This window comes from Apium graveolens, chromosome 4 (assembly GCF_009905375.1).
Source record: "Apium graveolens cultivar Ventura chromosome 4, ASM990537v1, whole genome shotgun sequence".
NCBI lineage: Eukaryota > Viridiplantae > Streptophyta > Magnoliopsida > Apiales > Apiaceae > Apium > Apium graveolens.
In genome coordinates this window covers 240304044-240376132 of record NC_133650.1, presented here as the reverse complement: position 1 = coordinate 240376132, position 72089 = coordinate 240304044, and positions in this window count along the sequence as shown.

Genomic DNA, 72089 nt, shown 5'->3' with positions numbered 1-72089 from the left:
TACTAAGTTCAAAAACTAGAATAGTGCTTCTTATCTGTTAAGTTCTGATGTTAATAAATCTGGTGGATGTACTAAGTGCTGATAAGCCTCACCTATCAAAAGAAAAAAAAAGAAATAAAAATCAGGTACTCCTTTGAGATCTAGAGTAAAAATGTGGAAGGGAAGACCCAAGTGCATTGCTGGTATTAAGTTATATGCATTAGAAAAGCAAAATAAATATTTTCTTGGTGCCTTTTCACACTCTATGATTATTGGAGAAATACTCTGATAAAAGCATAAATTCTGATAAGCAGTCGTGACTCACTTACACTGAGAAGCCACTGATGGAATTTCAAAAGATGTATAAAATGAGCACAAAACAGTTGAGGTGGACTCATGCATGAACTCATTCTATCGTAGACTTCAGAATAATGATAGATTTTGAGCAAAGTTCCTAGTTATGCCTTATTTCTAAGATGTACTGAAGTGAATCAGACTTTAATCTTTATCTGATATTTAGCTTACTGCACACACATATACTCCATATGAATGATGAAAATTACTGTGGTGATAAATGTTATTTTAGATGAACAGGTTAAGTGTCAGTTGCATAAATTCTGAGGACAAGTTATGATGGAAATTCTGATGATTAAGTTCTGAAGAAATGAAATCAGTATTTGTGTGAAGAATTACAGAAATAGACATTCATTTTTCGAGTTAAGGAGCCATGTTCTGATGACTGTTAAGTTATGATATAAGTCTAAGTTCTGATATTAAATCCTGATTCTTTACTTGACTTATTTGTGGTTAAATCTGAAACAGTCATATTTAAAATCAGAATATGTTTGGGTGAGATATAAACAGTCAATATAATTTGGGTTAGTGGTACTCGTAAATGCATAGTATTTTTTACTTGTTTCGTGTGCTCATTAACTCCTGTTTTAAGCTTCCAATGACTGTCATTATTACTCATCGGTCTAGGGAGACGAGGCTTGACTTCTTTTCATTTCACATTCCATGCATCCCTTGGTCTTCCCTTGTCTATATAACTGACCAATAATCCTTAGTAAAAATCCATTCTTTCTTCTCTCAAACAATGACTCAGTTTGGTTGGTTTTACTGCTATGGCTCAGACAAGGTGACTATTTGGAACAATGGAGTTCCAACTCGTTATCTTATAAATAACATTCCTTCTAATCTCTGGATTTAATTTCCAGAAATCATTAAAAATGATTTGTTGACTGTTCAAAGAAATCTTCATCTCCGTTCTCTTCGTCAGCAGGAGAGAATCATTTGTCTTGCTATTCTTTTTATTGAAGATAGGAAGAAGAATTAATTGCAATCCTCCTGTTTCTCTTCACTGTCAGCTTTGTCAGTCTTTTAGACTAGGACTAAGGCTGTTGATGTTAGAGATTTTAGACTAGAGCAATCTTGTAATTTTCTGCATGTAATTTAAGTTTCATGAAATGTATTCTTTGATATATTAATGAAATTTTACCTTATTGCAAGATTTTGTCTCTGAGTCGTTTCATATTCTGATGACCTTTTAAATTCTGATAATAATCAAGTTCTGATGTTGACGTGGCAGTATTTATTTACTTGGTTTATTTTTGGTCATTACCTTAACGGTCATATTTTTCAGAATATTGGTTTATGAGAGATAAAGCAGTAATATTCATTTATTTAATGGGATTACTTGGTTAGTGGGACGGTTTTTCTCCTTGAAAAACTGCATGTGATAAGTAATAATTGCTTATTTACCGTGCCCATTAACTTTTGCCTTAACTACTGCATGTCTGATAGGTGTAAAGGTCTTTTCCACTACTTATTAACTGCTGTCACGTGGGGTGTCTAAGTAAAAGAGTTAAAAGACTTTTAAATCTTTTATTTTCATTCTTATTCTACTCTTTCTCTTTTCTTATTCTCTCTCACAATTTCTGACGGTTTCTTTACAGACATTTTATCAAACACCTTACATGCAATTTTATTTCTCACTTATTTCTCATGGCACCCAAGGATTTAATTGTTGATGGAGCCAAGTTTGTACCAAATAACTATGCTGCAATCTTGAACAAGGCTGAAGCTCCATCAGATTTGCACTTTGTGCAAGATTTCTTAGCAAATAGTGAGATTGGGTATGCTTTGACCCAACCTCAAGCCATTTCAAGCCAACAAGTACTGACGTTTTGGCGAACTGGGATTTTTGATGATGGTGGTGCTACTGGTACTCCAAGCATCGTATTTGAAGTCAATGATGTTGAATATATGGTCACTCCTGGAGCCGTTCGTAAAGCTCTTCACTTACCAGAAGGTTGTATATTCTCAACAGTGGAGGACCTTGTTCTTCAGCAGCTCATGGCCAGTTTGGGCTATGAGAGCAGTTTGGGAAAGCTTGGACAATTGAAAAGAGCAAATATCAGGAAGGAATGGAGCTTTTTCTTCGATTGTATCACTAAGGCATTCGCCAATAAGTGCTCCAACTTTGATGCCATTCCAATCATGTGTCAACAAATCGGGTATGCTCTTATTCATCAAACTCACTTTGATTTTGCAAGTGCTGTGTTAGGTTTCATAGGGGATAGGATGACAGAGGATAGGAATGTAGTATACTTTGCTAGATTCTGTCAGCTTATATATTCTTTTTGTTGTGCTGATGAGCCCCAACCTACCACTGATTTAAATCCACCCTTTATGCTTACAAAAAGGGCTTTTAATGACTTGCTAAATGTTGACATAAAGAAACAAGTTGTTAGACCATTACAAATACCTCGTTTAGTGAAACAGATACTGGTAAATGCTGATCCTCAAACCTACATATCTGTTTACCCTAATGTTCAACCCACCAACACATCCCAGCCATTACAACAGCCATCAGACCATACCACATCCACACAAACACCTCAAACTTCTCAATCTCAACCTGCTCAACCCTCCATCAGGACATATTTCAAACCATCACAGTCATCTCAACCTTCAGCACATCCAGTGCAACCTTCTTCTGCTAGAGCAACATCATCAAGATCTAAGAAAGTTTCACAGCAGAAAAGAAGGAGGATCATCTTGAGAGATGAATCAGATGATGAGGCACAGGTTCAACCTACAGAACCTGTTATTTCTGCAGCTGAGAAAGTCTCTTCTCAGAAAGATATAGAGACTGGGAGTTCTAAGTCCTTGAAAAGGCCTAGAACAATTAATTCTGATGATGCAGCTCCAACAGTCTCCTCAAAAGCTAAAAGATTTAAAACATTAGCAAAAAGGCCTGCAGATTCTGGTAAAGGAATGGAAGCAGCAGCTAAGAAAGGGGGTCAGGAATCTCTGATCTCACAAGACCCTGTTGAAGCTCACAATTCTCCAAGTGCTGATCTAGACCTTCATGCAACTCATCACTCTCCACTTCATGAGCCGGAAACAACTCATATTCCCACACCTCCAGTATCTCCAGTACATGCTGATAACCAGGGGCCAAGTGATGAAATTGACATTCATAACTTGGCAGTACCTCAGGCATTGTATCTAGAAGCTTCACCAACTCAAATCACTCCACCAACAACACCAATTCTAGATGCTGATTTTAATGAAGATATTCCTTCTACACCAATTCTGAATCTGGATGATGAAAATCAGAATTTAGGTGGGCATCAAGGTTTGGCTGTTGATCAGAACTCAGTTGGAGATCAGCACTTAGAGGATGATGTTGAAGTCTCAATAGCCTCTCATACTATTCTTTTATCCGAGGATGGTGATGATGCTGATTCTATAACTTCTGATACTGCTAATATTGAACTTACTGGTGAAGCTGCTGTAAATGTAGATGCTGATGCAGCTGGTCCATCAGGACATGCACCTCCACAAGCTCCTTCAAAAGATGATCTTGTTAAAAAGTTTGTTAGAGGAGATGCACCAGTACCTTGGAGTGAAACTCCTAGAGGAAGGGAGTGGACCAAGAAATGGAACAAAGTTGATTTCGTTCCTACTTCAAACATACTTGCTGAGCACTTGACAAAGGCTGATGAGATGCTAGTCAATGATGATTTCAAGACACAACTCAGGGTTACTGTACTCAGTACAAGACACCTTCAAAGTCAACAATCTGTAACTCAGGCCAAGGTAGACAAGATACAAGAATCCTTAAATCAGCAAGATATGGTTGCCAAGCTGGACAAGAAAAGGTTTTTCAAACCTACCTTTGACAGAATTGAGTACATTGAGAAAACTCAGGAGAAGCAACAGGCTCAGATTGATGACATTTTGAAGAATCAAGCTTCTCATCAAAATCAACTCAATGAGATCCGATCCTCCGTGGAATTGCTTCTCTCTCTTCTTTTACCTGCTGATGCCAAAAAGGGGGAGAAAATAATTAAGTCCAAATGCAAAATTGTTAAGTCACTGAAGGGAAAGGTTGATGAAAAAGATGACCAGGGAAACTCTGGAATGGGTGGAGGTCATGGTCAAAGTAAAGGTTTTTATCAAGCAAAGATGGAACTACAAGTCAAAGAATAAGTTCTGATACTGGTAAAAGAATAATTTATGATGAACATCTGGAACTTGATGAGAAAATTTCAAGACAGTTATTTCTGAAAAAAAATCTAGGAATGGACTTTGAGAGTCTAAAGGAAGAAGAAGCTAGACTTAAGTTAGAAAAAGTCAACTCCAAATCTAAAGCTTCTGTTGGTGAAAAGAAAGTTCCTAAGGTTAAAGGCATTGTAATAAAAGAAAGGACAAATCCTGAGGCAACCAAGGCCAAATCACAAATGGAGATAGATCCAAGGTCCAAGGGCAAGGAAAAAGTTGATCAACCTGTAAAGGTTTATGTACCATTTATGGATGAAGAAATATCTGATGAAGATGCTAGTCTTACTCTGATACAAAGGAAGATTTCTCAAACAACCTCTGACATGGCTCAAGTTGTTCAGAGCCAAGATATAGTAAGTTCTAATATGACAATGAAGCAAGCAACCTCTAACATAGCTCAAGTTGGCTTGATATCATAAGATAAGGAAAAGGAAACCTCTGACATTTCTCATGTTAAACCTTCAAAGTTACTCCTACAAGGATTCACCAAAGCTAAACAGACTCAACCTTTGAAGACTGCAACAAGTGGTTTTGAAGCAAGATTTGTTACAGGATAGGAAGCAAGAGATAAATCTGGGTTGGGTAGTTCTGATGAAAGAAGAGTATATAACACTACCAATGATCCAATTTCCTTAAGTGAACCAGGTGTTGGAGCAACTCCTGAAAGATTGAATCGACTTGAATCTGTACAGATGGTTTACCATACCTTCTTGAAAGAACACATCTTGTTATATTTTTATGACAGATGGAAGGGTATACCATATTAGGCAGAATGCTATACCACTGAAGTATTATTAGGAACTAGAACATGTTCTATTCTTACTTCAAGTGAAGAACAGATTAACAGATAGTGCTGCAAATTATTTGAAGACTCAAATTCAGAGACAGAAGAAGCTTTATTCTATAAAGTCTGACTGTACATACTGTCCCAAGTACAGAGATCACAAGGGTGATATTGTCGAGATGAAGCCTACATCTGCTAAGATTATAACTACCTTTCTGGGTTATAAAGCTGTGGAATTCAATCTTGAGTCTGACAAGGCATATTTGATCAGACTAGATCAGGACATAAGAAAAGCTAGAATAAATGATCTCAGGGCTGCTATCTTTCAAATTGGTGAAGATACAGTTGAATTGAAGAATGCTAAAAGGAGGATGGTTAATGAACTTGAATATGCTGAGAGATGTTTGTTAAAGAACTATCTCAGAATAACTCCTGATATCAAAGAGATCGGTAATTAAAGCCAAGTCAAAGATCTACAACTGATTAAATTCTGATGTGTATACAGATTGAAGCTGTTATCAGAAGTTAAAAATGGTAAAGCTACAAGGACTGTAAGTTGTAGTTATCTAGTCAAATTCTCATGCATTCGTACTTAATGTTTTTGACATCATCAAATATCTATTAAACTTGTATATTATGCTAATTTACAAGTTGGGGGAGATTGTTAGATATATTTGATAATGTCATGACTAATATGATTTGTGTTTAGTTTTCAGATCTTACTTAACAGGACAAATCAATACTTAACTGGAAATCAGCATTTATACTGAAGTCAGAACTTAAGTTATCAGGAGATATTTATCAGAAGATAATATCAGGACTTAAGGAGACTTTCAGATAAGGAAGGCGGCCGATTGAAAGGAAAGAAGATCAAGACAAACGCAAGAAGAGATATGCATGAAAAAGGAATTCTATGAAGAATAGAATACTTGGAAGAAAAGATAACTAGTTGATATATTTTAGGAAGCATAATTATATTCTATATCAATTAGAGATTATCTTGTAACTGTGTAGTATATAAACACAGACATAGGGTTTACACTATAAGTGTTATCAGAATCGAAGTTATTATTTATTATAACCCTAACAGCTCTCGTGATAATTTGTTCATCACTGAGAGAGGACAGTTCCATATTGTAACATAGTTTAATAAAGCTTGTTTTCTGTTACTTGTGTTCTTTAATTCGATTTGATTATGATAAACACTGAATTCAACTCCCTTCTACAGTGTGTGTGACCTGACATGGTAACTCTTGGTTACAAAACACTATTTCAGATTCAATTAAGAAATCTATTCTGTTTGTTAATATTGCGTCTGGTATCTGGAGTTCTCTTGAGACTCGATTTCAAGTTACGAATGGATCTCGTAAGAATAAGCTAAATAAGGACTTGTTTAGCCTTAAACAAATGGATTGTCCTTGGTTGAATATTATACTACGATAAGCACTATTTGGGAAGAATTAGATGATATGGATTAGTTGCCTATTATAATTGCACAAATTGATGAAGTTAAGGCATTTCTTAAGGCTTTAGAACTAAATAAACGAGAAGCTAAGTTGTTTCAATTCTTAAATGGATTGGATGAAGTGTATGCACCTGAAGGAAGCCAAATTTTGGTGATGCCTTCATTGCCTAATATTGAATCAACGTGTTCTATTATTTAACAAGAGGAGTCTCATCGAGGTTCTATGAAATTTCAAGATATCACTAATACAGAAAGTCCTGCCATGTATAGTAGTGATAAAAAATTTAATTCTGAGAAATGTACTGAATGTGGAGGTAAACGGCATAATAAGGATAACTATTGGACAATTATTGGTTATCCAAAATGGCATAGTAGATATAAGAGACTTTATGTTCCTCCTGGTATTATGAGAAAAAATCAAGCTCACAATAAGTGGTCTGGTAATTGAAATGTTGGAGGATCATATCAAAAAATGGCTCATAATGTGGAGTTGCAGTGTTAGGTCACACAACACTATAGAAGGGGGTTGATTATAGTGTTTATACAATCAAATCGATTTCAACACAAGTATGTAACAAAGATCAAGTATATTCAAATAAGCTCTGTTACAATAGGACTGTTATTCTCTCTCAGTGATGAACAATATCACTAACAGCTGCTAGGTTACAATGAATAATGTTCTCGTGAATGATAACACATATAGTGTAAAGGTGTGTTTATATAGTACACAATTACAAGATATCTTCTAATTGATATGGAATATAATTCTGTCTCCTAAAATATATCAATCAGATATCTTCTACAAGTCTTCTAGTCCTCTAACTCTTCATGCATATCTTCTTTTGTTTTAGTCCAGATCTTCTCCTGTAAATCAGCCACATTCCTTATCTGAAGTCTTCCTGCACTTAAGTCCTGATATATATCTTCTGATGCCTTAAGTTCTGATATTAAGTTATGACTTCAGTAAGTTCTGATTTCAGTAAGTCCTGATAAGTCCTGTTGTTAAGTTCTGAAAACTAAACACAAATCAGATTAGACATGACATCTCAAATATATCTAACAATCTCCCCCGACTTGTAAATTATGAAAAATATACAAGTTAATAGATTTGATGATGTCAAAAACATTTAAGTACAAATGCAATGAGAGTTTAATTAGACAACTAACTACAACTTACAGTCCTTGTAGCTTTAACCAATCTTACTGAGTCAATCTGAATCCAAAGTGATTCTTGACAAAGTTTGATATCAGCTTTTTGTTAGTGTATACTTAAAATATTTATTTGAAGTATGTACATTTATTTCTGGCCAGTTTATTTGAGAATCATTTGAATGTTTACATGTTGTCTAATATTATATATTGTGAACAATCTAGTATCAAATGGGATACAGAATATTAGATTGTTAAATACGGTTATATAATATAATAAGGTTCACAGCACAGGTGGTGTTGGACAATCCACTGGTATGGCTATAGTATTATTTAGATTAGTTTATATTGACTAATAAATAATGCTAGTATACTTTGTGTATATTGAACAGGATCAAATTTAGAATTGTTCCCTTAATACTGATTAAGAAGGAGAACTAAGATTCTATGTTATTATTAATGCTTAGGTTCTTAATCCAGAAATAGTAATTGACACGTGTATATTATTTACATGCTTTGATTTATATATGAAATAATTCTTCTGAATTATATCATTATATTTTGGGTGATGAAATTATATACATGGTGGATATTATTTATTGAAGGAATCCATGTCCTGATAATATTCGGGTTAATGATGTCCCCTTGAAAGCTCAAAAAGATTTAATTATGTGAAACCCTGCAGGTGAAATTTATTCTGGCATAATTAAATAAAGGTTGAGTGGATGATCAAGGATAAAAGATATTAATTAAATAAATTATCAGTAATTTATTTAATTAATGGACATATGATATTTTAAACATGGGGAATTTAATAAGCAAATAATATTGGAACCGAATTAATTAAATTATGATATTGGGAAAGGTAGTGCAAATATTAATTCTTTAGTGGATTGAATTAATATTTAATTACATTGGGTTAGGCTCAAGATATAATTAGAAGGCCCAACCTAATTATCCATGGTCCCTATTGTAGCCTATATATATTCTTATTCTCTTCTTGCTTGGAAATTGTGTGAAAACATATTGTAGCCACCAAGGAGCAAGAAGAGAGGATAACTTGAGAAGACGGAGGTCACACTTCGCTCAAGGGAATTTGGGAATACAATAGAAGAGCGTGGAATCAACCATTAACAAGGTAATTCTCTTTTCGTAATCTTTATCGTAAAACGTAGTAACACCCTAAGTCTGTGGTTCCCAACAATTGGTATCAAGAGCCTGGTAATGGGTTCTACGTTTTATGATATAATGTCCATGTCGTAATTATATATGCGTGTATATAGTGTTTTGCTTGTATTATTTTTGATGCAGGTTGTTAATCCACTATTATGGCCATGTATATTTTAATTATGTGTTTGGATCCCACGTGGTTTAATCGTGGTTAATTTTTGTTTTGGTTTCCACGTGGTTTAATCGTGGTTGTAATTTACACGAGGGTTGATCGTGTTAGAATAGATTTTACAAAATTAATTTTGTATTAGATTTTTTTTTGTAATTGTTCCGGGTATTTATTAACAAGTTATGTGCGATCGGAAATCAATTTCGGTAGTTTTTTGTTCCGCTGTGCGATTACAAGGGGCTGCTGGGACTACTGGGACTGCTGGGGCTGCTGGGGCTGCTGGGGCCGCTGGGGCGGCTGGGGCTGCTGGGGCTGCTGGGGCCGCTGGGGGCGTCGGGGCGCGCTTGGGGCAGATTTTGTTTGAGAGCTGGATTTTTTTTCAAGGGCCATAATAGTGGAAAATTTATTTTAATTTTTTCCATTAAATTTTAATTATTGCTTTAATTTATTGATTATGTGTGTCGTTAATTATTTGTGTAATTCTTTTAAAATTGCATGTTTAACTTAATTAGGACGACATGGACATAAATTTAATTTATTGCTTTAATTAAATGTTATATGTTGCTAAAATTATGTGTGTATTTTGAATGCATGATAAGACATAATTATAACAACATAGGGCCCCATTTAATTTTAAAATTCCTCAATTTTAATAAAAAAAATCTAAGGGGGAGAGGGAATTAATATGAAATTAAATCCCATGGTCTCCATTATTGGTTGTAGGTAATTTAACATAAAGACGAATATAAATTATATATACGTCACCCATCGTGGCATGTAATTTGTGGTGTCTAGAATGTTATAAAAATTACTAGAACAAACTTCTTAAATTAATAAATTTTGAAAGGAATTAATACGGATTTTCTTTATTTCTGATTTGGGGCGATTTTGTCAAAAACGGGTTCATCGAACTTGTAAGGCTGTGGGTTTTAAGCGAGACCGATGTGACTCTTCCACTACCTGGAAATCAAACCATTGATGAATATTGAATTGAAGTATTCTATTCAAGGCAAAATTACGAATATTGGAAGGTATACACGCCACCCATTGTGGCGTACCAAGTTCCATAGATTTCGAATAATTTAAGATTTGATGATGGTATACACTTAGCTATGAAAAATAATATAGTCCACCTCAACGTGGCATATTGTTTAGTAATAGGACCGAAATAACATTTAAATAAAATTAGGTGGTATACATGTCACACATCGTGGCGTACCAAAAGCTTATGGTGTTTAGATGTTAGTGCATTAAATTTTAATAATTTAGATCTAAATAATTAATGCACCCTTATTTATGTGATGTTTTTATGCATGATTCTCAGGATAAAATGGGCTTTAATCCACTATTCACCATACTTAAGGATAACAAACTTATCGGACCTAACTATATTGAATGGAAACGAAATTTGGACATTGTGTTGACTGCTGAGGAGTACAAGTTTTACACTTATGAACCCAAGCCTGAACAGCCTGCTGTTGATGCTCCTGAAGATGAGAAAGAGTATTATAAACGGTGGATTAAGGCTGATGAGATGTCGCGATGTTACATTCTGGCAACAATGTCGGGTGTTTTGCAGCATCAGCATCAGTCTATGGCCACTACTTCAGATATGCTCTTTAATCTCAAGGAACTTTTTGGAGATCAGAATAGGGCTGCTAGGCAAGTAGCCATGAAGGCTTTAATGAACACTCAGATGGCTGAAGGCACACCTGTAAGGGATCATGTTCTCAAGATGATGTCGTATCTGAATGAGATAAAGATCCTTGGTGCTGAACTTGACTGGGAAACCCAGATTGACATTATCCTTATGAGCTTGTCCAAGAGTTTTGAGCAGTTCCGCTTGAATTACAACATGAACAAGAGGCATTATAGTCTCGCGGAACTGCTGACAGAACTTCAGGCAGCTGAAGGATTATTTCGGCAGAGTGTTCAAGTGAATGTGGCTGAGAAAGGTTCTTCCTCTAAGCCGAAAGGTATTAAGAAGAAGAAAAAGGCTCAGACACAGAAAGCTATAAAGGCAGTGGGAGTTCAGGGTGGTGTGAAAAAGCCTAAGGGAAAGTGCTTCAGATGCAAACAGTCAGGTCACTGGAAACAGGATTGTCCTCTTCCTAAGAAGACAAACAATACTGGTATGTCTCTTTCTCTAGTTACAGAAACATTTATAGCGGCTATATCTACGAGCACTTGGTGTGTAGATACAGGAGCCACTGATCATGTTTGTAATTCTATGCAGGGGTTCCAACTATCCAGAATGCTTAGAGATGGTGAGATATACGTGTTCATGGGAGATGCTACGAAAGTAGCAGTAGTTGCAGTAGGAGTTATTCATTTATCTTTTGGTTCTAATAGGATTTTGGTTTTGAACAATTGTCTTTATGTACCTTCTTTTAGAAGGAATTTAATTTCGGTTTCTAAACTTGCTTTGGATGGTTATAATGTTTGTTTGGATCGTAATGTTTCTATTATGATGAATAAATGAATTATATGTTCTGGTACATTGCAAGACAATTTGTATATAATTAATCCTAGTCAACCTGCACTGCAACTGCAATTTAGGGAATTGAACAACACATCTTCTAACTCTACTAAAAGAAAGGAACCTTCTAGTTTGAACCAAACATATCTTTGGCACTTGAGATTAGGTCATATTAACTTGAGGATGATTCAAAGACTGGTAGTAGACGGGCCTTTAAGCTCATTGGCAGTGGAGTCATTTCCAGTTTGTGAATCCTGCTTGGAAGGTAAAATGACTAATAGGCCTTTCAAGGCAAAGGGGAATAGAGCCAAAAAAGTATTAGAATTGGTTCACTCTGATTTATGTGGACCCATGAATATCCAAGCAAGAGGAGGTTATGAATATTTCGTCACTTTCATTGATGATTATTCTAGATATGGGTACGTTTATTTGTTGCACCGTAAGTCTGAGTGCTTTGATAAGTTCAAAGAGTACAAAGCTAAAACAGAGAAGTGACTTAATAAAAGTATCAAGTCACTACGATCAGATCGTGGTGGCGAATACTTGCTTGGAGAATTTAGGGAATATTTATCAGAAAATGGGATAGAATCCCAGTTAACTGCACCAGGCCCACCCCAGCAGAACGGTATAGCAGAGAGAAGGAACCAGACTCTTTTAGAGAGTGTTAGATCGATGATGAGTTATTCAGATTTACCCAAGTCATTTTGGGGACATGCCTTAGAGACAACAGCTTATATTCTGAACTTAGTACCTTCTAAGTCGGTTCCTAAAACCCCCTTAGAATTATGGACCGGGGATAAACCGAGTCTAAGACATATTCGAATATGGGGTTGTCCAGCACATGTGCTGAACAAGAACGTGACTAAGTTAGAATCTCGTACAGAAGTAAGGTTGTTTGTAGGCTACCCCATGGGAACAAAAGGATATTTATTTTATAGTCCGAAGAATCGGGATGTCATTGTTAGCACCAATGCAAGATTCTTAGAGGAGGAATATATAATGAATCACAAACCCATGAGTAGTGTCATTTTAGAGGAACTAGTGGGAGGGACAAATAATACCCATGAAGCTGTAGTACAAGTAGAACAACCACAACATAATGTACAACCTGTCACTAATACCACACCAGTGCCTCGTCGTAGTGGGAGGGTTGTTCAACAGCCTGATAGATTCATGTTTTTGGGAGAGTCTTCGGACTTGGTCTCTGGTGAACATGATGATGATCCCCGTACATACGAAGAGGCAGCACAAGACAAAGATGCAGATCTTTGGCAAAAGGCGATGGAATCTGAGATAGAATCAATATATTCTAATCAGGTCTGGGAGCTCGTGGAACCACCCAAAGGTATAAAACCTATTGGATATAAATGGATCTACAAGAAAAAGAGGGGATTAGATAAAAAGGTGAAAGCCTGGAAAGCAAGACTTGTTGTGAAATGGTATACTCAGAAAGAAGGTATCGATAATGAGGAAACCTTTTCACCGGTAGTCATGCTTAAGTTAATCCGTATTCTTTTATCTATAGCAGCTCATCTCGATTATGAGATTTGGCAAATGGATGTCAAGACAGCTTTTCTTAATGGAAGTCTTGAAGAAACCATCTATATGTAGCAACCAAAAGGATTCATTAAGGAAGGCCAAGAGCATCTGGTATGTAAGCTTAAGAGGTCTATTTATGGACTTAAACAAGCTTCTAGAGACTGGAATATTCGTTTTGATCAGGCAGTCCAGTCATATGGATTTGATCAAAGTCCAAGCAAATCGTGCGTGTATAAGAGAAGTGAAGGTAATGCAGTGGTTTTTCTAGTACTATATGTAGATGATATTTTACTCATTGGAAACAATGTTGAGATGTTGTCATCAGTAAAGGCATGGTTGTTCAAACAATTTGACATGAAGGACTTAGGTGAAGCGGCATACATCCTTGGGATCAAAGTTATAAGGGAACGCAAGAAAAGGATGTTGGCTTTATCTCAAGAGCCCTACATTGATGAAGTATTAGCTCGTTTTAACATGCAGAACTCCAAGAAAGGTTTTTTACCTTTTAAGCATGGAGTTGCTCTATCTAAGAAGCAGTGTCCTTCGACACCTAAGGATACAGAGAGCATGAAAGTAGTTCCTTATGCTTCAGCATGTGGAAGCTTAATGTATGCTATGTTATGTACGAGGCCTGATATCTGCTTTGCTGTAGGTATGGTTAGTAGATATCAGTCGAACCCAGGTCAGGAACATTGGAGTGCAGTAAAAACTATACTCAAGTACCTGAGAAGGACTAAGGAGTATATGTTAATTTACAAGGCCTCAGATCTATTTCCTTTGGGATATATTGATTCAGATTTCCAATCAGATAGGGATAAGAGGAAATCAACCTCGGGATATGTTTTTACTTTGGGAGGTGGAGCCGTTATATGGAGGAGTGTAAAGCAGAAATGCATTGCAGACTCCACCATGGAGGCCGAGTACGTGGCGGCCTCTGAGGCTGCCAAGGAGGCTGTATGGTTCAGGAACTTCCTTTTGGACTTAGATGTGGTACCTAATTTGCCTAGGAGCTTGACGGTGTATTGTGATAACACTGATGCTGTGGCAAATTCAAAGGAACCGTCTCATACGAGGAATCATAAAGCGAGGGGATATAGTTGTGGCTCACATATCATCAGAAGACAACCGAGCAGATCCTTTCACAAAGAGCTTGCCAACCAAGGTTTTTGACAAGCATGTGGAAGCGATAGGAGTCAGATGGATGGACACATTGTAACGCCCTCCAGACCCGGGGTATAAGTCTGGGGGTTACTAGCTAATCACCAAACCTGTACAATTTGATTAACAATTAATAAAAAAATGAAATTAAACCCCTTTAACACTAACCAGGATCTTTTTAGGTTGAAGTATGAAAACAAAAACCACTAACTACTTTTATTACAAACCAACATTCAAAGTCTCACAAACTCTCTTTATTACAAACCATTGTCTAATTCATTTTAAGCTAAGTTCAACTTTTATTCAAACACACACACCTACTATCTATCAACACTCCACCTGCTCGGCCAACTCAAAGCTTTCTTCCTGGATTGGGATCAACACCTTGGGTATAAGAGGATCCTGAGGCTTGACTCGCTTCTTTACCACTCGAGTCCTGATTGGTTTCATATTCCTTCTTAACTGAAAACAATAAGGTGAATAACAACAAAAGGGGTGAGCCAAAAGTTGCTCAACAAGTCCACAAACATATAAACAGTGTTATAGCATTTTAAATGAATCCGCCATCCCAGGTATATCTGCCAAGATATAACCTCACGAGAATAGAAAGAAGGCCATTACTGGCGAGTATAAATAAACTAAACTGGACACAAGTTCGCATCTATATTCTGCTGATCAGTCAAAATATAATGCAGATCCATATCTCAGTATATAGATCCAGTCGGGTACCCAGGCACTACGGCCCACGTCGAGGCACCAGTCATCCCGGTCCTCAGGATTAAGACACACTCAATCCCAAAATATCCTTATCCAGTCCATCGCTTAGCAACCGGGACAATCGGTATGCTTTGATATATTCCAAACACTAGAATATATCAATCTCCATGTGTTACCAACAGAATATGAATCAAGAATCAAAAGAAACGGAGAAATCAAGAATTGAAATGAAATATGAACAAAGGAATAGGGATTGTATATTAGTGATCAAGAACAATAATCAAGAGAATGTAAATGTGATAAATATTTGAATCAACATCACTATTCCGAAAGTAGAATAGAGGAAAAACTTGCCTTCTGCGTGACTTACTGCAATTGAATCACTTATGTCTATCACCTTGGACTATTACCGACTCAACTGGCCTGGCTGGCTTAGCTTCTGTTGGCAAAACAGACTGGTTAAGTCACGTCGTACTTCATTTGCATCTTGAATCGACTTCAAACTGATCCTAACATCTACCCATGCGCTTATGACTGACTCATGTATTACATATAAGCAAGTAAGACTCGATTAACCACGTAATACACATAAGCACATAAGCACATAATCATTTTTATGGTTAAAATAATTTTTAAACCAAAATCGACTCGCTGATTGCTCAACTGATCGTTATCTGACTCGTTTCCCATTTTTCCGGAATTTTTCGGACTCGTCTCGGCACGTAACTTGACTGATAATCAAACAAGTCACAAAATCAAAAAAAATTAAGCTTTGATATTATTTTTAATGAAAAGGATTCATTTTTCTGAGTTAACAGGCTTTCGTTTCACGCAAAACGGACTAACGGTTGAATTATTATTAATTAAATACTGATAATTCTATTTATTAATCATTATAAATAATTATTACTAATTTTTAAAACCCAAAAATAATTTTTAAATCATTATTTAAGAAAATCAGAATTAAAAATAACTTTTCTATAATTTTTGAAATTAAATTGAATTTATTATGATTTATTGAAAATTATTTGATTAATTATCAAAATAATTAATCACTTTTAAATAATTAATAAGTAATAAATAAATAATAAATAATTAAGAAAATAATTCAATCTGATTTTTAGAAAATAATTCAGAATTATTTATAATATAAATTAATTAATTAAATAATTAATTAATCAATTTACAAAATAAATAAAACTGATTTTTAAAATTAATAAAAATAAAATAAAAATTAAAATTTCAGAAACAGTTGTCAGAAATTGGTTTCTGACAAAAACAGATCAAAACCGGGTAATCTGAACGGGTCAAACGGTTTGGATTCCGGGTCACCAAGAACACGCCGGAATTTTTCCAGATTCCGGTGAGTTCCCGGAGTCCGGCCAAGCTCCGATCAGCCCCAAATCAACACCGTTTGGTGCTGTTGTTGAGTGTTTTTCATTGCAAATCAACACAGCAATCCAACCACGGCCAAAACATCACAGAATAACTCCTGAATCAACTTCTCCGACAAAATCGACATAAACTCCGGCCAAAAATCGAATTTGCAGAATCGTACATAAAATCAAACGTTATATAGTGCAAAATGAAGCTAAGAACATATACAATCAAAGCCCTAACATTACAAGAACCAAATATTCACAGAAATCATCGAGTTGTGTTTTGAAAATTCGACCTAAACCCTAGAATTCGTGAATCACTATCCAAGCATCGTTTGTTCAATTAAACACCATGAATTGACTGTAAATCATTTAACAAAGCTATATCAATCATCAAAATATCACAATAACCCCAGAATCAAAAAGCCCTAATTCGAACATAAAGCCTAAAAATCAAAAATCAAAAACGATGCAATAAAACGTGAAATTGATGCAAGAAACAGAAAGAACGGATCAAAACCTTCGATTTGAGTACTTGAATCACACGATTTGATGCTGTTATCAGTGAGAAATCACGACTTGATTCTTCGACCCGAACCTGTTCTTCCCGACCCGATTTCAGAGAATTTTTGGTAATTTTGCAGATTTTAATGATTAATTATAATTAATTAAATAAAAATTAGGCTATTTATAGTAGTAAAAATAATACTCCTAATTAAAATTAAGGGGCTAATTATACATTAAATAAAAATATTGGGCCCTAATTTTTATAATTTTTGAGTATTAAAATTTAATTTATAAATATTTTATATATGCAATATATATGCCAAAAATTCCCAAAAATTGTGAATAATGCAAAAATGCAAAGAAATAATATAAATGAAAATCCTATAATTTTATAAAAATAAAAATGTGATTTTTGTGGGGTTTTTGACACCCAATGGGGCCGGAAAAATCATTTTTCGCAAAACGAGAAAATTTATAAATTATCTAGATGTTCAGAACAAGGCGATTGCGGGATGTGGTAACAATAGAACATTTGAGAACATACATATTAGAACGTAGCCATTTGATGAAAAATAAGGCCCATTATTTTATTTGAAATACTGGCTTTAAAATCATCGTTTGGGTCATAAAACGTTTGAAATAAAACCTATAAATGCATAATAAAATATCTGAAAAATACCTTAAAATACAAAAATGACATGGAATACACGTATCACGTAACAGTTAGGGTTTATCACATAATCACACATAAATGACACATTAATTCACATATTTTATTATAATCATGATATAATATAAACGTAAAGTTCCCAGTCGTTACATCCTCCCCCCCTTAAAAGGATTCTGTCCTCAGAATCTTCTATGAAAACAAATGAGGGTATTTCTCTAATATTTCACTTTCGAGTTCCCAGGTTGATTCTTCAACCATAGGATTTCTCCACAACACTCGCACTAAATATACAGACTTATTTCTCAACACTTTCTCTCGCCGATCTAAAATTCTTACCGGCTGTTCTATAAAAGACAAATCAGGTTGGATTTCTATCGGCTCATACTCGATTACATGCCTAGAATCAGGATTATATCGCTTAAGCATGGACACGTGAAACACATTGTGAATATTCTGCATATGAGGCGGTAAAGCTAATTCGTATGCAACTTTTCCCACTTTCTTCAAAATTTCAAACGGTCCAACGTAACGTGGTTTCAATTTACCCTTATTTCTAAATCTGGTTAATCCTTTCCATGGCGATATCTTGAGTAGTACGTTTTCTCCTTCCTGATAGTCTATATCTTTCCTGGCTTGATCTGCATATTTGCGTTGCCTGTTTTGCGCTGCATCGAGTCGTTTTCGAATGAGTTCAATCTTTTCTTTCATCTGTTGAATTAGTTCTGGACCCAAAATTTTGCGTTCTCCAACTTCATCCCAATATACTGGTGATCTGCATTTTCTCCCGTACAATGCTTCATACGGTGGCATTCCAATGCTGGCGTGATAACTGTTATTATAAAAAAAATTCCACTAGGGGTAGATGTTCATCCCAACTGCCTTCAAAATCGATCGCACAAACTCGTAGCATGTCTTCAATCGTTTGGATAGTTCTTTCACTTTGCCCGTCGGTTTGCGGATGATAAGCGGTACTCATGTTCAATTTAGTTCCAAGACATTCTTGAAATTGTCTCCAAAATCTTGAGTTGAAACGAGGATCTCGATCAGACACGATAGATACTGGAACTCCATGTCGCATCACAATTTCTTTGAGATATATGTGTACTAGCTTGTCGAGTGAAAATCTTTCATTGATTGGTAGAAAATGTGCCGACTTCGTGAGTCTGTCAATGATTACCCATGTCGCATCATGATTTGCCTTTGTCCTTGGTAGTCCTACCACAAAATCCATCGCTAGATGTTCCCATTTCCATTCTGGAATGTCTAATGGTTGCAATAATCCACTCGGACGTTGATGTTCCGCTTTAACTCGCTGGCATGTGTAGCACTTACTTATCCATTCAGCTATTTCCTTCTTCATGTTCGGCCACCAGAAGTTTTCTTTCAGATCACGATACATTTTTGTACTTCCTGGATGAATGGAATACTTCGAATTGTGTGCATCTCGCATTATTTCTTCTTTTAATTCTACTACGTTGGGGATCCAGATTCTCGACGCAAAGCATAAAATTCCTTCATTATCTTACTGAGTTGTTATTTCTTCTCCCGTCAGGTCGTCATCTTGACTCATCACTTCATTTTGACAACAGCGAATCTTTTCTAACAATTCCGGTTGGAAAGTCATAGTGTAGATAGCTTCTGCAGATTCATTGGGAATACGAATCTCAATTTCCAATTTGTCGAATTCCTTGATTAAGTCTTCACACGAAGTTAACCGATTCAATCTTTCTTTCCTGCTCAGCGCATCTGCTACAACATTTGCTTTCCCTGGATGATAACTAATCGTGACTTCGTAATCCTTTATCAATTCCAGCCATCGACGTTGTCGCATGTTCAGATCCTTTTGCGTAAAGGTATACTTTAGACTTTTATGATCAGTGTAAATTTCACATTTTTCACCGTAGAGATAATGTCTCCAAAGCTTCAACGCAAATACGATCGCTGCCAATTCCAGATCATGAGTAGGATATTTTTGTTCATGAGGTTTAAGTTGTCTCGAAGCATATGCGATGACGTTACCGTGCTGCATCAATACACATCCTAACCCGCGATACGAAGCGTCGCTGAAAATGACGAAATTTCCTAGCTCGTCTGGCAATACAAGTACTGGTGCAGTTACTAACCGATTTTTCAGCTCTTGAAAACTTTCTTCACACTTATCACTCCATTCAAACTTTTTACTTTTTTGAGTTAACTTGGTCAGCGGCGTTGCTATTTTCGCAAAATCTTTGACAAACCTTCGATAATATCCTGCCAATCCCAAGAAACTTCGAACTTCTGTCGGCGTCCTTGGTCTTTCCCAATTTAACACAGCTTCAATCTTCGCTGGATCGACTTGGATGCCTTCTCTACTGATAATATGCCCTAGAAATTGTACTTCTCTTAACCATAATTCACATTTCGAAAATTTTGCGTATAGTTGCTCTTTCCTCAGGATTTCCAAAGTTATTCTCAAGTGTTCTGCATGCTCTTCTTCTGACTTGGAGTAAATCAAGATGTCATCAATGAATACAATCACGAATTTATCCAAATATTTCTTGAATACTCTGTTCATCAAATCCATGAATGCTGCTGGCGCGTTTGTCAGACCGAATGCCATTACCAAAAACTCGTAATGCCCATATATTGTACGAAACGCAGTTTTTGGAATATCTTCAGCTTTAATCTTCAATTGATGATAGCCTGATCACAAATCTATCTTTGAAAACCATGCTGCTCTTTTTAGCTGATCGAACAAATCGTCGATTCTCGGTAAGGGATACTTATTCTTGATAGTGAGTTTATTCAATTCCCTATAGTCAATGCATAATCGCATGCTGCCATCCTTCTTCTTCACAAATAACACCGGTGCACCCCATGGGGATACACTAGGTCGTATGATGCCTCGGTCTAGAAGATCTTGCAGTTGTGTTGACAATTCCTTCATTTCGACTGGAGCCATCCGATATGGAGCTTTCGAAACTGGTTCTGTACCTGATGCTAGATCAATTGTGAACTCAATTTCTCGATCTGGTGGTAACCCTGGAAGCTCGTCTGGAAAGACGTCTGGAAATTCGCACACAATTGGAATGTCTTTTATTCTAGGACTTCCTCTTTTGGTATCTAACATGTAAACTATGTACGCCTCACATCCTTGTCGAAGCAATCGTTTAGTCTGCATCACAGTAAGAAATTTCTTCTACTATTTTTCGCCTTTGAATATTACTGTTGCATTCTCCGCAGTTCGCAATTTGACTCTCTTATTCGCGCAATCTATCTGAGCGTTATGACATGCTAACCAATCCATTCCCAAGATAATATCGAATTCTCCTAGCTTAAAAGGAATTAAATCTACCGAAAAATGATGTCCGGCTATTTCTATATCACACGCAGGACATACTCGATCTACCGGAACTTGGTCGTTATTCGCTAATTTTATAATTAACGTTTCGCCCAACCATTCGATTTCACAATGTAACTTACCAAGAAATTCTTCAGAAATAAATGAACGAGTAGCTCCAGAATCAATTAATACTTTTGAAATTATAGAATTCACCAAAAGTGTACCTGCAATAACATTCGGACTCTGCACCGCTTCTTTCATGGTCATGTTAAAAGTTTTTGCTTTGGGTTGATTAGGCGGCGGCGGAGGTAATGCTAACATTCTCGGAACACTGGCTGCCATAGCTGATCCTTTGCAATTTCTGGCGATATGCCCTTTCTTTCCACACTGGAAACAAGTCATCTCTGCTGTTCTACCTGTTGGACATTCGTTAGAATAATGCCCTTTCTGCTTACACCGATAACACGTTACATCCCTTTTGATACATACACCAGTATGCTTTCGATTACATGTCTTGCAGTACGGCACTGGAACTCTGACCATTCCCTGCTGACTGGAGGTTTGGAAACGATTACCTGCCTTCTGTGAACCTTGTCCTATCCTTTTAAAATTCAAATTTGCCCGGGCTTGGAGCCCGGGCTTGGAATCCCGGCTTTCTGCTGGAGCGATCTTGGAAACTTCCCTGTCCCTTGTCTTGCTGAGATCTTTCACTTTCCCCTTCTATAATCAAAGCTTTCTGAACTACGACGGTATACGTCGTTAATTCGAAAACTGCAACTTGGCCACGAATCCATGGTCGTAATCCTTCTTGAAATCTTTGAACTAGTTTTTCTTCAGTGTCAACCTGTTCTGGAACAAACCTAGCCAACTCATTAAATTTGGCTTCATATTCTGCCACGGACATATTTCCCTGCTTCAGTTCTAGAAACTTAATCTGCATTTGATTCTTCACATAGCGAGGAAAATGCTTTTCTAAAAACAACTCTTTAAACCTATCCCATGCAATAACTTCTTCACCCTCTAAGGCCTTTTTAGATTCCCACCAATAATTCGCCTCACCTTTCAATAAGTAACTAGCAAAATCAGTCTTCTGGTCCTCACCTACCTTCACTAGTGCGAACATTTTCTCTACTTCTTTTAACCAGGTGGTAGCTTTAATAGGATCAGTAGTCCCTTCAAACTCTGGAGGTTTAATTGACTGAAACTGCTTAAAAGTAACAATAGGTAATACTGGTGGTAATTGAAGCTCAGGACGAGGTGGCTGTTGCAACATTTGTTGTTGTATCTGCTGTTGCTGATGCTGCATCTGCTGCTGTATCATTACCATCTGTTGTTGCATCAGATGGAACATTTGGTTCATGGTCTCATTAGTCTGATTTTCAGAATTGCTGTTAGAGGTCTCAGCCCTAGTCTTTCTTTTTGGTGCCATCTTCTTCTGATAATAAAACAGGTGATATTTATTTAACAGCTTAATAAACAATCGACAATATGTATGGAAAACAATTTATCCTGTATTCATAACATGGTTTATTTAAAGAAAACAGTTGCTGAGTGTACAGACTGGAAATGTAAACAGTTAAATAAAATAATTGTTTTATTATTTTTTATTTTTTTTTTCAACAGGAATTATAATATGAAAAACTGTAAAGTGAAAGTAAATGCTATAAAACTGTAAAGACTGAAATTTAAATAAAAGAATTTGAAAAAGTTCATCTTATATATATGTGACACCAGCTTCAGGTGTAAATGCTTGATACAAAAAGTCTCGGGCTACTGGTCATCACTACGGCTACAAGTCACACTATCGCTACAAGTTAAACTACTACTACAAGTTAAACTACTGATACACACATACACACTACTCACTAGGTTATACTATGCTGCCTCTATATACACATGCACTCTAGAGTCACCGTCTCAAACCCTCTCAGAACCCAGGTGGGATACGCCTAAGCTCCTCTCTAAGTGCCTGGACCACAGTCTGTGCCAAGTGAAAAACCCTGTAGAACTCTGCAAAAGAAGGAGGTCCATCATGAGTCAAATCATCCAGCTCCCAAGTAGCACTCATCAATACTGACTGTAATCGCTGTCTCATATAATAGTCCGGCTGTAGGGCCGCTAACGGTCCTCTGTCCCTCTGATCAAACAGATGCATAATCTCCCGACACTGTGCCCGCCAATACTCCACATCATCCCTCATAACTCTATACTCATGGTATGGTACCATATGCGGCTGAGCAACCTGACCTACTGACTCCTGAGAAGGAACCCTCGGAATACCTGCACCCTGCTGGGGTAAACCTAACTGTAGATCCACATCATGCTCTCCCATTCCCTCTACTGGAATCATCTGAACTATGTCCGGCTCTGGGGCATGCACTGGTATAAGAGGTAACAATGGTGGTGGTGGTAACTCCTGCTCAATACCTAGCATAAACTGGTGCTCAATAGGTAAAGGAACCATCGGCTCGAAGAACTCAAATGGATCAAACATCTCTATGGGGTCATGCACTATCCCCTGTACTGGTGGTACCGGCTCCTGTGGCAATGGTGGTGGAGGTGGTAGAGGAGGAAACATATGCTCAGATACTGGAGGTATGGCTGGTGCTACTGGCCCAGTGACTGTCCTCTCGGAAGATGCAGAATAACCAGAAGATGCCATCTGATAATATACCAAAGAAAAGAAAAGGTCATTAACAATCCTAAGATTATTTCCCTATTCTAATCTGACCTAAATCCTAACACTATTCATCCTAATTTGATTATCCCTATCTTATGTGATCTCCTTATCCTATCTTAATCCTAATGTTCTTGTTTTCAGGGACCAAACCTACAGCTCTGATACCAAACCTGTAACGCCCTCCAGACCCGGAGTATAAGTCTGGGGGTTACTAGCTAATCACCAAACCTGTACAATTTGATTAACAATTAATAAAGAAATGAAATTAAACCCCTTTAACACTAACCAGGATCTTTTTAGGTTGAAGTATGAAAACAAAAACCACTAACTACTTTTATTACAAACCAACATTCAAAGTCTCACAAACTCTCTTTATTACAAACCATTGTCTAATTCATTTTAAGCTAAGTTCAACTTTTATTCAAACACACACACCTACTATCTATCAACACTCCACCTGCTCGGGCAACTCAAAGCTTTCTTCTTGGATTGGGATCAACACCTTGGGTATAAGAGGATCCCGAGGCTTGACTCGCTTCTTTACCACTCGAGTCCTCATTGGTTTCATATTGCTTCTTAACTGAAAATAATAAGGTGAATAACAACAAAAGGGGTGAGCCAAAAGTTGCTCAACAAGTCCACAAACATATAAACAATGTTAAAGCATTTTAAATGAATCCGCCATCCCAGGTATATCTGCCAAGATATAACCTCACGAGAATAGAAAGAAGGCCATTACTGGCGAGTACAAATAAACTAAACTGGACACAAGTTCGCATCTATATTCTGCTGATCAGTCAGAATATAATACAGATCCATATCTCAGTATATAGATCCAGTCGGGTACCCAGGCACTACGGCCCACGTCGAGGCACCAGTCATTCGGGTCCTCGGGATTAAGACACACTCAATCCCAAAATATCCTTATCCAGTCCATCGCTTAGCAACCGGGATAATCGGTATGCTTTGATATATTCCAAACACTAGAATATATCAATCTCCATGTGTTACCAACAGAATATGAATCAAGAATCAAAAGAAACGGAGAAATCAAGAATTGAAATGAAATATGAACAAAGGAATAGGGATTGTATATTAGTGATCAAGAACAATAATCAAGAGAATGTAAATGTGATAAATATTTGAATCAACATCACTATTCCGAAAGTAGAATAGAGGAAAAACTTGCCTTCTGCGCGACTTACTGCAATTGAATCACTTATGTCTATCACCTTGGACTATTACCGACTCAACTGGCCTGGCTGGCTTAGCTTCTGTTGGCAAAACAGACTGGTTAAGTCACGTCGTACTTCATTTGCATCTTGAATCGACTTCAAACTGATCCTAACATCTACCCATGCGCTTATGACTGACTCATGTATTACATATAAGCAAGTAAGACTCGATTAACCACGTAATACACATAAGCACATAAGCACATAATCATTTTTATGGTTAAAATAATTTTTAAACCAAAATCGACTCGCTGATTGCTCAACTGATCGTTATCTGACTCGTTTCCCATTTTTCCGGAATTTTTCGGACTCGTCTCGGCACGTAACTTGACTGATAATCAAACAAGTCACAAAATCAAAAAAAAATTAAGCTTTGATATTATTTTTAATGAAAAGGATTCATTTTTCTGAGTTAACAGGCTTTCGTTTCACGCAAAACGGACTAACGGTTGAATTATTATTAATTAAATACTGATAATTCCATTTATTAATCATTATAAATAATTATTACTAATTTTTAAAACCCAAAAATAATTTTTAAATCATTATTTAAGAAAATCAGAATTAAAAATAATTTTTCTATAATTTTTGAAATTAAATTGAATTTATTATGATTTATTAAAAATTATTTGATTAATTATCAAAATAATTAATCACTTTTAAATAATTAATAAGTAATAAATAAATAATAAATAATTAAGAAAATAATTCAATCTGATTTTTAGAAAATAATTCAGAATTATTTATAATATAAATTAATTAATTAAATAATTAATTAATCAATTTACAAAATAAATAAAACTGATTTTTAAAATTAATAAAAATAAAATCAAAATCAAAATTTCAGAAACAGTTGTCAGAAATTGGTTTCTGACAAAAACAGATCAAAACCGGGTAATCTGAACGGGTCAAACGGGTTGGATTCCGGGTCACCAAGAACACGCCGGAATTTTTCCAGATTCCGGTGAGTTCCCGGAGTCTGGCCAAGCTCCGATCAGCCCCAAATCAACACCGTTTGGTGCTGTTTTTGAGTGTTTTTCATTGCAAATCAACACAGCAATCCAACCACGGCCAAAACATCACAGAATAACTCCTGAATCAACTTCTCCGGCAAAATCGACATAAACTCTGGCCAAAAATCGAATTTGCAGAATCGTACATAAAATCAAACGTTATATAGTGCAAAATGAAGCTAAGAACATATACAATCAAAGCCCTAACATTACAAGAATCAAATATTCACAGAAATTATCGAGTTGTGTTTTGAAAATTCGACCTAAACCCTAGAATTCGTGAATCACTATCCAAGCATCGTTTGTTCAATTAAACACCATGAATCGACTGTAAATCATTTAACAAAGTTATATCAATCATCAAAACATCACAATAACCCCAGAATCAAAAAGCCCTAATTCGAACATAAAGCCTAAAAATCAAAAATCAAAAACGATGCAATAAAACGTGAAATTGATGCAAGAAACAGAAAGAACGGATCAAAACCTTCGATTTGAGTACTTGAATCACACGATTTGATGCTGTAATCAGTGAGAAATCACGACTTGATTCTTCGACCCGAACCTGTTCTTCCCGACCCGATTTCAGAGAATTTTTGGTAATTTTGCAGATTTTAATGATTAATTATAATTAATTAAATAAAAATTAGGCTATTTATAGTAGTAAAAATAATACTCCTAATTAAAATTAAGGGGCTAATTATACATTAAATAAAAATATTGGGCCCTAATTTTTATAATTTTTTAGTATTAAAATTTAATTTATAAATATTTTATATATGCAATATATATGCCAAAAATTCCCAAAAATTGTGAATAATGCAAAAATGCAAAGAAATAATATAAATGAAAGTCCTATAATTTTATAAAAATAAAAATGTGATTTTTGTGGGGTTTTTGACACCCAATGGGGCCCGGAAAAATCATTTTTCGCAAAACGAGAAAATTTATAAATTATCTAGATGTTCAGAACAAGGCGATTGTAAAAGCCATTTGATGAAAAATAAGGCCCATTATTTTATTTGAAATACTGGCTTTAAAATCATCGTTTGGGTCATAAAACGTTTGAAATAAAACCTATAAATGCATAATAAAATATCTGAAAAATACCTTAAAATACAGAAATGACATGGAATACACGTATCACGTAACAGTTAGGGTTTATCACATATTCACACATAAATGACACATTAATTCACATATTTTATTATAATCATGATATAATATAAACGTAAAGTTCCCAGTCGTTACACACATAAATATTTATGTAATAGTGGATTAAATAAACACTGATGTACACATAGAATATTTTGAGTATAAGTGGGAGATTGTTAGTGTATACTGAAAATATTTATTTGAAGTATGTACATTTATTTCTGGCCAGTTTATTTGAGAATCATTTGAATGTTTACATGTTGTCTAATATTATATATTGTGAACAATCTAGTATCAAATGAGATACAGAATATTAGATTGTTAAGTACGGTTATATAATATAATAAGGTTCACAGCACAGGTGGTGTTGGACAATCCACTGGTATGGCTGTAGTATTATTTAGATTAGTTTATATTGACTAATAAATAATGCTAGTATACTTTGTGTATATTGAACATGATCAAATTTAGAATTGTTCCCTTAATACTGATTAAGAAGGAGAACTAAGATTCTATGTTATTATTAATGCTTAGGTTCTTAATCCGGAAATAGTAATTGACACGTGTATATTATTTACATGCTTTGATTTATATATGAAATAATTCTTCTGAATTATATCATTATATTTTGGGTGATGGAATTATATACATGGTGGATATTATTTATTGAAGGAATCCATGTCCTGATAATATTCGGGTTAATGATGTCCCCTTGAAAGCTCAAAAAGATTTAATTATGTGAAACCCTGCAGGTGGAATTTATTCTGGCATAATTAAATAAAGGTTGAGTGGATGATCAAGGATAAAAGATATTAATTAAATAAATTATCAGTAATTTATTTAATTAATGGACATATGATATTTTAAACATGGGGAATTTAATAAGCAAATAATATTGGAACCGAATTAATTAAATTACGGTATTAGGAAAGGTAGTGCAAATATTAATTCTTTAGTGGATTGAATTAATATTTAATTACATTGGGCTAGGCTCAAGATGTAATTAGAAGGCCCAACCTAATTATCCATGGTCCATATTGTAGCCTATATATATTCTTATTCTCTTGCTTGGAAATTGTGTGAAAACATATTGTAGCCACCAAGGAGCAAGAAGAGAGGATAACTTGAGAAGACGGAGGCCACACTTTGCTCAAGGGAATTTGGAAATACAATAGAAGAGCGTGGAATCAACCATTAACAAGGTAATCCTCTTTTCGTAATCTTTATCGTAAAACGTAGTAACACCCTAAGTCTGTGGTTCGCAATACTTTTCTTCTTTATTCCTTAGGACTTGAACTAGTGTAGCTTTGACTTGTATAAATTCTTCACCTTGACTTCCAATCTGGTAGATTGCAGTCCTAAGTGCTGAGATGTGATTTCTTTGTAAACCATCACCAAGTCTGATCACCCTTGGATGAGAAGAGTCTTTATTGTAGCACAGACATTTCTTTTTCAGAATCACTTCAAGTTTAGCAGAATCCTTCTTCATTGGAATTTCACTTCCATCATCTTCAACTATATTAGGAATGAATTTTGTAACCCTTGAACCATAAATTCTTGCTTTATCCCTTATGGTCTTCATTATGAAATTTGACCATCTCCTGGTAGTCTCAAACTTTATCTCTAAAAGATAATGAAAGAATTGAAGTTTTTTCAGAGATTTGTTCAGCACATCTGATTCTGACATTTGATATGTTCTTCCATCTTCAAGAAATAGAATCAGATTTTCTTTAACATTATGCTTATCATGAGCATCCAGTACCACTTGAACAGATATAACCTTATCAAGGTGTTTCTGTGTAACTTCTTCAAGAGGTTTGTCAGTCAATTAAAAATGGATCTCTTGTAAGCACTTCAACTCCTGTCTTGATTTTGGCTTCTTCAGAACCTAATCCAGCTCTGTTTCTTGCTTCTCTGGATTTCAATCCAACAGTCATGAAATCAGATAGCAGCTGGCTTTTCTTAGGATCTGATGGATTAACATTCTTCTATAGGAGTTTTCTCTTATCAGTAAATGTCAATTTATTCAAATCAACTTGAGCACTGTCAGAGGTTGATGTCTTGATGACTTGATCATGATTTGCTGTTTCTTCTGTAGCTTGCTATTCTTCATTCTGAAAAATTGAGTCGTGTCAGAGGTTGTTTTAGATTCTTCAGTTATCTTCCTTCTCTTCAGAGTTTGAACAGTTTCATCTACTACCGCATCATCATCAAATACTTGAACCAGTTTGTATACAGGTTTCATCAGGATTTGAGGAATCTTCATATCCTCTGGCTTTGTTGGTTCAACAATTTTTCCTTTCCTTTTATCTTTGGGATCAATCTTAACTTGTGATCTTGTCTTGGGCTTTGAAGCCTCAGAATTTGACTTTTCCTTGATCACAATGCCTTTTGCCTTAGGCCTTTGAGGTTTCTTTGCATCAGAAGCTTTAGACTTAAGATTTATCTTCTCAGATGCAAATCTAGCTTCCTCCTCCTTTAAAATCTCTAAATCCGTTCCAGGATTATGTTTGAGAAATAATTTTCTAGCAATTTCTTCATCAATTGTCTGAATTTTAGGATCTTTGTAGTAGACAGTAGTCTCCATTCTCTTGAGTTTCAGAGTTCTAGATTCAGTGACCAAATGAAGTATAAAGTGCGGATCTATTGTATAATAGTCTGTATTTTCTTGACAATTATGACAAATTTGTAGAGTACAATCATGTTATGGATTCTTCTGGTTCTTCTGATTATGCAGTCTGGCATAATAGACTTGGACATGTTCCAATGTCCAAAATTATGTCAATTTCTCATGTCAAGAACCAAGTATCTGACGTACGTTCTCATGTTTTTATTACTTGTCCCATGACAAAGTTTAACAAGCCTCCATATCACACAAGCTCTTTTACTGCTAACAATCTATTTGACATAGTACATGCTGACATATGGGGACCCTACAAGGTACCTAATAGAGGCATATACATATATTTTTGACATTGGTTGATGATCACTCCAGGATGGTGTGGGTGTACTTACTTAATATGAGTTTTGCAAAGTATACAGTCTTTCTATGCTTATACTGCTGCTTAATTTAATTGTAACATCAAAGTGTCGAGAATTGATAATGCTTTGGAATTCAACGACAAAGCTTGTGTTGAGTTCTATGATGCTAAAAGCATTTTTCATTAGACATTTATTCCTTTTAAGCCTCAGCAAAATGGCCGGGGTGGAGAGGAGACACAGGTATATATTGGAAATGGCTCGAGCATTGAAGTTTTAGTCAGTATTGGGAATCGAATTTCGAGGAAAATGTGTGTTGACTGCTGTGCATATAATGAACAGATTACCCTCAGGTTCTGTACAATAAAGTACCTGAGTACAATGATCTAAAGGCCTTCGCTTATCTTGTATTCTCTGTTAATCATGTGCCAATGACAAGTTTGATCCAAGAGGCATTCCTTGTATTTTTGAGATATACACCTACTTATAAAGGTATCAGGTTAATGAATATTGTTCCTAAAGTAGTATTTATTTTTAGGGATGTTCTCCTTCAGTAAAATGTATTTCTTTTTAACAAAAAATCTATTGTATCATACCTAAAACCATTGCTTGTGCATATGCCTTCTTCATTTGAATTAGCCACATCAATTACATATGATTTTGATTTTGAGTTGCTGACTGAAGTGCTAGATAGCAACCCAAACTCTAATACTAATACTCCAGATATATTAGAAGAAAGTACAGATTCTCACTCTGAAGAACAGACTGATTCTGATGTTTATCTAAGAATATCTACAATAGTAAAGAAGCCTCCCATGTGGTTGCATAATTACACTTCCAATATGGCTGTGACAGATGTGCAACATGTCTCCACCATAGTTGATCAAGAGGTACCATCAACCATTGCTTATTTTCTTAATTTTGTCACCACACATGAAGATCCAACTTTCTATAAGCAAGTACACTTCCAATATGGCCGTGACAGATTTGCAACATGTTTCCACCATATTTGATCAGTAGGTACCATCAAACTTTGCTTATTTTCTCACTTCTGTCACCATACTTGAAGATCCAACTTCCTATAAGCAAGCTGTTAAGTCCATACATTAGGTTGATGCTATGAATGTTGAATTGGAAGCACTAGAAAGGAATGAAACTTGGCTAATTATTGCACTCCCTTCTGGCAAAGTTGTTATTTGGTGTTAATGATTATATAAAACTAAGTTTAAACCAAGTAGAGCTATTGATCGATTCAAGAGCAGGCTTGTTATAGTGGGGTGCAAGCAACAACCATTAGTGGATATTGAGAAACATTTGTACTAGTGGATAAGATATCTACTGTCAGAACTTTGCTTGATGTGGCTGCAATTGAAACTAGTCCACATTGCAGATGGATGTTACTATTGCCTTCTTACACAAAGATCTTCTTAAAGAAGTTTATTTGTCTTTTCCTCAAGAATACAGTGGTTGGGGAAGCAGAATTAAAGTTGCAGATACTACTAATTCTTTTTTTGACTGATAATCAAGGTCATAGGTGTGCAAGATAGTTAAGAGTTTGTATAGGTTGAAACAGGCACCAAGGTGCTGGTTTAGTAAGCTTTCCTCCACACTGCTTGCCAATGAATTTGTGCGGTCTAAAGCTGACTACAGTTTATTTACCAAGGTAACTAATCACAATATTTTGGTTACTTTGGGGTATTTTGATATCTACTTATTTAGCCAAAAAAATGTTGATATCTACTTATTTCGCCAAAAAAATGTTGATATCTACTTATAATAGGGAGTTCCATTACATATATCAATTGGTTGAAAGCTATGATGTCTAAAAATTTTCATATGAAGGGTCTAGGTGAAATATAATATTTTCTTGGTTTGGAGATTACCAGATCACCGACTGGGTTTTTTCTGTCATAAAAGAAGTATATGTTGGATTTTTTGAAAAATTATCATATGATTGAGGTTAAGCCTAACACGTTATCAATGAAAACTCAATTGAAATTGGCTCCAGACAAGGGTGAACCTCTGAAAGATGTGCAATTCTATCAAAAGTTGATGGGGAAACTAATCCACTTGACTATGACTAGGCCTGATATGTTTATGCAGTTCATATTCTCACTCACTATATGCAGACACCTACAACATAACATATGACTGCAACAAAACATTTGTTAAATATTTGGCTTGAAATACATGACAATATATCTTGTTGGAAACTCACTCTGCAGCTCAGTTGACTGCATGATATGACCGTGTTTGGGCCAGTTGTGAATTCTCAAGAAGGTCCACTTCTGGTTTTGCATAATGCTGGGTTTGTGCCTTCATATGCACACATAGCTGACATGTTTACAAAGTAACTGACTGCAAAACATCATGCTTACCTGATGACCAAACTTGGTGTTTTCCCCTATCAGCTTGGCCAGGGGGAGTAAAGGAAGTAACATCAGTTGTGGTAAAAGGGCAAACTGGGAAATGTTATAACTACCAGGGATATAATTATAAATACATATTAATTTGTTAGAGGCTGGTTGTAACATATTCATTACTGTGCTTGTATATAACTTCATGAGTTGTAACCTTCAAGGACAAGTTTGATGAATACAATACACATTTTATAACAACTCTCGCGCTCGAGTGCAGTATTATCAATTGCTAGTTTTCTTCAAATATCACATGAGCGAATGATCTGATCTTTAAAATGGTATTCAAATAAGATGTACATATTTCAAATAGCAAATCTTATATTTAATCATTTAAGATGCTATCCAAGCGCATTTCATTTTTTTCACTTCGCTGATCCAAAATTTTGCTACAATTTTTGATCCACCAAAGAGACAAGTTATATTTACGTTGTATTTTGTTGAACTTATCTTAAATGTATCTTTAGAGAGGGCTAGAACCATGTTGTAACGAGAATTACAACTTTACCACTACAATTACCAGTGCATCCAAATTTATACAAAATATGATGTATAGTTTGATTTTGTTGTACTATTCTTGAAATAGTTCTTGCCTCAACCTGTCAGCCACTACCACATACTACATCCTTTTTTTCTTCCGCCTTGTATGCTAGACTGCTACATCCTTCTTTTCTTCATAAAACCTGTCAATCTGTCAATATGTGATTTTCTTATTTGGGGGTAAACAAATTAATATAGAAATTGCTTTGGAGAATCAGAATACAATCGGGCTATTAATGTGGTTGTTAATACATTTAGTAAAAAAAAGTGGTTATTGATACAGAAAATAGCGTACCGGGCCTGTTTTTTAGAAAGAAATGCTAGGTTTCCAAAATGAATAAGTAGACTTATACATAGTACAAATTTAGTAACTGTAAACTTATCTATTGTACACACTACAGTAACATTTTACAATTTTTCGGAAAAGATATATTAATCCTTCGATTTTTATATTTCGTTTAACTCATTTTCACACATTTCTAAGTATCTTGATCGCATATTTAAAAAAATAATTTTCAAAATTTTCCTTTATAAATTAAAGTTTAGTTATATACTTTTATTCAAAAATTTAAAATTTTAAAAATTATTATTTTAATTATTCGGTCAAAATACTTAAAAGTGTATGCCAAAAAATCCAAGGGCCTTTAATAAAAATAGAGGGAATAAAGCTCTGGCTCTGTATATACACGGAGCAAAAATTAATAATGGAGAGCATGTAGACCGTTGCAATTTTGCATACTTGCACATGGAACTTGGAAGTGTGATGATGCAATGAAATATCCATATAAGGAAATGAGTATGTGATAGTGATTCCCATAATCCCATCCATTAAAAACACTATATTTGGCATTTGGATTTCTATGAAAATGAGAATGAAAAATACCGAAAATAAGGTACATGAATATTAGAATATAATGAAATTCAAAAGAAGGGTTGCCTTGAAAATTTGGGTGGCCCTGGCCAGCTTATAAAATGATACTCTTTTTAAAGCACGATTACATCTTTAAAAGCACGATTAGAGCATCTCCAATGAGAGAAACCCTTAGAAAATAAAATTTAGATGGCAATTATTATACATAATATATATAAATTTATATATAAATTTGAACACTCCAACCATCTAAAACCCTTACCTAAAATTATAGCCAACTTCCCCATCTTGACTAAATTTATCGAATGTCTCTAGGAACAAAACTGCAAGTATAAATTTAATATTATAGCAAGTCCCATTGGAGCACATTACGTTACAGATTCAGCAAATTTTACATAATTATTATTTTATATTATTTTAGCCAACCATTTTACTTAATACCATTGGAGATGCTCTTAATATGTGTCGAAAGACACATGTTAAACATAATTTTTATGTGTATTTTTCATTGATGAAATTGTTGTGAATAAAAGGGTCAATGAATATTTATGACTAGAAAATCAATCAAAATAAATTAAATTCATGAAAGTTAGTATTTATTGTGTGTTGTTAGAAAACCCGTAAAAGATAATGGCAAGTAGAGTTTCTTCACTATATTCACTACGGAAATAAGTAACCTAGTTTTGCATAGATTAGTAATTAGTGAAAACAAATAGTTGTGACAAAATTTAAAAAAAATTGAGTAAAAAGATAACATCATAACAACAAATATAAAAATTTCGAGAAATGTTAGGTTCCCCAAATTGTTTTTCAAAAAACTTCCCCAAATGTTAATGTGCCGTATAATAAATAGTAACTTTCCTAAACATAATATGAGACCTTGCATGCATTAATATGATCCCACAAATTAAAACATACCATGTGTTTGCCACATCATTTGGTAAAAATTTTGGTGAAGAATTTTGAAGAACATAGCACCACTCAAAAATTTCATGCTCGATCTCTACCAAAACAGTTGACCGAGAGCAGAACTTAACTCCACATTAATATGATATTATACGCTCTAGGTCGAGCCCGCACGGATTTATTTTTGGGCATAACTCAAAAGTTTTCATTCTAATAAAATTATCCAACTGTTTATATACTAGCAACATGTCTCTCCCATAAATAATGTGGGATAACTCCTAACAATCTCATCTTTCACAAATCGAGCTCGAAACATCTGAAATCTACCTCCTTATTATGTGATCCGGCTCCTCGTTGACCTATACAGGAAGTCCATCTAGGTTTGGTTTCTTCTAGACCCACACTGTAAGGTCCACCTGCCTTTTACTTGAGCTCATCCAGGGGAAGCCCATCCGCTTCTTTCTAGTCCCATTCTTAGAACCCGTCGAGATTGTTATGGATCGTTATAATCGGAGCTTCGATACCACTTATTGGGCTTGTTAATTAGGCTTAACTCTACATTAGTATGATATTGTACGCTCTGAGCTGAGCCCCCAAGAATTTCTTTTTGAGCACATTCTAAAAAATAATAATGTAGTTAATTAGATCTAATTTTGTTATACTCCCAGACTCGGTCACTCGCTTTGTGACTTGTTTAGTGCTCGCTTGTACAATTTGCAATTGACCTAATAGAATAATAAGATAGTAACACCGACCAACTTGCAGATGACTCAGATATAAATGTTTCTGGATATAAATTATCCAGCTGTTTATATACTAGCAACATGTCTCTCCCATAAATAATGTGGGATAACTCCTAACAATCTCATCTTTCACAAATCGAGCTCGAAACATCTGAAATCTACCTCCTTATTATGTGATCCGGCTCCTCCTTGACCTATACAGGAAGTCCATCTAGCTTTGGTTTCTCCTAGACCCACACTGTAAGGTCCACCTGCCTTTTACTTGAGCTCATCCAGGGGAAGCCCATCCGCTTCTTTCTAGTCCCATTCTTAGAACCCGTCGAGATTGTTATGGATCGTTATAATCGGAGCTTCGATACCACTTATTGGGCTTGTTAATTAGGCTTAACTCTACATTAGTATGATATTGTACGCTCTGAGCTGAGCCCCCAAGAATTTCTTTTTGAGCACATTCTAAAAAATAATAATGTAGTTAATTAGATCTAATTTTGTTATACTCCCAGACTCGGTCTCTCGCTTTGTGACTTGTTTAGTGCTCGCTTGTACAATTTGCAATTGACCTAATTGAATAATAAGATAGTAACACCGACCAACTTGCAGATGACTCAGATATAAATGTTTCTGGATATAAATTATCCAGCTGTTTATATACTAGCAACATGTCTCTCCCATAAATAATGTGGGATAACTCCTAACAATCTCATCTTTCACAAATCGAGCTCGAAACATCTGAAATCTACCTCCTTATTATGTGATCCGGCTCCTCCTTGACCTATACAGGAAGTCCATCTAGCTTTGGTTTCTCCTAGACCCACACTGTAAGGTCCACCTGCCTTTTACTTGAGCTCATCCAGGGGAAGCCCATCCGCTTCTTTCTAGTCCCATTCTTAGAACCCGTCGAGATTGTTATGGATCGTTATAATCGGAGCTTCGATACCACTTATTGGGCTTGTTAATTAGGCTTAACTCTACATTAGTATGATATTGTACGCTCTGAGCTGAGCCCCCAAGAATTTCTTTTTGGGCACATTCTAAAAAATAATAATATAGTTAATTAGATCTAATTTTGTTATACTCCCAGACTCGGTCTCTCGCTTTGTGACTTGTTTAGTGCTCGTTTGTACAATTTGCAATTGACCTAATAGAATAATAAGATAGTAACACCGACCAACTAATTGGCTAGGCATATGCCCAATAATTTGCATATTAAGAGAATGCCCATTGTATCTGTCTTTACAAATTACAGATTGATTTTGAGATATAACAATAATGTTATAAACAGAATAGAGATCCTCGAGTTCAGTTGAAAGTGTCTCCTTAAAGCTATTTCGCCTCTCACCGTATGTACGAGTCGATAGCCTCCCAGGATAAAACGAGGTAGCAGCGGCGTTACGGATAACGAACACCTTCAACGAGCTTGAACGGGCACGAAACTATCACCGACAGAGAGAGAGAGGTAGGGTTTGTGTTTAGGAGGACGGTTGTATATGTTGAGTGAGTTAACCCTAAACCCTACAACAAAAATATATAGGCTTAGAGAAACTGTGCACTACTTCTCTTATTTAATTAAACGTGTTAATTAAATTTAATTCGGGAGTCAATTCTAATCCGTAATTGAATCGAATTATAGCTATCAAATCAATTCATATTCGTATTTATAAAAATAAATACCAAATAATAAATATTTATTTAAGAGCCCAAGCCCAGTGGAAATTAGCAAAACTAGTCTGTGATTATTCGGGCCAATTTTCTGCCACATTCGTGTCCGTACGTCGCACACGCGGGCAAGCCCGAAGGCTTCGCGAGCCTCGGATTATCCCTCGAAATCTCACAATTTGCACCCCCCTGTGCGCGCACGTAGGAGATGGAGCAACACCTTAGTAACACTTTTAGACACTATTAAAGTGTTATGCTATATAAAGCAATGGAAACCCCTTTTCCATTTTAATGTGGGATACAAGTTTATTTACTACATTTTCACCTTCAAGTTACCAACTTTAGATGATCACATCTCATTCATCCCTTAACCATTTTGAGTATTTTAAAGTGCCTCGGAAAGCTCTTACGGAGGAGAACATACTCCAAGTGTCACCCACTCAAGAACGACTCAAAATGACTTGACAATGTGGGGCTCAATACCCACATTTTTCAACAATCCCCCATATGGATGAGATTGATATTTTAGTAGCACACATCAGACAGACAGACACAGAGTTTGACTTGGGGATAGTTTCTTCGATCATATATAGCATACAATAGGTAGAGAATGCTCCTTGAACCTGCGCTCGAATAAGCAAACCGACTTTACTGGTAGACAGTAGACGTGCTTGTCCTTGAACTATTCGATCGTTTATGTAAATGATGATATACTTATCACTATATCGTTTCTGACTCGTTCAGCTCTCATGAGTATGTCCATTTTGACCATGGAACATCATCCTGGTTCTGCAGGAGTTTCTAAAGAATTGTGCCTTGCAATTCTCCTTTGAAGCGGCCCCACTTCTCTCCCACATAGGTGATCTTTATCTTATAGAGTAACCCGCGTTTACTCAACTGAATTCTATCCGTTCAATCCTGAACTCCATGTATTCATCAAAGATCATTAAAAGCTCAAAGCTTAACCTCGTACCTTACGGGTCTCACTATTTCCTCATCATAGGAACAGGCCAGGGGTTATCCCCACAGTGATTTGGTCATCATGATTTAGTTGTCCCATTGAACCAAGTTCTTGGGATCTTCAGTCTGCAATGGTTGGGTGTCCATCATGATGTCGTTAAGCAATAGGCTTAAGGCCCATCCCTCTCGATGATTTCTCAACCACTTCTCTTGATAACCCTTTGGTTAATGGATCTGTGATATTATCTTTTGACGGTATGTAGTCAATAGTGATAATTCCGGTTGAGATCAATTATCTAATGGAACTATGTCGCCATCGTATATGACGATACTTTCCATTATACATCGTGCTCTGTGCTCTGCCAATAGCGGATTGACTATCACAGTGAATCCCTATTGAAGTTACAGGCTTTGGCCATCTTAGAATATCCTCCAGAAATAGACATAGATATTCAGCCTCTTCGGCATATTTATCTAGTGCTACAAACTCAGCTTCCATCGTGGAATAAGTTATCACCGTTTGTTTCGAGGATTTCCATGATATTGCCGCTCGAGCTAATGTAAACACATAGCCACTCGTAGACTTAAGTGCTTTCTTGCTAGATATCCAGTTTACGTCAGTATATCCTTCTAATACTGCTGGGTATATGCCATAGTGCAGTCCATAGTTTCGAATTCCCCTCAAGTACCTTAGTACCCTTATGATTGCTTTCCAGTGTTTAGCTCCCAGATTACTCGTAAACCTACTCAACTTGCTAATTGAGTATTCAATGTCTGGTCTTGTACATCTCATGAGGTACATCAGACTGCCAATTATCCTCGAGTATTCTAATTGGGAAACAACGACACCTTTGTTCTTGGATAGGTGCAAAGTCATATCCACAGGTGTCCTAGTTTCTCGAAGTCATCCCTAAGAAACTTCTCAAGGATCTTGTCAACATAATGTGGTTGACTTAATGCGAGACCCTCTGTTGTTCTAGAAATTTGAATTCCCAAAAATTTTTTTGCTAGTCCCATGTCTTTCATGTCGAATCTTGATTTCAACATGTCCTTTGTAGATTTGATCACTTTATCATTGCTTCCGGCAATAAGTAGATCATCTACATATAATGTCATCATGACATAACCATTGTCATTATCCTTGACATAGTTGTTCTCGTTATCCTTGTAGTAGGCACAACTATCATATTCATTCATTTTGAAGCCATTGGCCAGCACGACCTCGTCAAATTTTTCATGCATTTCATAGGCGCTTGCTTCAAACCATACAATGATTTCACCAATCTACAGACTTTCCTTTCTTTTCCAGGGATGACAAACCATTCAGGTTGTTCCATATAGATTTCCTCATCTATGTCTCCATTTAGGAAAGCTGTTTTCACGTTCATTTGATGTACAGTTAGATTATACATTGCAGCGATAGCAAACATCAACCTCATGGACGTTATTCTCATTATAAGAGAATATGTATCAAAGTAATTAAGTCCTTTTTGTTGCTTGTATCCTTTAATTACAAGTCTAGCCTTATACTTATCGATAGTGCCATCATTTTTCAACTTCTTCTTGAAAACCCACTTGCTACCTAATGGTTTGCAACCAGTTGGCAAGTCCACTAATTTCCAAGTATGATTCTGCATAATTAAATCAATTTCATTCTTGATGGCCTCTTTCCACATAGGCCCATCAGGTGAGGTAACCTCCTCCTTATAGGTTTTCGGGTCACCTGCTTCGAGCAAATAGGTCATAAAATCAGACCCATAGGATTTCTCCATTTGTTGTCTTTTGCTCCTTCTCACTACCCCCATATTTTCGTCTTCACTTTCGTCACTCTCATTATCGTCATCTACAGACTCATGAGATCGTTTGGACGTCGTAGGTTGTTGGTTTCCTGGATTACAGGGAAACATCATCTCAAAGAATGAGGCATTCCTTAATTCCATAATGGTATTCTTTTGAATATCAGGAATCTTGGATTCATGAACAAGAAACTGATATGCAGTACTGTGTGGAGGATATCCGATGAAGATACAATCCACAGTCTTAGGACCTATCTTCACCTTCTTCGGTGTAGGGATCAGTACCTTTGCAAGGCACCCCCACACTTTCAGGTGTTGGTAACTTGGTTTCTTTCTCTTCCACATTTCATAAGGACTTACATCCTTATTCTTGCGCATCATAATATTTAAAATATTATTTGCACTTAAGATGGCTTCTCCCCACATTGATTGTGGAAGCCCAGAGCTTAACAACATCACATTCATCATCTCTTTCAGAGTGCGATTCTTCCTCTCAGCCACACCATTTGACTGAGGGGAGTATGGTGCAGTGACCTCATGGATTATACCATGTTGTGAACATAATTCCCCAAACGGTTCAACATAGTCACCTCCACGATCACTTTGTATCATTTTGATTTTCTCAGTTTGTTGTGTCTCAACTTCTTCTTTATAGATTTTAAATTTATCTATAGCTTCGTCTTTGCTTTTTAACAAATATACATAGCAGTATTTTGTACAATCATCAATTAATGTAATAAAATACTTGTTTCCTCCTCTTGTTGGAGCAAATTTTAAATCACATATAACGCTATGTATTAGGTCTAGCACTTTGATGTTCCTTTCCACACGTTTAAATGATGATCTCATTAATTTTGCATCAACACAAGTCTCACACTTATGTTTTGAATCAATAGTGAGTTTTGGTATGTATTCATTTGCACTTAAACGTCGTAAAGTGTCATAATTTACATGTCCTAATCTAGCATGCCATAAATTAGGAGACTCAAGCAAGTAAGCAGAAGAATTATTCATTTCATTATCGTCCTTAACGGACATCACATTGAGCTTAAATAGCCCATCGATTAAATAACCCTTGCCTACAAACATACCACTCTTAGACAAAATAACTTTATCTGTCTCTATTACAATACGAAATCCATGCTTATTTAACAGAGAACCCGACACAAGGTTCTTGCGAATATCAGGCACATAAAGTACATTCTTCAAAGTCAGATTCTTCCCAGAGGTCTTCTTCAGGATCACCGTGCCTTCACCCTCAATGGTAGAAGTTGATGAATTCCCCATGTAGAGCTTCTCACCAGCATCGGAAGCTTTGAGGCTAGAGAAAATTGCCTTATCTGAGCAAACATACCTAGTAGCACCAGTATCAATCCACCATTCACGTGGATTAGAACCGACCAGGTTCACTTTAGAGACCGTAGCACAGAGGTCTATATCACCCATCTCCTTGGAGATATTATCAACCATGTTTGCTTATTTCTTCTTGTTGGGATTCTTGGGCTTCTTGCAGTCAGGAGACCTATGACCAACCTTATCACAGTTGTAGCACTTCTTTTGAAATTTCGACTTCAAAATCCCTCCATTGGGTGCCAGCTTTGCCCCTTTACCAGAACTAGTCTTCTTGGGCTTGGAGCTTTGAGCGTGCTCCACCATGTTTGACTTCTCAGTGGCAACATTAACTTTCTTCTCAAACCCTCTGTTGTCTTCTTCAATACAAAGTCTAAAAATAAGATCCTCCATAAACATCTCCTTTCGCTTGTGCTTAAGGTAGTTCTTGAAATCTTTCCATCCAGGTGGAAGTTTTTCAATAACAGCAGTGACATGGAAAGACTCACTTATGACCATTACCTTAGCATGAATGTCATGAATAATCACCTGCAGTTCCTACACCCGACTAACCACAGTCTTAGAATCTGCCATCTTATAATCAAGAAAGCGGCCAACAATCCACTTCTTTTCCCCAGCGTCCTCGATTTTATACTTATGGTCAAGTGACTCCCATAAGGCCTTAGCTATTGGCTTCGTGCTGTACACGTTATACAACGAGTCAGACAAACAATTTAGCACATAGTTCCGACAGATATAGTCGGAGTGCTTCCAAGCATAAGTGTAACACCCCCAAATCCGGGGTCAGGGATCCGAGTTGTCACGAGTTCCATTTCCCTTAATAACACCCAATCTTAATAAACAATCAACTACTCTGTACTGTGACCCCACAATAAACACACACACCACAAGTTATAGTCTCAGAGATGAACACTCAAAAATAACACAAGTCCTTATATTCCACAGTTATAAACCGTTACACCTTAAAAGAGTTCTGAATAAATTTATATATTCCTTGCCATTAATACAATTCATATTATACATAAGTCTGGTTCATCAATAGTTGAAAACCTAGCCTATTGGTAGCTCCTACCTCAGCTACGGCGACATCAATGCTTCCAGAAGACTGCGGAACGTTTTCTAACCGCTTGCGAATCGGGAGCTTGGTCCTGTTCATCTTTTCTATCTTTTGTTGTGTGATGAAAGAAGAAAGCAAGGGTGAACAGCAAGCCCACCAAAATAATATACATAATGATTAACAATATATGAGCCTTCTCATAGTACTCATGAAAGTCTTGGTCAAAAGAAATGAACCAAGTTTGATATCTTAATGCGATGAAGTCGCAAAATATTCAGTATATATACATATATACTTTTCACAATCTTTGAAATCCTCTGACATGTATAATATACACAGAGTTCCAGTTTATAACTGTATAAAAATATCGTTGCAAGGTGATCTCATATATCTAACCTTGTCTCAACGTTTTTCCGAAAAACTTTGATATGCACAAGATAATCATTTACTAGATATAAGTTTAAAAAGATGAAGTTACAAGATACTTCAATATACTTATATCCGAATACTACTTGAACTACCACCGTTCAAGTTATAATCAGTTTCAAAAGTTCATCACCCAGATGAGACTACAAGATAAGACTTGAATAGATTCAATCTTTGAACATCATTATAAATAATGAAGTTACGAGATACTTCATTAAGTCCCGATATATATATACACCTATATATATATACATTTCATACACTCCTTGAAAACCTCTGTTATGAAAATTATAAACAGAGTTGCAATATCCAATGAATTTGGAAAGGAGAAAACCTTGGCATAAACCTGATATCTTGCTGATCAGGCAAAGATACCAATAAGTAACCTTTTCTACTAGTAGATGGACGAATTCCCCACTGATCATCACCCTGGCCGCAATAGGACCTTATGTTGGGCTGCCACTCAGCCACTTACGCATTTGATGGACTCCCACTGAGCCACTTACACTTTCATGGACGCCCACTGAGCCCATGTTGCTTATGCCGACTCAAATAGATGGACTTACTTCCCGAACGTTGGGTAAGTAATCAATTAATTTACCAAAACAGCAACCTCGTTGCGAATATAAAATGCACCACAGAGCCGAATCCCTTAGATTTTTGAGCGAGTATTCAAGTCCCCTTCAAAAAGGAAGATCTTAAATATAAAAAAATGAGTTTTGGGACTCGCTCTAACTTTTAAAAATCATTTTAAAGACTCGAAAACACTTTAAAGAGTGTTTGGAGTAATGCTGATTTAACAAAGTAAATCAGTCCCAATATATTAGAAAATATCTGAATATTATTATTTAAATAATATTCCCATAAAGAATAATCTTTATACAAATGATTGAAGTAGAAGTTGTAAAACTTATACTTGAAATGAGTATTAGATAACAAAAGATATACTTATACGAAAGTACTATCTTTATTTGAATAATCAAAAATAAGTTTGATTATCGACACCTTATTCTTTAATAAAATAAAGGATATATCTCAGCAAATAATCGGAGTCATAGATCCTCAAATGAATATTCAAATAATATTCATTTAATAAAATAAACTGAGTCATAAGCCCTCGAATGAATATTCAAATAATATTCAAATAATAAAATAAACTGAGTCATAATCCCTCAAATGAATATTCGAAATAATATTCATTAAATAAAATAAACTGAGTCATAATTCCTCGGATGGATATTCAAGTAATATTCATTAAATAATATAAAGGAGTCATAATTCCTCGGATGAATATTCAAGTAATATTCATTAAATAATATAAAGGAGTCATAAGTCCTCGAATGAATATTCAAGTAATATTCATTAAATAATATAAAGTTATCGAATAAACCTTATTCGATTAATAGTTTTTAAAACTATTCATATATATATATATATATATTATACTCGGAAGTCTCGCCTCCCGGTTTTAGAAAAAGTTCACCTTTTGCTCCCCTATACTAAGGGTATACGCAAATACCGCTTATCTCTAGCATATGTATTATGCAACTAATAAGCATTTGAACCAACAGACATATAATTCAAGAATATGAAACAGTCATGCATATATACCATATCACATGCTACAATATATCGCAAGAATTTGCTAATAACAAATATGCATTTATCGCAAGATCATGCATATACACATATACATCACAACAACAGTTATACGGGTAAAAAACTTGCCTGAGCGACTGGGGGTTACAAATGGCTCGGGACGAGTCTGGTAACCTATAAACAACATGTAAGTTGGAATTAAACCAAAGTCACTTGTAATTCTATACTTTAACCAAATTAGACTTTAACGCTCGCTTTGCGCTTACTGATTCTCTTAAGTCGCTCGAGTACCCTCGGCTCCGCCATTTTTAATAAATTAACCATTACGAGTTTTAAGGTGATTCTTTCGCGAGTACCTTACCAACTGCCTAATACACTTAACATAATTGTTTCATACTCCAATTAGTCCTTTAAGGTCTTTAACCTATGTTTCAAAGTAAGGCGAGGTGTAATGGTTCGTTCGCGAAACGTCGTTACTTAAAACGGCCGTTTCTCCTAAACCGTACATCGGAATCAAACGAATCACATATCAAAACGAAGCTCGTAACATGAACTATCTAAACATGGAAATGGTGAAAACCTAGCAGGGAGTTCTCGGGTCCTAATGTTATGAACAAAAGCAGTCTAAAGTAAATCGGACATTACGACGGCTATGTTTACGCGATTTCCCAAATTTATACCATTCCAAAACAACCACCACTCAATCCCAATTCATTCATACAACCAACATCCATCCAAAACACACTACAACAGTCCCAACACCTCAAGTTCTTCCAATTTATGTTATTCTCATCATGAATTTAAACTATACTTAATTCCTTTAATAAATCAACAAGATTCAACATTCATTTCACTACCACTCCAACCCAAACTCTAAACAAACAAGATTCATGCTTCACATATACTATATCAATCATAACCATTCCTAAATACTCAAAACTAAAGCTAGGATTTGGAGTTTATACCTTCTTGAAGCTTTTTAACACAACACAAGAGCTTTGAATGCCTAAAGAACCTTGATCCTTGCTTGTATAACCTTAAACTTTCATAAAATTCAAGAAAACTAAATTATTACTTTGAAAGTTACTATTCACCATCTTCTTCCTTGAATTATTGGAAGAGATTGTGAAGGAATTTGAAGCTTAAACTCATGGAATAGCTATATCTATGCATAAGGAGTACTAGATAATTATCTTACCAATTAAGGAAGCTTGGAACTTGAACTTTGAAAATCTTCTTCTTGAAAATGGGGAAAAGCCGAGAGCAAGCTTGGAAGAAAGAGAGATTTTTGTGTTTGTGATTTGTTTAGCTTAGCTTGGTTGGTTTTGTTTTGATTTTTGGTTAATTACCTTATTAACCTTATATTTGTGTGGTTATAAACCAACCACACCTCCTCCTTCCCTATGTCATGCTTGCATCACCTTATTGTGTCATCATCTCCTACTTGCCCTCTTCTCATTGGTTGGATGACCTCATCATCCCTAACCTCCTTGATTAACTCCTAATTGTTTGCCTAATGACCGCTGATCTGTTATACGGTTCGCTTAACTTTTTTTCTCGTTTGACGGATCATCCCCGGGATCTTATTACTTGGGTTTCCTTAACCTTTCTCCATACATTATATTCCTTTTATGATCCTCTCTTATAATCCTTTTATTTAAATCCTTTTTATCCTGTTACCTTATACTCAATTCTTTCCGTATCTAGTGGATTTCCGGGAAAAATCAAAGTGTTCGGAAATGGATTCTGACGATCTTTACATACACTTATATACCATATAGAGTACTAATAAAATCTCAGAATATCCATAACAGAACCCCTACATAGTGTGGCATGAAAAGTTTTCTTATTCAGCATAATCAGCAAAACACTATTCATAAGGGTTTCAAAAATTCCAAAAAAATTGGGGTTATTACAATAAGCAACATACACAGTCTGCACGTTACTCTCAGCAGTGAGCAACGGTGGTTCTTCCTTAAGGAAGCGATCCATATGCAACGTGGTCAGATAGAAGTGCATCTTTTGTTTCCAACGTTTGAAGTTCATTTCGTTGAACTTTTTAGGTTTTTCAGCATGTGCAGCAGGCACAGTTGGCATAACAGGTGCAGCAGGCACCGCATGCGAGACAGATGGTACATGCGTCTGTACTATAGGTGTATGCACACCAGTAGGCACCGCAGGTATAATCGGAGGAGTGAATCCTGCCGATATCTGTCCAAGAGGAACACTAAACTATCCAATGACAGTGTGTCCCACAGGCACATATCCTGAAGGCACATGTCCAACAGGTGTTTGACCCCCATCAGATCCTACGATCTGTGCGTTAGGGTTAATCGTCTACTGGTGAACCCCATCAGATCCAGCGATCTGTGCGTTGGGATCAGCCGTCACGTTTCCAGCGTTAATCACAGTTTGGTTCTCCATCGATCTGTTACACAATAAAACAAGCAGATACAGATGTATCACTCACAGATGTATAAAATAAAATAGCTTTAAGATTGTGAATACAATATGTGATTAATACATATAAATCAAACAAGTGTGTGCGTGAGTAAACGAAATCAAACAGAGAAAGAAAGGATATAAACAGAAGAGAGATCCTCAAGTCCAGTTGAAACTGTCTCCTTAAAGCTATTTAGCCTCTCACCGTATATGCGAGTCGATAGCCTCCCAGGATAAAATGAGGTAGCGGCGGCGTTACGGATAAGGAGCACCTTCAACGAGCTTGAACGGGCACGAAACTATCACCACCAGAGAGAGAGGTAGGGTTTGTGTTTAGGAGGACGGCTATATATGTTGAGTGAGTTAACCCAAAACCCTATAACAAAAATATATAGGCTTAGAGAAACGTGTGCACTACTTCTCTTATTTAATTAAACACGTTAATTAAATTTAATTCGAGAGTCAATTATTATCCGTAATTGAATCGAATTATAACTGTCAAATCAATTCATATTCGTATTTATAAAAATAAATACCGAATAATAAATATTTATTTAAGAGCCCAAGCCCAGTGGAAATTAGCAAAACTAGTCTGTGATTATTCGGGCCAATTTTCTGCTACATTTGTGTCCGCACGTCGCACACGCGGGCAAGCCCGAAGGCTTCGCAAGCCTCAGACTACTCCTCAAAATCCCACAATTTACACCCCCCTGCGCGCGCACGTAGGAGATGGAGCAACACCTTAGTAACAGTTTTAGACACTACTAAAGTGTTATGCTATATAAAACAATGGAAACCTCTTTTCCATTTCAATGTGGGATACAAGTTTATTTACAACATTTCCATCTTCGAGGGACCAACTTTAGATGATCACCTCTCATTCATCCCTTAACCATTTTGAGTATTTCAAATTGCCTCGAAAAGCTCTCACGGAGGAGAACATACTCCAAGCGTCACCCACTCAAGAACGACTCAAAATGACTTAACAATGTGGGGATCAATACCCATATTTTCTAACACTATATACGTAAAATATTTCCCGTTGTCCCACCCATTTCTTTACATTGGCGACAGCGACTCGACACACACTTTAATGCTTTTATAAAATACAATTTCCTAATTATTTTTTTAAAAAAAGTCTTCTAAATAAAAATATAATATTCAAATTTTTATACAAAAAATATAAAATATAAATTATGGAAATATACTTTATAATAGCCTTAAAATATGTGTCAAACATTAGAAAAAACCCGTAAAGTGCCCGCAAGGGTTGCCTCAGTTGGTTAAAGAGGGGATATATATCCTCTTGGTCATAGGTTCAAATCCCGCGTGAGGAGAATTTATGATTATGCCTCTTGAACCAGAGTCTGTCGTTTAAATGCGGTTTATCTTGGTTCACGTGATTTGCAGGCTATTACGCGAGCCCGTGGGGTTTACCCGGTGCGCACCCGAAGGGTAGCGGCTGCGGGTTCCCTACGATAAAAAAAACCCGTAAAGAAATGAGTGAGACAAAAAGTAACATTTATTTATTAATATTAGGAACTGGTTCAATTCCATTTTTATCGGCTTGATTCGAACGTATGACCGGAACCGAACCATTTACAATGAGTAATTTTTTTTGTTTTTCGATTTCAATTTCAGTCAGTTTTTTTCAATTCGGTTATCTTCGATTCCAGTTTTAAATCTTTTTTTGCTCAGCCCTAGTCTATATAATGGTCTCGGGTTAAAACAAATCGGCCTAAAAGATAAACTATTGGACCGAGTTTGTTCAAATAAGAAATGCTATTAAAAGAAATTAAATATCATTTAAAGTGCTATAATATTTTGTTATTAAATAAACGCAATAGGAAATTAGTACGATATTTACCTTTTAGGGAAGTGACGTGTGCAAGTCTTGTGGTCAGAATCCATGTATGGAGATAGCTTGTTTAATTCACCACATGGTCCATGTATCATAAATTTGCTAACAACATCGTATACAAGAGGATCCTGTTGTTTGTCTGAAATCTCAACAGAAACCATTTGATCAACCTGTTGAACGGTCTTGGGTTTACTATCTGGATGTAGCCAAATTACCATGTGTGCATGAGGCAAACCGTGTTTCTGAAATTTTATGACATATAAGGCTGAAATACAATAGTAGAAATATTTGTATGTCAACAATAAATTAGTGCAACCTGCAAAAATATCTATAAAACTAAATGCAAGTGTCTGAGTCAACTGTGAAACATCCAGGAAATGTAAATTAGTCATGTAAAAGACCTGATGAGCAATAATTGGTAAGATACTAACAGATAAGATACTAAATGAGACTAAATACCTCCAACACAACGACCAAAGAACTTTTTTTCTTTATGACATGAATAAGTTGATCTAACTTCAGTTTAAAAACTCGAGCAATTATATAGGGTGCATCATTAGGAGTTAGGCCAGGAGTGTATGTAAGCATTTCCTGAATCTTTGACCATTTAGTATTAGCCGTCATTGTTAGAAATATGTCTGGATGCCCGATAGCATGACAGATTGCAAGAGCGTCAAGGAAGTTTTGGTTCATATACCGTTTTGAACCAGTAAATGATGCTGGTAAAATATATGACTTCCCGCAATAATTTGGATCATCATCACCTTTTCTAACATGATCACGTATATTTTGACACATGTCTGCCCTGACTGTACTCTAATGGGTTTTGTACCAGAAAAGACGTGATTGCTCAATAATATAAAATGCAACAACAATATATTGTTGGTAGAGACATCTACCATATCGTAAGGTCATCCCTGCATGAGTTTTTGAAGTTTGCATTTTAAAAGATCCAAGAAATAAGGTCATAGAGAAATTGAGAGGTTGTATTCAAAAGAGTAAAGTGTGAATACTACATATATATTTATAGGATCAAGAAATTCATCTTTATGTGGTCTTATATGTAACCGGTATGAATAATAATTCTTCAAGGTCACATTCTCTCTTTTTTTTGGCAATATTTGAAGTTGTGCGTATGTACTTAATATTTTTATGAAATCCATCCTCAGTAAATGGAAATAAAATTGGATACAGAAGTGCCATAAATAGAGGGTGGATGAAACTTATCCTCTCCAGACCTCCATGTTTGAGACGGAGAATTGTTAGAAATATGTTGTGAACTTGATGATAAGTTAAACAAAACACCTTAGTAGATTTGACTTAGTGAATTTTGTAGCTCTCGACGGATGATCTAATATAGTCCCGACGGATGAACTTTATAATCTCGACGGATGATAATTTGACATCCATCGAGAGTGTAGCTTATGTAACAAATAAGAACTGTAGCACATTTCTGCAAACAACATGTTTTAGTCTAGTAGATTGTGTAGGGTTCTCTAAGTCATGTTGACTACTAGATTGATATGCATAATAGGTTGGCTAATTATAAATATGAGATGTCTTGTAATTCTGTATAAGTGAAATAGAGTCAAGTGACAGATAGACTCCCGACGGGTGATCTATAAAGCTCCCGACGGATGATCAACATATTCCCACAGATGTTCAACATAATCCCGGTGGATGATCATATTCAAAATAACTTTTGATAGTGACAATGCAGTCACATGCGTCGGGTGTTTGAAAAAGGGACGTGACAGCCTGTTAAGCAGGATTTTGAGAACAAAGAAGCATTACCATTTTCATGCAAATGTGAAGATTTTCAAAGATGCTGGAATAGAGTAATGAAGTAGCATGTAGTTAGACTAAATATAGTTTTGTTTTATTATCTTGTCTTACTGTCATGTAACTTGGTGATATATAAAAGAAGTGTAGCAAGTAGAACATTTAACTAAGCAAGCTTATTTTCAGAGAAACATATCTAACTGTATTTTGTAAGAATTTCTCTGTAGTTTTATTTGTTCAACTTGTAAAGCAGCTGTGAGCTATTCTAAGCTTAACAGAGTTCTTAATCTAATATATATGTATATATATATATATGGTGGATACCTTCAAATCCACCAGAAAGTTTTAAAGCTGGTATTTTATTACTTAGTGATTTGTTTCTATTATTCTTCCATTCCGCACTATTGTAAATCAAACACTATTATATATATATATTAAGTTAGAACAATTGTTTTTAAAATCTCAAAAGTAGTTAGAATTACATTCAACCCCCCCTTCTGCAATTCTTATTATATTGTTTAGGGAATAACAATTGGTATCAGAGCACGCTCTTGAAGAACAAAGAGTATAAAGATCATAACAAATAACAAGATGAACAAGAAGGATGTTGGAGTTAAAATTCCATTTCTGGACAAAGATAACTATCACCACTGAAAGGTGAAGATGCACCTACATCTTCTTTCCTAAAATGAGGCTTATGTAGACTGCATAGAGAGAGGTCCTCATGTACCTATGAGAGCTGCAACTGGCAATGAACCATTTGTTCCAAAACCTGGGTATAAATGGTCAGATCCTGATATTGAGCAAGTCAGGAAGGATAAGAAGGCCATGAACATATTGTTCAATGGTGTTGATGGTGATATGTTTGATAACATCATTAACTGTAAAACAGCCAAAGAGGTTTGGGACACAATACAGATTATTTGTGATGGTACTGAGCAAGTGAGGGAAAACAAGATGCAGCTCCTGATTTAGCAATATGAGCATTTCCACTGTGAAGAAAGTGAGCCACTCATTGATATATTTAGTAGATTTCAAAAGCTACTTAATGCTCTGAAGCTGCATGAAAGAGTCTATCAAACAAAAGACTCTAACCTCAAGTTCCTTAGATCTCTTCCAAAGGAGTGGAAGCCAATGACAGTCTCATTGAGAAATTCTCAGGATTACAAGGAGTCCACCTTGGAGAGAGTATATGGCATCCTGAAAACCTATGAGCTTGAAATAGAACAAGATGAAAGGATGGAGAAAGGAAGGAAGAAATGAGGATCCATCGAACTGGTTGCTGAGGAGAAAGAGATAAAGGTGGAAGTTGTTGAATCTACATTAAAGGTCTGTGAAAGCAAGGGTAAAGGGCTGGTAGCTGAGAATGAAGATCAGTTGAGCCAAGATGACATGGATGATATTGATGAGCATGTAGCATTTTTATCCAGGAGATTTACCAAGCTCAAATTCAAGAAGAATTTTGGAGCAGCCAAGCCAAATAGAAACATGGTTGATAAGTCAAAATTCAAGTGTTTCAAATGTGGCTTGGCAGGTCATTTTGCTAGTGAGTGTAGAAAGTCTGATTCCAGCAAAAAGAAGTTTGAGCCTGTTGATTGTAAACAGAAATACTTTGAGTTGCTCAAACAAAAGGAAAGGGCTTTCATCACACAGGAGAATGACTGGACTGCAGATGGATTTGATAAATATGAAGAAACAAGTTATGTCAATCTGGCCCTAATGGACAAATCAGATGAAACAGAGACCAGTTCTTCAAGCAATCAGGTAATCACCACTAACTTAGCACATTTATCTAAAGCTGAGTGTAATGGTGTAATAAATGATATGTCTACAGAATTAGTCTCTCACTAAGGAAAATGCTAAAATTAAAGAAAACAATTTGTTTTTAAGTGAGAGGAATAATGTGCTAGAGTCTCAATTTATTGAATTTGAAAAATTGAGAATTGAGTGTAAAATTGATAAGGATGAATTAACTGAGTCCTTGAAGAAAGAAGAGATTTTAAGGAAACGGCTTGAGAGAGAACATGATGTAATTAAAGCATGGAAATCATCTAAAGATGTTCATACTCAAATTACTAAAGTTCAAGGTATAGAATCCTTTTATGATGCAGCCTGGAAAAAGAGTGAAGAGAAGCTTGACTCCAATCTGGTTGAAGGACTCTTTATAGATGTGGACTCGATGGATGATGAAAATCATCCGTCGGATAATCAAAAGGATTATCCGTCAAGAGACAAGGAGCCACATTTGTCGGCTGTGAGTAAACCAGTTAGCAAAGCTAAGCTAATTAAATTGAATGAGAAATATGGATCAGTTTCTAAAAACTTTGTTCCAAGAGAATCAAGTCAAGTTAGAAAATAAAAGAAAGTTAATGTTGGTCATATGTCTATCAAGCAATTGAATGACAGACTTGAAAAGATTGAGGTTAAAATAGAAGCTAAAAGGAAAAATAATAGAAATGGGAAGGTAGGGATTAAAAAACATAACAAATACACACCTGATAAATATGCACCAAGAAAAATCTGTGTTAAGTGTGGTAGTGTTAATCACTTGTCTGTTAATTGCAAGATTGCTATGCCTACTCCCATGACTACACCTTCTTCTTTTTCCAACTTGACTGTCATGTCTGCAATGCCTATGAATGCTATGCCTGCTCAGAATATGAATGCATAATTTGTTAATATGCCATTTGCACCTAATCCTTATTATGTTGCATTTAGTATGCCATAAATGCCATTTAGCATGCCTTACTGGAATAACATGTTTGCAAATAGCATGCCTTTTCATGTAAACCAAAATGTGTATGATAATTCTGTTTCAATGACTGGTTTCAAAGGTCCAACTCAATAACTAAGGATGAATCTGAGATCCCCAAGTCAAATGAGACCAAACCTAAGAAACCAAAGAAAAAGGCTAACAAGGCAGGACCCAAGGAAACTTGGGTACCAAAATCAACTTGATTTGGTTTTGATGTGTACAGGGAAACAGAAAGATCTTTGGTATCTAGACAGTGGTTGCTCAAGGCACATGACTGGAGATTCTACCCTGCTTACTAAGTTCAAGGAAAGAGCTGTCCCAAGTATTACTTTTGGATATGACAGCAAGGGTTACACTGTAGGATAATGTCATCATTAAAGAGGTTGCCTTAATGGATGGACTCAAGCACAATTTGTTGAGTATCAGCCATCTTTGTGATAAGGGCAACTCAGTTACTTTCAATTCAGAAGCTTGTATTGTGACAAACAAAAAGAACAACAAGGTGGTTCTCACTGGAGTGAGAAAAGGAAATGTGTACCTAGCTGATTTCAACTCATCAAATGCAGACTCAGTAACTTGTCTTCTCAGTAAAGCAAGTCAAGATGAAAGTTGGCTATGGCATAAGAAGCTGTCCCATCTAAACTTCAAGACCATGAATGAGCTAGTTAAGAAAGAGTTGGTCAGAGGTATCCCTCTAGTGGAGTTTACTAAGGATGGATTGTGTGATGCCTGTCAGAAAGGAAAGCAGATTAAAGAATTATTTAGAAAGAAGCTTGATTCAACAATTGAAGAACATTTGCAACTGTTGCACATGGATTTATTTGGACCAGTCAATGTGTTGTCCATCTCAAGGAAAAGATATTGCCTAGTAATTGTTGATGATTTCTCAAATTTCTCTTGGACATATTTTCTAAAGTCCAAAGATGAAGCTAGTGAAATCATCATAAATCACATAAGGCAAGTCAACAATCATCCTGACTTCAAAGTAAGAAGAATCAGGAGTGACAATGGAACTGAGTTCAAGAATTCTGTGATAAGATCATTTTGTGAAGAGAATGGGATTATGCATGAGTTTGTTGCAGCTAGAACTCCACAACAAAATGGAGTATTGGAAAGGAAAAACATATCTCTTATTGAAGCTGCAAGAACAATTCTAGAAGAATCAAAATTACCAACATATTTTTGGGCTGAAGCTGTGAATACTGCATGCTACACTCAAAATATTTATTTGGTTAATCAAGCAAAATGCATGACACCCTACCAATTGTTCAAGAATAGGAAGCCAACTCTAAATTTCTTACATGTCTTTGGCTGCAAATGTTATATCTTGAAGAATCAAACTGATCAACATGGTAAGTTTGAGGCCAAAGCAGATGAAGGAATTTTTGTTGGATATGATGTGGGATAAGCATATAGAGTCTACAATCTAAGAACCAACATTGTTGTGGAATCTGTACATGTTGTGTTTAATGATAAAAATATTGAAGGACTGCACTGCAAGATGGAGATTTTCATGAAAGCCTCAACATCCGTCGAGTTACAAAATGCTGCATCCGTCGGTAGACAATCATCTTCATCCGTCGAGATACAAAGTGCATCATCCATCGGAACAATAAGAGAAACTGAGAGTCAAAACAGATCACTTATAGAAAGAAACCCATCTTTAAGTCAAAGATCCACAAACTCAGGGGGAGTTTCTAATAATCAAAACTCAGTCACACATCAAGACAATAATGAGGCCTCTTCATCAAGAGCTAATCTACCACAACAGAGAAAAGGGACCAGAGATCACCCTTTTAAGCTCCTTATTGGTGATGCATCTACTAGAGTTCAAACAAGGAAAGTAACTCAAGAAGAATGTTTGGATAACAGCTTTCTCTCTAAGGAAGAACCAAAGAAGGTAGAAGAAGCTCTGTTGGATCCTGATTGGGTTTTAGCTATGCAGGAAGAGCCAAAATAATTTGAAAAGAACAAGGTATGGAAGCTGGTACCCAAGCCTAAGGGAAAGAATCCAATTGACACCAAGTGGGTAATCAGAAACAAGATGGATGAAAATGGCATAGTTGTCAGGAAGAAAGCTATATTGGTTGCTAAGGGCTACTGTCAACAAGAAGGAATAGATTTTGATGAAACTTTTGCTCCTGTTGCAAGACTTGAAGCCATCAGAATTTTTTTAGCCTATGCAGCACATGCCAATTTCGAAGTCTATCAAATGGATGTCAAAAGTGCCTTTCTGAATGGAGATTTGGAGGAGGAAGTCTATGTAAGTCAGCCTCCTGGTTTTGAAGATCCAAATTTTCCAGAATATGTTTACTATCTTTTGAAAGCACTTTATGGATTGAAGCAAGCACCTAGAGCCTGGTACGATACTTTGTCAAAGTTTCTCTTAGAAAATCACTTCACAAGAGGTACTGTTGATAAAACTTTATTCTTTGGAAATGTTAATGGCTCTAGTATACTTGTTTAAATTTATGTAGACGATATTATATTTCGCTCTACAGATGAAAAACTTTGCAAAAAGTTTGCCAAATTGATGCAAAGCAAGTATGAAATGAGCATGATGGGAGAACTAACTTACTTTCTTGGTTTACAAGTCAAGCAAGTTAGTGATGGAATATTCATTAGTCAAACCAAATAAATTTATGATCTTATAAAGAAGTTTGATCTAATGGATTGCACATCTGCAAAAACTCCCATAGCCACTGCAACTAAACTTGAATTAAACACTACTGAAAAGTACGTGTATATTTCAAGCTATAGAGGCATGGTTGGCTCACTTCTGTACTTAACAGCTAGTAGGCCATATATAATGTTTTCTACTTATCTTTATGCTAGATTTCAGGCTGATCCAAGAGAATCTCAATTAGTAGCTATTAAGAGAATTTTCAGATATCTCAAGGGAACACCAAAACTTGGCATTTGGTACCCTAGAGATTCTTATTTTGATCTAACTGGTTATTCAGATGCAGATTATGCAGGTTGTAAAATTGATAGAAAAAGTACAACAGGAGCTTGTCAATTTCTAGGAAACAAGCTTGTGTCATGGTTCAGTAAAAAGCAAAATTCAGTGTCTACTTCTAAGCTGAAACTGAATATATTGATGCTGGAAGTTGCTGTGCACATATTTTTTGGATGAAAAACCAATTGTTGGACTATGGTCTATAAGTGGACAGAATTCCCATTTTCTATGATAGCACAAGTGCAATTGCCATCACTGAAAATCCAGTACAATATTCAAGAACAAAGCACATAGACATCAAGTACCACTTCATTAGGGAACATGTGATGAATTGTACTGTGGAACTTCATTTTGTTCCAAGAGAAAAGCAGCTTGCAGATATCTTTACCAAGCCACTTGATGAATCCAACTTTTCTAGGTTGGTAAGTGAGTTAGATATGCTTAATTATTCTTAAAACTTTTCAGATATTTTTGCAAGTTGAAATGCAACCAGAAACTTAACTGATTTTTCTGTCTTGGATGAAATTCTGACTAAGTCAAAATTTACATCTCGACGGATGTTCATTATCCATCAAGTTTGATCATCCATCGAAATAGTATATCTTAGTACAAATCAATTACTTTTCTGGATTACTTTTTACTCGACGGATAACTATTTTATCCTCATCCGTCGAATTTTCTATATCTTATCAATTAAAAGTACTAAACATTATCCATCGGATATATTTACAGTCTATAAGTATGCCACGACGGATAATTGACAGAAGTTTGACAGTTTATTTTATTTTAAATGACTATTTTAGGCTATTTTGATTGGTTACTTATTTTACTTTATTATATTTGACAGCTTATTTATGAGATAGTATAAAAGCTAAATTCATTTTCACTCTTCTCTTTTATCTTTCTCTACTGCAATTAACTACTCTCTTCTTCTTCAAATCAAAACCCTTTCTATTTCTGCAACTTATCTTGCTCTAACAATGACACCAGTAGTCAAAAACATGTCTCAGTCAGGATTTATATATAAGAAGAACAATTTTGTGGCACTTGTGAACAAAGGGTTTCCAGCATTTGAAGATTATCACAAAATGATGGATTTTGTGAAGGGATGCAAGCTTAATTATGCCATGCTAGAATCACCCACAATCTACTGTGAAGTTGTGGAGGAGATGTGGACAACTACTGTTTATCAGGCTAGTGACAGAACCGTCACGCTCTCCATTAAAGGAAAAGAACACTGTATTAACTGTGATATTATCAAAGAAAGCTTTAAGATTCCAGATAACACCACTACTAATCCACACACAGATGCTGACATAGTTAATTTTCTTAACTACATGGGCTATGCACTTCCTACCACTAAATTAAGTGAGATTAGGAGGCTAGGTCTTTGGAAAGAGTGGAGTTTCTTGTGTGATGTAGTTACCAAAGTGTTCTCTGGTAAGATAAGTAACGTTGATTCTGTCAATACTACTATGCTTAACATGCTTTATATGCTTCTTACTGATAAGTACTTCAACTACAGTGATGCTGTTATGTTTGAGTTAGGATACAAGTTAGGAGAGGTCAATAAGAGATCTAAACATATCTATTATGCAAGATTCCTTATGATAATTGCTAACCATATATGTGAAGATCTTATAATTGAGAACCTAACCAACAAATTAGATTGTTGGGTTCAAGAAAGAAGGGTAATTGCAGACTTGAATACAGCTGATCACCACAAGGAGGTGCCCTTGGTTTATTTTCCAATCATGGAGGGCCCTCAGGTAAGTGAGCTAAGCACCATTGTTGCCACTATTCCAACCTCTCAAATTTCTTTGCCTTTGAGTGTGGCCATGACATCTGTGTCAATGACCAAACAGATGCCTACCCAAGTCACCAAAACAAAAATTTCAAAAACCAAATCAAAGAAAACCCCCTCTGGTTTCTCTAAAAAAAACCATTTGCAAAATCTACCAAACACAAAAAGGGGAGTGTGAAGGTGAGTGAGTTAGGTGAGGGACAGGGTGAACATCAAAGAAGTCGTAAGGATGAGGTTGGAGAGGTGAGTGTTTTCCAGCCTAGCCACACTGCAGTTTCCCAACAAACTGCAGTGCTTAAAAAGGACTTAAACTCATTTTTAGTTGTATCCTCCCAAAAGGATGTAGCTATTGAACAAAGCTCTCAGCCAAGAGCACATGCCAAGAGGGTAAGGGACACAAGCTCACCCCAAAGCTATGCCAGAAAGAAGAAATCCAAACCAACTGGGGATACACAGGGTGCACACACAGTACCTACTGCAGTCAATACATGCACCATCACAAATTCAGTTTGATGTGGCTCCAATAAATATGGAGTCACAGCCAAAATCATTAATAATGTAAGCACCTCAAACACCAAACTCTCCCACAAATTCTCTGGATGTGGATATGATCAACACATCAATTCCCGATTCCCCTTCTTTAACTCTGTTGGGGAAGCCAAAATATAGTGCAAGTGAGCATCATCTATTAGATGATTTGTTGGCTCACTTTCCAATTCTTTCAGGAACTATTGAGACATCTATGCCCAAATTTTCATCAATCTACACAGATTCTACAATAGTCTCCACTCCAAACTCTATCATTTCTTCTATTCTGGTGGATATTGTTCATCCGTCGGTTAGTGATTGTATCCCGATGGATGTGCCTAACATCAGTCATCCGTCGGCTATCCTAACTACTACCCCGATGGATGTTTCTCATCCGTCGGTACTTACTACACATACTGAAATTTCAAAAATTATTACAAGTGTAGATGAGTTAGTAGTTGTACAATCACTCTTAGGACTGAGGGAAGAGAGTGAAATGAGTGAGAGGCTGGGTTGCTCTCAGGCAAAAGGAGAGGAAAGGAGTGAACAAATGCAGGCTATTTCTTCCAGCCTGGCAACAGAGAGTGAGAGGAGTTCCACCTTAGTAGGTGAGGGTGAGGGTGTGAGGGCGGTGAGCCAAGGGGAGCCCTTGATTAAACAAAAGAGAGAAAATGAGAGAAATACAGGTACAAGAGTTATAAGGGTGGAAACCGTTGCTAGTGAGTCAATGAATGTCAGTGAAGCAGAAAATGAGATACTATTTCAGCAAGAATATCAAGCTGTTATAGATTCTATCTCTTTGGATGCTGAGACATTTACTCATCCTGTTCCAGCTTATCAAACTCTAGATGGACAGGGCAATGAGGATGCTGAGAGGATGTTGAACCTGGTGCATACAATTGCCTCAATACAAAGGGCAAAGGATGTCATCACTACTATGCCATCCATAACTGGTAGTGAGTTTGAATTAGATGATGACTCTTTTGGGGATGATGGTGAGGATGATGAGAATGACAGCATGAGCGTAGGGGGAGATGCAGATATTCCTTCATGGATGCTAACCAAAGAATGTTCATATTCACATCTCCAATCCACCTTATTCAAGCTTATTCATGACACCCAAATAGCCATTCAAGCATCTACAAGTTCCAGCACAAGAAGGTTACTGACAACATATTTTGAAGCTCTACAACTGCACAAAATTCAGGCTCTCCAGCACATTCAAAATATGGATGAACTTATGCAAGAAATTTCATATGTCAAATATGATTTAGTAGCAAGGTTGGATTCTAGACTTCCTGGAACCACCATGACTGAGATAGCTCATAAATTGAGAAAAGAAGCTAATTTGAACAGGAAAGTTGAGGCCATGGACTCCAGACTGACAAATGTGGAAAAGTCAGTGACCAAAATACTTGCCAATCAGGAAGCTCATACTGCTCTGCTCCAACAGTTAGTGGCTGCACAGCTCCCTCCTTCTCATCAACTTGATGCTAACAAAAAGGGGGAGAAAGATTTACTCATTCCAGTTAGTCAAGGGGACTCATCAAGTGAGGGGGAGAAAGTGCTCAACATCCAAGTCAGTAAAGTAATTGTGCCAACAATTGCTTTCACTAAGCCACCAACTATGGATAACACTGATCTCATTAATCTAGCAGCAGCAAAACTGGAATTAAATGATAAACTGACGAAGATAGATTTATCAGCAGCTGAGAAGGAATTAGATGATAAATGGAAGAAGATTGATACAGATATTCAAAAGAAATTTGGTCAGATACAGAAACTAGACAAGGTCTTTCATCACCACTCTCAAGTCAAGCAAATCTCAGTGAATGAAATGAGTATAGATAGCTTGGAAAAAGGCTAAACTTCATGCATCAAATCTCCAAAAGCCAATCTAATTCTGAAGCCTAAAAAGAACTATCCAAAGTCATCAGACAAGAATCCCTTGGATCTCATGTTTGAAACTCCAAAACCAGATGAAAAGAAGCTGTTGGCAAGGTCTATAGCATTTTACAAAGATCCATCTGATTTAGCACAAAAGAAGAGAATTGCCAAAATTTATAGGAATGGAAAAGAGATCTGTGTGGTGGCTGGACACCCTCAGTTTGCAGCAGCAAAAAGGGAAGAAAAAGAAAGAATTAAGCAAGAAAAAAGCTACTTTAGATGCTAAGAAGCTCAAACAAAATAAAGAGCAAGCTGCTATAGTAGCCAAGCTTCAAGATGTGAAAGCTGCAACTAAAATCTCTGAAAAACCACATGTGATTACTGAAGCTCAGGATCAGCAAATACAAAATGAACCTCCACAGAAAAGAAAATTCAGATACAAACTTCATTCCAAAAGGAAATTGGACTTCAGTGATGAGGAAATGGAAGAATACATTCCCAAACAGTCTACAACTTCAACTCAAACATCCAAGCCTTCAGTGGCACATGAGAAATTCAAGGTAGATCTAACAAAGAATTTTCATGGTGAACCTATAATTCGCAAGGATGAGCCAATAGATTGGGAAAGTTTGCCAATTCCTGAGTTCAATTTACCTACCTTCAATAAGCCAAAGAAAACAAAGATAAGAGCAACCAAGAAGGTCAAGCCTGTGACTCTCAGAACCATGACCCTAACCAAATCTCAACCTATAGTCAACAAAGGAGATCTTTTATATATATGTGACATCATGGAGTTTTCAGATTTAAACCTCTATTTGGATGAATTGGAAGAAGTAAAAGGGATTGATGCTCACATACATCTTCCTGAAAGACCGGTGTTTAAGTACAAGGGAGGGAAAGAGATCACATGGCCTCTTCATAGGATTCTTCAAGAAAGCCAATCTGTACTGATAAAGGTCTTCTCATCCTTCAAGAAAAACTTTGGTTTTAATGTAACTGCAAGGAAATTGGTCCTAAAGAAGATAGACGATCTAAGGAGCAATAAAGCCAAAGATGGACTCCCAAAAACTCTATTAATTCCCTTCACAGGAAATAGAGTGCATTTGAGGCCTTATTGGCTTATGAAATTCATGGACAACAAGAGTGTTAGAAGAATTTTCTGACTGGATGACCAATTGGGTATCTCTAGCAATGAGACTCTATTGGAAATGCAAGAAAAGCTGGATCTATCTGAAGCTGATGAACTTGAATTTCACAGACAACTCCAAAATTAAATAGAAAAGAATAACAGGAAGCTTGGGAAGAAATCCAGACAATCAAGGAAATAGAAATCATTTGCTCAGACTAGAGGAGCACATTGATAATGATTGTGAAAACTCTTTGTACACTTTTCTTTATTCAATTTTCAATAAATTTGCAGCACTTGTGAGTTTTATCTACTATCTTTTAATTTGTATATTTAGGGTGTTATATTATCATCAAGTTTCTCTTAATTTATGGCTACAATTCCAGTAGACATAAATTGGGGGAGATTGTTAGAAATATGTTGTGAACTTGATGATAAGTTAAACAAAATACCATAATATATTTGACTTAGTGAATTTTGTAGCTCTCGACGGATGATCTAATATAGTCCCGACGGATGAACTTTATAGTCTCGACGGATGACAATTTGACATCCATTGAGAGTGTAGCTTATGTAACAAATAAGAACTGTAGCACATTTCTGCAAACACTATGTTTTAGTCTAGTAGATTGTGTTGGGTTCTTTAAGTCATGTTGACTACTAGATTGATATGCAGAATAGGTTGGCTAATTGTAAATATGAGATGTCTTGTAATTTTATATAAGTGAAATAGAGTCAAGTGACAGATAGACTCCCGACGGATGATCTATAAGGCTCCCGACGAATGATCAACATATTCCCGATGGATGTTCAACATAATCCCGACGGATGATCATATTCAAAATAGATGTTGATAGTGACAACACAGTCACATGTGTCGGGTGTTTGCAAAAGGGTGTGGCAGCCTGTTAAGCAGGATTTTGAGAACAAAGAAGCATTACCATTTCATGCAAATGTGAAGATTTTCAAATATGCTAGAATAGAGTAATGAAGTAGCATGGAGTTAGACTAGATATAGTTTTGTTTTATTATCTTGTCTTACTGTCATATAACTTGGTGATATATAAACCAAGTGTAGCAAGTAGAACATTTAACTAAGCAAGCTTATTTCCAGAGAAACATATCAAGCTGTATTCTGTAAGAATTTCTCTGTAGTTTTGTTTGTTCAACTTGTAAAGCAGTTGCGAGCTATTCTAAGCTTAACAGAGTTCTCAATCTGATATATATATATGGTGGATATCTTCAAATCCACCAGAAAGTTTTATAGCTTGTTTTTTATTACTTAGTGATTTGATTTCAATTACTCTTCCATTCGGCACTATTGCAAATCAAACACTGTTATATATATTAAGTTAGGACAATTGTTTTTAAAATCTCAAAAGTAGCTAGAATTACGTTCAACCCCCCCCTCTGTAATTCTTGTTGTATTGTTTAGGGAATAACAAGAATTACATCCATGTCACCAATGTTCGGATCATTTTCACCGACTAATTGTACTGCAACTTTTGAAGATGGGGTAATATGATTAGGACGTCCAGATGCAGATCTAGATTCTTTGAGTAATATTTTAAGTTCTGGTATTTCTTCTTCCCTTGAACGATCCCTTGCCTGCCGGAACTTTTTAGCTAAAGGAGTGACCTCATCAAACATTTTTATAAGATTCTATACAATTTCAGGTCGTGCACCATCTTTACTATTCTTATTCTTAGATTGAATGGCAGAAATTTTGTTATCAACTCCGTTGTCCGTGTCATAAAAGTATAATTGACAAAATCGTGGTTTACTACCTTCAATTGGTTTCGAACTCCCCATGTTGTGATGATTTTGACCACCTTGTCGATAATAGAATGGACCTCCATAATGTACATTTACAACTTGTCCACTTTACCCCCAATGACGAATAAGTGAACATGGGATTATATACTTTGAGACGATCATGAAAGTGCCTATATTGAGAACCTCCGAATAGCATTTGAGCAAGGTAAGGAGAAGGATGTTTTAATTTAGGTAGCTTAATCTGTCCATTCGCACAACATATAGAGAAGGTAGGAATAGAATTAGGAGAGCTAGATTTGTTATTTCTTTCCTCTTTCCACATCATAGACTGACAGGACCTCCATTTGTAGTTTGGTGGACCTAAACTCAAATACTCAAGTAGAAAACCTGAAAACATAATTTTAATAACATTATGAAAAAAAATCAGAAGGCATCCATATGTAAATATTATTTTTATTTCTAAGAAGATAATACCTCGTCTCGGTATTATCAGTTCTAAATTATCAACTGGAACATCATCATTGTCACTTCCAATGACATCACCCAAGTTTCTATTCAGTGCATGATATTATAGTCTTGAATGCATTATACAACATGGACATAATAAACTGAAATAGAAAACATAATTATGATACCTTGAGCATCATTATCTGATTCAATATCAACGACTTCATCAAAAGATAACAATAGATTGACAATTGGAGTGGTTGAATGACTTGAAGATGCTGCACTTATATCATTGACACCATTAATACAGTAAAATAAGAATTAATTTTTATTGCCATTTATTTTTCATTTATATACTTTGGATAAATAAGAGTAGAATGCAGACCTGACCCCACATTCTTGTTTTGAGCAGCCTGTTTGGTTGAAGAATTTCCGAATGGTGGGTGTCCCCGTGTAGAATTACCTACTTGACCACGACCTAGTACAACATCTAAATAGTAGCATATCGTGTTTTTAGAAAAATATACACAGTAAATAGTCAAATATACGTCTTTTGTACCATGACAAACCAAATGGTTGCTGGAAGGTAGCTGGCATTTGCCATGAATAATTAGTCTGTAAGTATGCTGCATCATTTGGCATTCTCGCTAACAAAGGACGCGGAGCTGTGAAAATAAAATATATGAAGACTTATAATTTATTTTTTGACTTGCTGCTCTTTTATACAAACAAAAACATGTGTCATTTAACCTGCAATTGGAGTTAAAGGCGTCGTCCTAAGATGACCAGCATGGATGAATAATGTTGATTAAAAATAAATATTCTGAAAAAATAATCATACCTGAAAAATTATGCAAATATAATGGAGAAAAGCTGACTAAATTCCTACCAACAGGTCTCCTTTGAGAAAGTGTTGTTGGCTGAGAAGTTTTCCCGCTAATATTATTTCCTGTAGGCCAATGTATATTTTTTAAAGCTCACTAAGTTCATACCAACAGGTCTACGACTATGTTAGGATTAAAAAAAGAGTTAAACGCTAAAAATAAAATAATACCTACGACATTATTCTCTTTGTCTTGCGATAGGTCATTAGGCACCTTTCTAGGACGTCATAAAAATTGGCAAGCAAACATAAGTGTCACATTTAAAATTTTGTAACAACATGATAACCATAAATTATCATGTAAAATCCTGGGAATTCTATTAAAGAAGCTATGAAAAGAATTGAATATTACCTCACTGAGGTTTCGATTGCTCAATCTGCAGGTTTGTATTTATAGTTGTGGGAGTTCTATCTAACAACACTTCAAATTCCAGGATATAAATTAATATTGGATTATTAACATTTTCTATAGAAAAGTATGTATAATAGTTTTTTAATAGCATGATCAGTTCTCAGGAAACATAGTTGGATTGTTCGGGGTTAATGGTATGGTATTCTGACTTTTTCAGGGTGTTGGTGTAACATTATTTAACAACACCGTGTTGGCGTCTTAACCTAGTATTGGGAAATGAATTAACAGCTATTGAGAAATTCAATTGCAAAAAATATAGAGACCTGCATTTATTTCGTTCGTTGATGTTGTTAAAGAACCTGGAATATCACTTTTTTGTGGCCTTTCTGCGATCAGAAAACAAAGTAAAAAGTTCAAAGTTTTCAAGATGAGAAGCATAAAATAATAAAATACCTCTTTTTCATTTCTGTTGAAGATTAGAATTTTCCATCAACGTAAGAAAATCAGACGACTTAGTGCTTGCGGGCAACCAATATCCTATTTAACAAAAAAAAATATGTCTTAAAGGTACACATTATATAGAATTTGAGGATCAATTCAGATATAGTAAGTAATTGTGAAAGAGATAAATTACCAAATAACTTGTGAGCATACTTGAAAGGCATATGTCATAGCCTATTTGTTTATTCGAGCATTTAACTCAACTCAAATAAGGATGTAACAAGTAAATAGTGGTTCTATCGTTAGAGAGATCTCTCAAAGTAACATATGTCAAAGGATTAAGTAACATTGTTCGTCTACAGACTTGAGAACTTAATTCACTGGAAGAAGCTCAAGAAATTGATCAAGCCTCAGTGATATAAATCAAGATTGTGGATTTAATCAAGTGACATAGATCTCGTCAGGGTATCAATTAATTACAAGGATTTAGTCTGAAGAAAATCAAGAGTATCAAAGTCAAGGCATGAAGAAACGTCACGGAAGTTAGTCACTCATGAACCAGAAAGTACATCGAGTGTCAACATTGAAGTGGTGGAATTGATTCATAATTGACAGTGATTTTCAGAAGATTTTCAGAAGAATGGTTGCTGCTCAAGATTAGTATTAATTCTCTATTAATTAATTAAGTCATGTAATTTAATTAAGAGAATAAATTAAATCTGCAAAGATTAATTTATTGATTAATTGATTAATTAATTCAGAATTATTATTTGATTAAAATCTGTTTTAATCCAGCAAGACTATCTTTTGTATTAGCAAGACAATCAGTATGACAATCAATAGTCATACCGAAAGTCATGCTAGTTCATTTAGATTGTCTTGCCGAAAGTTCTATCAGTTCAATGGATAGTCCTACCGAAAGTCCTACCAGTTAAAAGGATTGTCATGCTAAGCAGAAAGGATTGTCTTGCCAGTTAAATCAAGGATTGATTTAATATAAAAGAACTGAAGCTGATTTTAAAGAGAAGCAGTGCATTGAATATCAAACACAGCAGAACACAGAACAAAAGAAAACTGTAGAGAACTTATTGCAAATTCTCAGATCATTTATTTCTAGTATTTATTGTTAAATCTAATCCACTAGAAATCCTTTTCTTGTTCTTGTGTAACTATCTAGCGGATCAAAATCCCTAGAACTTAATCTCAAATTGCATTTAGCATTTGATCCTTTTTATTACAAAAATAGAAAAAGTTCATGTCGAATTTATTCTAGATTTGGAATAATTTATTTGAGATTAATCCCTTGTAAACGATACCGTTGTTGTAACACCTTTCAAGTTTAATAATAGTTTTATTTAACTTGAATTTTGTCTCATTTTTTTATTTCGCATTTTATTCGATTAAACGGTATTGTTTGTATTCAACCCCCCCTTCTGCAAACATATTGAGACCTAACAATTGGTATCAGTGTCTTCTGATTAACGAACAAATCAAGATCCTAGACTTTTATGATTCTTTCACTCCTTGAATTTTTATTTACTCAAAAAATTCATAATGACTACACAAAAAGTTGGAACCGTTAAAATTCCACTATTCGATAAATAAAATTATGTTATGTGAAAGAAGAAGATGCTATTGTTTTTACAAGTTGGAAATCCCAAATATCTGGAAGTCTTAAAGAAGGGTCCAAAAATTCCGATGGTTATTGAACCAGAGATAATAGAAGATGATGTGGTGATTACCAAAGCTAAAACTTATGTAAAGAATCTTGAGGATTTTTCTCCTGCTGAAAAAGAAGAAGCCTCCCTGGATGCTAGCCTTCAATTAATTTTAGTAGATTCCCTTGATCCCTTGATGAATAGACATGTGATGAACTGTAAAGATTCCAAACACATCTGGGAAACTATTGAGGTGATTAATGAAGGCACGGAGGAAGTTAGGGAGAACAAGTTAGAAATCCTAACCTTTGAGTAGGAATACTTTAAATCCAATCCAGGAGAAGGAATCACTGAAGTGTTTGAGAGGTACAATGCATTGATCAACAACCTGAACATTAATGGTAAATACTATTCAATCAGGGAGGTCAACAAAAAGTTCCTTTTAACACTGCCAACTCATCTCGAACATAGAATCACTGCCATAAGAGAAGCAAGAGATCTGAGTGAGATTTCTTTGGAAAGGCTCTATGGTGTGTTAAAAACCTATGAGTTGGAGCAGATTCAGCAGAAGGAAGTCTACGGGAAAGGAAGAGTGGTCAGCACGTCTACTGCTCTAGTAGCTAAAGAACAACAACAACAACCACAATATCAACAACAATCTCAACAGTCAGAAAGAATGGTACAGTCTTCCAAGGTTGAAGAAAATGTGATAGTAGCAGAATTTCATCCTCCTACTACAAATCAATCAGGAGATGATTTTTATTCCTTGGAAGAACTGGAGCAATTGGAAGATGAGTCAATGGCCCTGATTGTCAAGAGATTCTCCAATGTCAAATTCAAGAGGAATCCCAAGTTCAAGTACAAGTCCAACTACAACAGATTCCAGAAAGGTGGATCTTCATCCTCTAACACCAGCAGTGGTGGGTACAAAACAGGGATGGTTGATCGAAGCACCATTCGATGCTTCAACTGCAATGAGTTGGGACACTTTGCCACAGAATGCAGGAAGCCAAAACAAGTTAGGAAGAACTCTTATGATTCTAATCAGAAGAGTAAATCTGAAAGGGCTTACCTGGCAAAGGGAAGAAGCTGGGATGATACTGAAAGTGAAGATGAAGAAGTTGGGAATCTTGCTCTCATGGCTAGTGATGCAAACACCTCATCGTCAAGAAAAGAGGTAAAATTTATTGATGCTGAATTAGTTTATCATCTAGGAGGTTCCTTAAATTGTGCTCGTCGTGATAATGAAATGTTAAATCAACAAATCAAAGACCTTGAAAAAGAGGTCAATGAATTAAGACTTGTGCACATTAATCAAGATAAATTAAAAGAACAAGTAGCTTTTCTAGAGAATAGAGTTGACTGTTATAGACAACTCGAAACTATTCTCAAAGACAAGATCACCGGTCTTGAGGCTAAGGTTAAAGCTTACTTTAATTCTTGTTCGAAGTCCAAAGAGTTTTACAATAAGCAAGCTGTTAATCAAACATCTGGAAGAGGTTATGATTACAATGTTGCTATTGGAAAATTAGGCATAAACTCCCCTCCTCATGTTTGTGCTAAAGGTAGGGAAGTACCACATGTGCTTAAGGGTGTTGATGAACCCCTCTATAAAGAATCAATTGCTGAACCATTTGATGAGACCTCATTTATTATTCAAGAAGAAATCCGTGCTGAAGATCTTGCTAATGAGAAAGCTGTTTCCAAGTCAAGTGTGTCAAAGGTTCCAGTCAAAGTTGTGAAAGCAACTGAGACTAACTCAGACACACATGAGTTGGATAACACAAATGCCATGTCTACCATGCATAAGTTGCCTATTGTTAATCCCTCTCATAAAGTATGTGGTGTTCCTGATTGTATGTCTTGTGCTTTTAATTTGATGTATGCGTATTTTAATGGTAAGCATGTCTCTAATGATAAGACTACTCCTCGTCAGCATGTGAATAATAGGAAGCATGATAGGTCTAAGACTGCTAGTCCTCCTAAAGCTAGAAAGGAGACATTTGTGCCTAAGCCTAAACAGAAATTTGTCAAGGCTGTTCACAAGGTCAAATGTCCAGTCATCGAGAAAGTTGAGAACATTAAAGTTAAGAACGTTGTTTTGCCTGATAAAGGCCAATTTTACAAGTATGCCGGACCCAACCAAGCTTGGGTTCCGAAGAAGGTCTAATCCATTTGTATTGCAGGGCATTAAACAGGTACAACCGGTAGTGTGGATTCTTGACAGCGGATCGTCAAGATATATGACCGGAGATAGAGCCCTGCTATCAAATGTGGTTGAGAAAGCTGGCCCGGTGGTTACCTTTGGAGATAACAACAAAGGTTTAACTGAGAGATATGGCTGTTTGCTAGCTGGAAATGTTATCATTGAAAATGTTTATGTTGTGCAAGGACTTGAACACAATCTGCTTAGCATTAGTCAGTTCTGTGACAACGGCTACAATGTTTTATTCGACAAGCTGAAGTGTCAGATTCTGCACAAGAAAAATGAAAAACCCTCCTTGATGGGAATCCGGAAAGGAAATCTATTCGTAGCTGACATGAACTCTGGAAGCAATCTTGAAGTCAATTGTTTCTATGCAAAGGCATCGTCAGATGAGAGTTGGCTATGGCACAAGAGACTTTCTCATCTCAATTTTAAAACAATGAATTCTCTTGTCAAAAGAGAATTGGTCAGAGGTCTGCCTCAGCTGGAATTCTCCCCAGAAGGACTGTGTGTGGCTTGCCAGAAAGGAAAGTCAAAGAAAGCAAGTCACAGAGGCACTGACACATCCTCCATAACTGGTGTTCTGCAATTATTGCACATGGATTTATTTGGACCAGTTAATGTTCTTTCGATGTCAAAGAAGTGTTACTGTCTTATGATAGTTGATGACTATTCCAAGTATACGTGGGTTTTATTCCTTCGCTCTAAGGATGAAACACCACAAGTTGTGATTGATCATATCAAGTTGATCGAGTTAGATTCTAATGTCCCTGTTAGAGCAATAAGGTCAGATAATGGAACAGAATTCAAGAATTCACTTCTCAATGGATTATGTACAGACAAAGGGATTACCAGACAATTTTCAGCTCCTAGAACCCCTCAGCAAAATGGAGTGGTAGAAAGGAAGAATCTTACATTGATTGAAGCTGCAAGAACGATGTTAAGTCAATCAGGTCTTCCAATGTACTTTTGGGCTGAAGCTGTCAATACTGCATGTTATACTCAGAATCGAACTCTAATCAACAAAGACTTCATGAAAACTCCTTATGAGATTGTGAATGAACAGAAACCTTCTATTAAATACTTTCATGTATTTGGTGCCAGATGCTCCGTGCTCAAGGATGGAGATGATCGTCGTGGTAAATTCGAGGCAAAGGCATATGAGGGTATTTTTGTTGGATATGGAAGAAGATCATACAGGGTGTATATCATTGATCAACACAAAGTAACTGAAAGTGTCAATGTTACATTTTATGACACTAAACTCCCTAGTATCCAAACTGAAGATCCTTCTGAGAAACTGAAGTTTGATGATATGTCAGATTCAGAATCAGAACATGATCAAGAACCTGAGGTTGTTGCTAGTGAAGAACCTGTTAATCATGATGATACTCAAGGTAATGGTGATGGAAACTTTGGCAACAATGGAGATACCACTGCTACTGACAGGGAATCTTCAAGTCAACATGGCAACAACTCAGGGGGAGATGCTGAAGGATTGTAACACCCCCAAATCCGGGGTCTGGGATCCGGGTTGTCACGAGTTCCATTTCCCTTAATAACACCCAATCTTAATACACAATCAACTACTCTGTACTGTGACCCCACAATAACACACACACCACAAGTTATAGTCTTAGAGATGAATATCCAAAAATAATCACAAGTCGTTTTATTCCACAATTATATGTCAATACACCTTAAAAAGGTTTCTGAATAAATTTACATTTCTTTGCCATTATTACAATTCATAATTATACATAAGTCTGGTACATCATAAGTTGAAAACCTAGCCTATTGGTAGTTCCTACCTCAGCTACAGCGACATCAAAGCCTATAGGAAACTGCGGAACATTTCCTAATCGCTTGCGAATCGGGAGCTTGGTCCTGTTCATCTTTTCTATCTGTTGTTGTGTGATGAAAGAAGAAAGCAAGGGTGAGCAGTAAGCCCACCAAAATAATATGTATAATGATTAACAATATATGAGCCTTCTCATAGTACTCATGAAAGTCTTGGTCAAAAGAAATGAACCAAGTTAATATCTTAATGCGATGAAGTCGGAAAATATTCAGTATATATACATATATACTTTTCAAAATCTTGGAAGTCCTCTTCCATACATAATATACACAGAGTTCCAGTTTATAAGTGTATAAAAATATCGTTGCAAGGTGATCTCATATATCTAACCTTGTCTCAACATTTTTCTGAAAATCTTTGTCATGCATAAGATAATCATTTACTAGATATAAGTTTAAAAGATGAAGTTACAAGATACTCCAATATACTTATATCTTTTCCAAATACTACTTGAACTACCACCGTTCAAGTTATAATTAGTTTCAAAAGTTCATCACACTGATGAAACTACAAGATAAGATTTGAATAGATTAAATCTTTGAAATATTATTAAAAGAAATGAAGTTATGATATACTTCATTAAGTTCTGATATATATATATATATATCCACATATACATCTTCTTTATACATTTCCTGAAAACCTCTTTCATGTAAAGTATGAACAGAATTGCAATATCCAATAAATTTGGAAAAGGAAAAGAATTTTGGCATAAACCTGATATCTTGTTGATCAGGCAAAGATACCAATAAGTAACCTTTTCTACTAGTAGATGGACGAATTCCCCACTGGTCATCACCCTGGTCGTAATAGGACCTTATGCTGGACTGCTACTCAGCCACTTATGCATTTGATGGACTCCCACTGAGCCACTTACAC